The 72089-nt window shown below is 31.2% G+C and overlaps 2 protein-coding genes across 2 annotated transcripts; both read right to left on the minus strand.

Annotated features, from left to right (window-relative positions):
• Positions 1–25457: 25457 nt before the first annotated feature.
• On the minus strand, positions 25458–37128 carry LOC143074322 (uncharacterized). Its single transcript, XM_076249830.1, has 6 exons — positions 36996–37128; positions 35696–35824; positions 30414–30542; positions 30002–30130; positions 27345–27446; positions 25458–26163 (listed from the first exon to the last, which is right to left on the minus strand). The coding sequence occupies exons 3-6, from the start codon at positions 30496–30498 to the stop codon at positions 25820–25822; spliced, it is 660 nt and encodes a 219-aa protein (XP_076105945.1). The 5' UTR covers positions 30499–30542; positions 35696–35824; positions 36996–37128; the 3' UTR covers positions 25458–25819.
• A 26997-nt stretch (positions 37129–64125) lies between these two features.
• On the minus strand, positions 64126–70718 carry LOC143074323 (uncharacterized). The gene is made up of 6 exons (XM_076249831.1): positions 70569–70718; positions 69051–69127; positions 68298–68462; positions 67267–67395; positions 66279–66368; positions 64126–65492 (listed from the first exon to the last, which is right to left on the minus strand). Exons 1-6 carry the CDS (start codon positions 70664–70666, stop codon positions 65107–65109), a joined length of 945 nt encoding a protein of 314 aa, XP_076105946.1. The 5' UTR covers positions 70667–70718; the 3' UTR covers positions 64126–65106.
• Positions 70719–72089: the final 1371 nt, after the last annotated feature.

The following is a 72089-nucleotide window of genomic DNA, read 5'->3' on the forward strand; positions in this document are numbered from 1 at the left end:
TACAATGTAGCCTAGGTCACCACACGGTCTTCAACAATGAGCAAGGTTCATACCGCAAAGTCGGCTATTAAAGGCACCGACATGACAACGTAAAACAATTCAAACGAGAAAACAAACGGTCTAATTTATGTACAAAAAATAAACGAAAAACAAGATAGGCACGTGCATATAAAATAACGCGGGGTTAAACATGTAAGAGGGATCCCAACCCTCCCCCTTATGTGTCATGAGTGCCAATGAGAACTCCCCACGAAAGACCAGATGACACAAACACTAACAACTATAGGTCATATACAGCTTTCAACAATGAGCAAAGTCAATACCGCATATAGTCAGCAATAAAAGGCACTGAAATGACATTGTAAAACAATATTCAAACGAGAAAATAAACGAACAAATTTATGTACAAGAAATGAACGAAAAACAAGTATGTTACACTTAAAAACGACATTCATTGAATTACAGGCTCCTGACTTACCACAGACACATACATACCGAATAAGGCGGGGTTGAACATGTAAGCGGGATCCCCACCTCAACACAAAATCAAATTTGAAATTTTTAAGTGTCACTTTTACCGTTCAAGAGTTATCATGTCCCTTTAAAAACATAAGAAGTGCTGACTCTTTCGTTTCCTTTCTCTTAAATAAGTCTGACTCAATCAAATGTTAGTATTCACATTACCCCATAACACAGATCTATTAAGTTCGATATTGGGTCCCGATGGCGTCACTGTTCATGAGTGTTTAGATGTAAAAAGTTGTGGTACGAGTACCAATGATACAAATGTGAACCCGGAGCCTTGAGATAGGAAAACTGCTAAATCTATTGTTTCCGTTCTTTAACTTTAATTTGCCTCAACCAAATGATTTGAAACTTATTCACAATGCTTATGGTCACAAAACGGTCAAAATTAAGCGAATACTGCATCTATATGTGAAAGTTTACTCATTGTTTTCACAAGCAGGGGCATCTGTGGTTAATAGACATATTCTACATTTATTTCAGTAATCAGCTTATTTACTTCCATTGAATTCTTCTTTAAATAGACTTAACTTGCGCATTTTTTTTTCAGGATCTCGGTGCAGTTTGGTAACAGACAGTGATATTTCAAAGTTGAATGTGACCAACTTAACACTTTCACTAGATTGAGCTCTCTGTCTAAGTGTACTTTAAAGGTTCTTAGCCTTGAGTTCAGTTTATTGATATGCGTATACCTTCTGTGTGAATTTTTATGATGTAAAAGCAGACTATCCATACCTACATGTCCATGAAATGAAATCTAAGGTAAAATGATTGAAACATTTTGCATTATCTATCACAACTGGCAGCACACGATGCTACTGAAGCAGTAAATTTTCTTACTTGATATTCGCGGAAATTAAAGGATTTAGTTTCATCTGAACCAAACATTCTTAAAAATTGAGAATGGAAATGTGGAATGTGTAAAAGAGACAGTAACCATGTCAAAAGAGCAGAAAGCAGTCAAAGGCAACTAATTGGTCCTCATAGCTGACTATGCGGTATGGGCTTTGCTCATTGTTGAAGGCCGTACGGTGACCTATAATTGTTAATGTCTGTGTCATTTTGGTCTTTTGTGGATAGTTTTCTCAATGGCAATCATACCACATCTTCTTTTTTTATATCTTCAACAAAGCGAGAAAATCCCTCGCCCAGAGGCGGGCTTCAGATGGCCCTTAACAAAATGTGTACCAGTTCAAACTCCAAATTATAAAATAAACTTACAATTAAAAACATACAAGACTAACAAAAACCAGAGACTCCTGACTTGACGTCAAGGTAATCATACCAAGAGACACATCCAATATGCAAAGGTCAAAAGTCAAAAAGTCATAGTCTGGTCAAGAGATCCTTGTCAAAAAAAAAAAAAAAAACACACACAGCGGATTTTGAGAAAAGGATCATCGTGGTACATAAAACTAACAATATATCTATATATCTAATATATCTAAGAAGATGTGGTACGAGTGCCCATCATACAGTTAATTCTCCATTTAATTCAAATAAAATATACAAGTTTTACATTGACGGCAAAGGTCAAGCCCACATGAAGTTTCTCGTGCCAATAGACTCATCATCTTATGACAATACATCTACATACCACATATTCAGAAGTAGGGTCAATTGAAAATTATATTTTGAGGTCAAGGTAATATACCGAGGAATACACTGCAACGTGATGACACACCCAACGTGCATACATGTAGGTCAGGAGTCAAAAAGTCAAAGTCTGATCAAATGTTCCATGTAAAAAATACACACAGCAGTCTTGCACGAAAGCTCATCATGGTACACGTAACAATGTCTTGTGTCATGATGCACTACACATGCAAAATATAGAAAACTTAGGGCAGAGACAGAAATACAAGACACATAACTAAACTCAATTGAATGGTACTTGTATTGCAGGTCACTACATTGCCTTCAACAAAGAATATAAACTCTGGCAACAATGCAAAGTTAAACCCGTCTTTCACTAAAGTTTGAGCAGGATTCTTTGCAACGATTATCTTACCACATATAATTGAGAATCGAGTCGTGCAGTTATGTCAATAAAGTAAAACGGTAAGATTAGACATTAAAACACTAAAAACTAGGGTTTAACATTAATTTTTAACCCAACCATATGATAGTACTATGGTAAACTTATGGAAACACATCATACAGTCATGAAATTGAATATTTGAAATAGTACGACCAGAACAATACAAGACAGAGTTGTAAACAAAAGAAAGTAATGATACATATCGAATTTTTGATCCCAATGCACAAATTAGGAACCGTAGTTTTCATTCAATTTATTTATCTAAAATGTACGCTTGGGTTAAACAATGGAAATTTACACTGTATATTTATATAAAGGATCAATCTTGTAATAATAATAATTATAATAATAATTATAATAATGATAATAATACTTATAATAATGATAATGATAATAATAATTATAACAACAATAAAAAGACAAAAATTAAAATTATGATATTACATCCATCATTGTTCATATATATTCAAAATAGATAACCACAAGAAGAAATCGAAATGCAATAAACAACAAAATATTTGATATTTTATCATAAATACACTTTAGGAAATATACAAATCTAAATAAATCTGTCAGTTTAATGCACACATTTTTTTTTCTAATTTTTTAACAAAACGGTGATTAGTATTTCATTCAGACAATCTGTGTATCCATAAGAATGTATGTTTTTGTTTAAGCTTTTGCAGATCTAAACATTGCATTACTGAAACCAACGAAGATTTTCTCATTGTACGACCCTGGAAAAGATCACAGTTTTCGATCTGAATATGCCGTGGATGGTAACATCACATCTTGGGTGTTAAATGATATGATTTGTGCACATTCGTTTGACAGGAATACCCAGCATCAATGGTGGGCAGTCGATCTACTGAATGTTTATGACATTAAAGATATAGTAATTTATGGACGCCCAGGTTGTTGTTGTGAGTTTCAAATTTTTAACGGTACTTTAGTTAAAAAATTTAAGTCATGAAGTTTGGCGAAACAAATCGGCTGAAGGGGATTCTTTTTTTGATACTCAAATCTATCTTCAGTTTTGAAAAAACAATTCACTTAAGGACCAGTAGATAACCGATGTTTGTCACAATAAAAACACACTTCAACGAGGGACTAGTAGACAACCGATATTTATAACTACAAGAACACATTTCAATTATGGAACAGTAGACAATCGATTGTTAATAGCAATGAAAACATTATTCATTTAGGGACCAGTAGATAACCTATGTTTGCCACTATAAAAGCACACTTCAATTGGGTACCAGTAGACAACCGATACAAATACAAAAAAAAAACACTGTAAAAACACAATAAAATTATGGAACAGTAGATTAATGGACGATACATTTTTTTGTAACTGATGATTATAACAATAACAAAACAATACAAAGAGGGAATAGCAGCCAAATGGTAGATAACAGATGTTATTAACAATAAAAGATTGACAAAAGTACCAGAGTATCTATACTTTGGACATGCAGGCCGACACATGTCTTGTAACAGGCTCAAACCTAACTTATGCGATGATGACCGATGTATCCATATTTTGACTATTTTATTTATTGTGTCTGTTGAGTTAACGCATCAATGTAAATATAACGGAATTTGATGAGACTGTCATCAAAGTGAGAGGGTTATCGCTATAAAACCAGGTTTAATCCACCATTTTCTACATTTTAAAATGCCTGTACGAAGTCAGGAATATGACAGTTCTTGTCCATTCGTTTTGGATGCGTTTTGTTATTTGATTTTGCCATGTTATTATGGACTTTCCGAATTAATTTTCCTCTAAGTTCAGTATTTTTGTGATTTTACTTTTTTTTAAATAAACTTGATGTGCAGCCTAAATAATGTTATTAACTGTATTTATTATAGTTCGGATAAATCTGATAACATGTATATAGATATTAATACAATACACTGTAAAACCTCTAAAACTCGGTAAAAATTAATGACCAACATCTTCATGTAACATAACAGTATAAGACATTTCGTACTATAATAATAACTCTATTGCAATTTGCTTAACTTATCAGTTGACGATTTATCGAACTTTGATGTCGATGTTATTATGCCCAAGTTTCCATGCAATGGTTGGAATGATATAACAGATGGAGATGTATCAGTCCGGCGCAGTTAATCCAAGTATCAAAATAACTTGTCCTTCTAGGACCAGAGGAAAATTTGTCATGATTAAACGGCGTGATATGGTGACGTTAGTCATATGTGAGGTAGAAGTTAGCGGAGATCCTGTAAATAACATCCACCAGTCTATTCTATTGAACACCTAGTTAAACTCTTTTCATAATCAAATATCCTGCCAATAAACAGTTGTTTTATAGCATATGACCGTTTTTGGTTACACTTATAGAATATAGGTTAAAGGAGATCCATTACACTGGCTCCTTTAGTCGGGTTATTGTTGAACGATTTACAAGATAAGTTTTTATCCATTTTTGTTTGGCATTAGACTTTTGGAATAACATACCAATATTTATATATTATCCAAAGAAAGACCAAAGACGGGAAGGGTTGGATGTCCGGGTAGTGAATATGAAGTAATGAGAAATGTGGTCTACACTAGTTAGTATCAGTTCTCATACAGATGTATCACAACTGTTTTATAATTTAAGCTTTCATTAAGAGAATTGGAAAATACTTTATATCATTTTAATTTATATATTATATCACCATTAAAATCAAATTACGAGAGTTGATATCAAGCAAAATTCAATTCTCACGAAATGATAAATAAAACTTAATTCTCTTTTGGTAATCACTCACATCATGTAAAATACAAAACAAAATCCGGTTTTCCTTTTTACTCGAAATTATCGGTTCATGCTTCAAAGTTTAACACCAAGCAAGATACAAAATTTTGTAGGCTTCAAAATAGACAAAAATAAAAAATGAATAAAAAAGTTTTTCAAGGTGAAAGTGATAATACTTTGTATCTTTGTTGAGATATCACGTATGTCCTTTGACGTTGACGAACGGTGTATCGTCTTAACCTTTGGAAATATACCAATGACTTAACCCATACCACTGGAAATGTTGTAATATTGTATAATGGTGTCGAACCAGCCAATTAAATAAACTCCATTTTCGTATCTTACTCCGTGCAGTGTGATAAGAGAAATATATCTCAATACAAGAAATTATTAACAGGCTGCAAGAATAAGAGAAATGACTATATCCTTTTGTTGAAAAATGACAAGGTACATATTTCATCTAGACGTTATCATTCACCCGGCAATGAATGAGCTTACTGGTTTGAAAAAGAAATACTATTGAAAGATCTGCAAAAAGATATAGTTGGTATGCGGCAATAAAATAGCAATTCAAAATAAAACTCCAATTGAACATCAAAAGGTAAAAAAAAAAGGTTTTAACAGATACAATACAATTATGAAGGATTTTAAAAAACGTATCCACCACGAATATTTAATATATAACGTGTACAAATGTAAAACAATAGACAATAACTGACGAGAGAAAGGAATGTACAAGTGTTATATGAATCTGGTTTATATCATGTTTATAAAGCTCATTTGACAAAACGGGAACAAAAAGAAAGTAATAAAATCGGAGCAATACTAAATACGTATCCTTTACGAAACCGGTAAAAAAATAAAAAAAATAAACAAATATACCCAGATTCAAATAATACAGTCAGAAGTATAAGTATATCAAAATATTATTTCCGTTTCTCACCAGATTGTGTTGAGATAATTCCATTGAATATTAAACCTACGTAAGTTCCCCACTGACTGAAAGTATCAAAATTTTGTAACTAAATGACAGATGAAGCCTTCTGGTCTCTGGCGTTAGACAAGATTATCGTGCGCTCATCCTTGTGATAAATATGGTCCTCGATTAATTATCTATTTCTCAATTTAAGGTTTGTTAAGCACTGTCGCTGTCTATGCTCGTGGACATATCGGATACGGATATGTAGGTCCTGTCATAGAAACGTTGGCAACGCTCAGCCATATTCATTGTACATGTGCATGCATCATGAGGACTGACTGTTATGCTGCGGAGTTTGACAGGAACACAAATGACTGTACACTGAAAGGTGAATGTACGCATGGAACTCAGTCGTCTCTATTCCGAGACAACAATAAAGATGTATTGTGTGTCCAATAGACGATGAGATGGTTACCAATTCTGTATCCGTGAACTGCCATAAATTGTGAAATTCAAAAACATAAAAGGATCACAAGAGTGTTTTTTATTGGCAATCTTTTAGAATACAGAATAAAACGAATATATCATTTATTTCACTTTTTAACTAAAGATTTCTCAACTAATAACTGATTCATCGAAGTTGTGTCTTCCTCATGTCTGTTAATTTTGGTCATTCGCACAATATCACACACAAAACAAAAGCTTCAAGGATAAATGTTTGCAGATACATTTCCAATGGGGACTAACTGTATTGTTATAAGTTACAATTTATCATAAAAATCAGCAAATACCCATTGACACAAAATCTGATTCAAGATTCAAGAAACATTCACATATTTTGATGATATATTGGTATAATGACGACTTCAGTATGTACACTTAAGATATTTATTCTTCTGAACCGACTTTTAATAATGCTCTTTCTAGCAAAGAACACTGACCAATCTTGATATAAAAATCTTTAACGAGAGCATAGTACCACCATTTATGATAATAGTGATGATTAAGCATTTGATTTTGTTAATTATCTATGTTTAGAGAAGACGACGTTGCCTTGTCGCCATCTTATGGTTATTATTTATCCCAACCTATTTGTTTCGCTCGTTTAAGTAACACTGTATACGATTTAACGAAACAACTCTGTATTACCAAAAAATCATTTCACCGATTTTACAAGACTAGCCACATAATAAATTAGTCAAAGTATTTTCTAAATTTTATCATCTGTACATGGCCATCATTTGTAAATGTAAATCAACATACAGACATCCAACCCATTCAGGTATTTCACATCTAGTCCTTCATGGTTATATACCATACAAAGCACAAAAATATCGGCATTCACATCAAAAGCTAACCTTTAAACAATCTTATTCAGAAGTAGTTATCGAGTTATTAAAGATTGCATATTTTGGTATTAATATTGATTCACTTAAAGTGTCTTAGCTTTGGAGATAAACATAATTACAAAAAAAATGTATTCTTAAACCAGTTATTGGCATGATAGGGTTATGTGTGTCTCGTATATATTATGATGTTATCATACATTTTGTACTTAGTCCCTGTCGAGAGGGATTGTACTTGGATTTCATATGATAAAGACATAATCTTTAAATATATTTAATTGAGGTAACTGCAAAAAGGGAGGAACGAACGATGCCAGATGGACTGTCAAACTCATAAATCGAAAATAAACTGACAACGCCATGGCTAAAAATGAAAGAGACAAACATACAAATAATAGTACACATGACACAACATAGAAAACTAAATATAGCAACACGAACCCCACCAAAAACTAGGGGTGATTTCAGGTGCTCCGGCTGGGTAACCAGATCCTGCTCCACATGTGACACCCGTCATGTTGCTCATGTTATTACAAATCTGGTAAATAGTATAATTGATAGGTCACATTCATGAAAGGGAATGGGATAGTAGTTAAGACGTAAGGAACATATCCGATATCATCTGTGAAACAGTTATTCCATAACGGTCACCAACTCGTGATGGCATCCTTAAAATTTACGAAGAGATGATTTCAACTTCAGCATTTGGGACTCCTGGTTTATAGCTCCCTTGTGAGCAGCAATCCTCTATCAAGAAAATCATGAAAGAAAATACAATCACGGGAATATCGTATCAATTGGGAGATATATACTCCGTATATAATAAAAGAGGGACACAAGATACAAGAGGTACATTCAAACTCCTTCATAAAAAATAAACTGACAATGCTATGCCTTGAAAAAAAGGACAAATAAAAAACAATAGTACACAAAACACAACATAGAAAACTAAAGACTAAGCAACATGAACCCCAACAATAACTTGGGGTGAACTCAGGTTCCTCCGAAAGGATAAGCAGAGCCTACTAACCGGTATTTGTTCATGTGTGTATCATTGGCAATTTGCCTAGTTATTCCCAACATTCATTATCTTTTATTACCTTATATACCTTTAAGATACGGCAGTCTTTAGAGCAACTTTCGTAACACACGGCGCTGTGAGTTCAAGCTATTAAAAGGCATAGTAAATAGTAATTACATATATCAAATATGCAAATAGGTGTTATTCATACGTGATAAATAAACACAGGTCTTTCAACCTCACAAACTCCAATTTTGAAAGAAAAGTACTGCCTTCCGTCTTCAAATGGCTTTTGGAGTGTCAGGAAAACTTCATTTACGTTGATACCAAAAAGATATGATTCCATCTACTTTTGCTTAAAAAAAAAGCGCGGTTAGTTGCTACTAATCTTTCATTTTTATCGAGACTCCGACTTTTGCCGCAGAAAGCTCGACATAGGAATAGTGATCCAGTGGCGGCGGCCGTGTTAACTAACTTCTTAAAAGATTTATATTTTAGAAGGTGGAAGAACTGGGTACTTCATACTTTTTATATAGATGCCATATGTTACGAAGTTTCAGTCTGTCACATGTCCATTGTCCTTGACCTCTTTTCATAGTTCAGTGCGTGACGACTTGAAACAACAGTTAATTTTTGTAACGTTAACTTCTCTCTTATTATAAGTAATCTGATAACCGTATTTGATATATGCGTACCTAGCAAGGTTCTCATGCCCGTCAAACAGTTTTCACTTGACCTCAACCCCATTTCATGGATCAGTGCACAAGGTTAATTTTTGGTTGTCAAGTCCATATTTCAGATACTACAAGCAATATGTTATGTGCATTTGGTGTATGAAAGGATTTCAAGGTGAACATATCCAAACTGACCTGTGTCATTTGGCATCGCCTTCATTTTCGTGGTTCAGTGAGTTTGACTGTCCCTATGGTATCTTTCGTCCCTCTTTTAAAGTTAAGTTTTTGTGTTTTGATCTTTTTTCCTAATACTAGATGCAATACAATGTAGGTCAACTATATTTTGTGTATGAAAATAATTCATGAGTAAAATCTCAGTCTTATCGGTTTTTTTTTTACCTTGACCTCATGTGCAAGGTTTATTTTTCAGTGTTAAGTATTTGTGTTTTGATTTGTTTTTCTTATACTATAAGCGGTAGGTCAATTATGATTGTTTTATTGAAGGACTGTAAGCTGTACATGTCTGCTCTTGACCTCATGGTCAAAGTTCATTGTTAAGTGTTTAGTTTTCTATGTATTCTAGGTTAAGTCTGTTTCTTAGAAACTATAAGAAATAGGTCAATTATATTTATTGCATTACATGATTTTAAGGTGTACATTTGGTTTATATGACCGTGACCTCATTTTCTTTGATCATGTTATGCTTTTGTGATATTTGTAGTAAAGCTTTATATTTAGGACTAACACCATAATATATATGGTTAGTAAAGAAGGCGAGTCATTTCAGCGTGTGCACCCTTGTTCATCTTTACACTGGTTCCAATACTTTATAGCTCTAGGCAACTTTAAATGAAATAAATGCAACAAACGGACACTTTCGATGTATTAAAGATTACTCAGAGCGACTCTGCAAGAATATATATCATGAAACCTTATTCAAAATACCCCATTCCTTTATCATATATAATTATTTATTTTAAACAAAGATCGAATAGATTACTATGAGTTATATCACAATTTATCTTATTTTAAATTTTTCAAAATGAAGGGATAATAAAAAGAAGATTTGACGTAATTGCCAATTTGAGACCTATCCACAAAAGAGCAAATGACGTAGAAGGCAACATATTAAGGGGTAACTATACGACATTCAACAATGAGAACATATGCATATCAATAGTCATTACCAAGGAAAATTCATTGAGCTTGTGCCTGGAACTAATTTATTTTTGGTGAAACCAAAAAAAAAAAAAACAAAACCTCGACGAATTTTTTAAAAGCTACCTTTACAATTCAGTCGAATACATAACACAATTTATTTGGTCAAAATGTTATGAGACATACTGAGGAAATAAGAAAAGCAATGATGGAAAAGTAAGTGTTGTAATCTATCACTATTGCAAAGGAGTGGTACTCACAAGACAAACGATGATAGGGTAGAATACACTTTCGATGTAAAGCGTTTGGTAAGCGGAAATCGATGACATACACAAAATATCGAGATGCAATGTTGTGAAACAACTACACAGCACAAAAATAAAATATAATTCTGAAGAAACTTTATAGCTGAACAAATTCAATTTGTCTTTCAATGGAAAATTGAAAAAAATTAAATCCAGAAATTGACAAACACATGGGAAATACCACAAGCAATTTCTTCCGGATCTGGGCCTGCCCAATACAAATAAAAGCTTCACTAATTGTCTTGCATACTTTTAGTTGCAAAATAGTCTGAAGTGATGAGTTGTGATAATGATCATGTGATAAGGCATTTTATTAATGACGTCATAAATGTAAAACACGGTCTGCCCTGTTTATTTTTCGAAACGTTTTCCCCCTTTAAAGAATCCTTTAATACAAAAAATATCATATCTATACATCCTTTATGAAACATAAAAAACACAGAAATGTCGAGTATTTTTTAATATTTGTTTAAACATGTACAAATATATTTAAGTTATTTTAAATTTATGTCTTATCTAGTAAAGTCGTATGTTCAATATAGAATAATCATTGGATATTATTTTGTTTAAAAAACGCAATTAATGTTATGGTGCAAAATGCTTTCATTTCGGTCGTACTAAACGAACTGTTTTTAAAACATATAATATAAAATTCATTTCAAAATATATCTGTCAGATAAAAGGTTTGAATGGTGAAATACATGTATTGCTTTTAGTTGTCTTTATAGCTTGTTCTTATGATAAAAAGCATCCTGGTCAGGATAAATATGTTTTTCACTCGTATTAATATTTTAAAACGAAAATGAGAACATACTGTTCAAAACGTTGTTTATTTAAATAGGAAGATGTGTGATGATGGCAAATGAGACTACTTTCCACCAAAAAGCCTAATGATGTCGAAATTAACAAATATAGGTCAACGTACGACCATCTTTATAAAGAAAATAGGCACGCTATAAAACGTAAAAATTGAAGGCCTGATTCATGTACAAATACATTTTGTAATTAATGAAAAACACCTATGGTATACAGAAGCACTCAACAAACAATGTTTTATAGGCTCTTGGGTTGTGAAACGCATACACAGAATTTGGCGAGTTAATCATGTCTGGTTGAGCCAAACCATCGCAAAAATCAGATCGATACAACATTGTACAAAGCACTAGAAAAAACTTTATCTACAGTAATTGAAAACAAAATCTTGTGCAATGCCAAAATTACCATATTGAAATATTTAGATAAAAACAATATTAAAAAATCTAATTAGAGTATTGAATTGGTAACTGTTTATAGATTTAAAATAAGTGGTATGACTGTCAATAAGACAACTCTCCACCCCAATTTGTAAAAGTAAACCATTATACGCCAAAGTAAGTTATTTAACTCGAAGCCTTGGTTTATTAGATGAACAATGTATTACCTGACTGGACGTTTTTGTCAACTAGTTCGTTAACCTCTACCTCACATGCATATGACTAACATCTGCATATCACGGCGTTTAATCCTGTCAAAACCACTCTTGTTTTAGAAGAACAAGTTATTCTAATACTCGGACGTATTACTCCAGACTGACAATGTCAGTGTGAAACATCTCCATCTGTTAAACCATCCCAACCATTGCATGGACACGTTGGCATACTAACCTCGACATCATAGTGTGATGAATCATTAGCTGATAGCTTAAAGAAATTACAAAACTTCAATAGGGAATTAAGTCATTTCGTACCTTGACCATTTCGTACATCTGCTATTTCGTACCCTAATTTGCCATTTCGTATCGATGATTGGTTTGTTCACCATGAGGTATAGGAAATGGCATACATAAACATCTTCCATGAGGTACAAAATGGTATTACATATAAATCTCCCATAAGGTGCGAAATGGTAATACATAATATGAGGCAGGTATAACCTGTGAATGGGGACGAAGTCTGTATGTATTATTTTTTTTACCTCAAACATGTTAATAAAGGAAACGGAAATACCGTAACGTTCCCGATTTCGGTTCTGGTGTTAGGGATTTAGCTGTGACGTTGTTTAAGTTATGACGTCCTATTCAATGTAAACAAAAGATTAACGCTTCCATCAGGTAACGTTTTTTTCAAATCAAACAATTATTAAAAATGAAATTGTATTGAGTTCCAATCTTATATTTTACTAGATTGATACATATAATTTTCTTTTCAAAGTCTCATGCAAACAAGACAGATTTCTGCGCAAATGCGGGGAAAACCGGAACAGGAACTAGATCTGAAAAAAAAGTTAACGATTTTGAGTTCATTAGTAGAATGAAAAATTCGGGAAATTTTCCCGAATTTTTTAATTTTTTTATTGATTTTTCTACCGTAATTGGGGACTTCGTTCCCATATAAATCTTCCATATGGTACGGAATGACATATATATGTATATATTCCATGAGGTACGAAATTGTATTACATATAAAACTTTCATGAGGTACAAAATATGATAAAATTGAGAATGGAAATGGGGAATATGTCAAAGAGACAACAAACCGACCATAGAACACAAAACAGCAGAAGGTCACCAATAAGTCTTCAATGCAGCAAGAAATTCCCGCAACCCGAGGCGTCCTTTAGTTGGCCCCTACACAAATATATATACTTGTTCAGTGATAATTAACGCCATAATAAACTCCAAATTATATACAAGAAACTAAAATTAAAAAAAAAATCAAGACTAACAAAGGTCAGAGGCTCCTGACTTAAGACAGGCGCAAAAATGCAGCGGGGTTAAACATGTTTATGAGATCTCATGAGAACGCATAACAATACGCACATTAAATTGCAGTTCAAGAGAAGTCCGAGTCTGATGTCAGAAGATGTAACAAAAGCAAATAAACAAAATGACAATAATACATAAATAACAACAGACTACTAGCACTTAACTGACATGCCAGCTCCAGACTTCAATTATAAATTTTCGATGAGGTACGAAATGGTCGAGGTACGAAAGAGTCAGGGTACAAATGTTTTTTTCCAGGGTACGAAAAAGGGGGGGGTACAAAATGGTAAGGGTATGAAATGACTAGAATTCGTTGATATAGCTTGGTCGTTAACCCGTACAGATATTCATTGTGTACTTTTATTAAGCCACTTATTCAAAAATATATATTTAGTTATGGAATTCGTCATGTTCATTGCCTGTATTATATTTTTCAATTTCATCGATAGTCATGTTTCTAGTGTATTATCTTAACATCTATGCACACTTTTATCACTATTATAAATTAAGTTTTATGGCGTAATTTGGCTTAATATATATTTGATATAATATATTGTTTAGAACTTAATCAAGACATATATTGACATGTCTGTCGAAAGTCTGGAAACTCGTTAATAGGCATAAGAAGATGTGGTATGAGTGCCAATGAGACAACTCTCCATCCAGTTACAGTAATTAAAATCGAATGACGGTCAAAATTGAGCCTTCGCTCACACCGAAATGCAAGCTATAAAGGCCAAAAAATATGGATCTGTCAAAGAATAAGGTCAGTTTTGTAGATGTATATGGACTCGTTTCTCTTAATATGTCAAAAACTCACTACGAGATATTGCCCTACTTTTGCTGTTCATTTTATCTATAAGTCTTTTGGGATTTGTATTCACAAGAACTTGTCAATAATTTATTTGACACAATATATCAATATGTCTTGATAAGAAACCTTTTGATCTGTGTACTTACATGACTAATCTTTACACTATAATATTAATATTAATTGGTCAAAGAATAAAGTTATAGTTTTCGACAAAGTTTCTTAAATGGAAATGTAAAAACATTGAGTTGTCATATCAATTGGAACTATATATACAACCTGCACATTTAAATTGAAAATAATATTGTTTCTGATATAGACGCTCACGATTTGCAAAATTTAGTACGCAGTAAGAACTAGATGTTCACTGGACATTTGTAGTTTTTAGCTATTGCCATCTTGGCGTTCGTTATCCTGTGTTGTCAAATGTCGTCTTCCGTAGTCGTCTGTCGTCGTGCGTCGTCGTTGGTCGTCGTCCATCCAGTATAAACTGTTTCAAAACTCTTTTCCTCTAAAACTACTGAACAAATTCCAACCACACTTTTAGTGATTGATTCTTAGGGTATCTTGAATAAAGTATGTGTTTTAATTTTTCAGGTACGAAATGGAATTGCATATAAATCTTCCATGAAATTTGAAATAGGCATATATTACCTTAGCTGTATTTGGCAACACTTTTTGGAATTTTGGATCTCAATGCTTTTCAACTTTGTACTTTATTTGCCTTTTTTCACTTTTGGATTCGAGCGTCACTGATGAGTCTTTTGTAGACGAAACGCGCGTCTGGTGTATATATAAAATTTAGTCCTGGTATCTATGATATGTTTATATACATATATATCTTCCATGAGGTACGAAATGGTAATACATACAAATCTTCCATGAGGTTCGAAATGGTGTACATATAAACTTTTCATGAGGTACGAAATGGTAATACATATAAATATTCCATGAGGTACAAAATGGTATACATATAAATCTTCCATGAGGTACGAAATGGTAAACATATACATCTTCCATGAGGTACGAAATGGTAAACATACAAATCATCAATGAGGTACGAAATGGCATACATATAAATCTTCCATGAGGTACGAAATGGTAAATATATAAATCTTCCATGAGGTACGAAATAGTATACATACAAATCTTCCTTGAGGTACGGAATGGTATACATATAAATCTTCCATGAGGTACGAAATGGTTAATATATAAATCTTCCATGAGGTACGAAATGGTTATACATATAAATCTTCATTGAGTTACGAAATGGTATATATATAAATCTTCCATGAGGTACGAAATGGTAATACACATACATCTTTGAAGAATAAAGGCAACAGTAGTATACTACTGTTCGAATCTCATAAATCGATAGAAAAAAAGCAAATTCGGGTTACAAACTAAAACTGAGGGAAGCGCAATAAATAAAAGAGGAGAACAACTACACAACATTAAAATGCAACACACACAGAAACGAACTAAGCTTTAAACAAAATCCGATGAGAATAACAATTATAACATAAAAATTAAATACATGAATTTGGGATAGAAAAGTATCGTGACACGTCTTATGGTGATGTGAAATCACACTCAAATACAAGAGGCAACAAACGACACAACAGAAACACAACGTTCAAATGTAGTACACACAGAAACGAACTATAATATAACAATGGCCATGTTCCTCACTTGGTACAGGACATTTAAAAGAAAATGGTTGGTTGAACCTGGTTTTGTGGGATGCCAAACCTCCCGCTTTAATGGCAATGTAAAATATAACATTAAAATGACAACATAACATGACAGGACAACAACACAAATAAATAGGAGAACATATAAAAGAAATAAACACACGAATAATAGCTAACAAAAGGCACCAGGTTTAAAAGTTAATACGCCAGAAAGGTGTTTCGTCCACACAAGACTTTCTAGTGATGCTCAGATACAAAAGTTCGACAGCAAAAACAAGTACAAAGTTGAACAGCGCTGAGGACCAAGAGTTGAAAAAAAAGTTGTGCCAAATACGGCTAGGATTTTCTGCTTGGGATAAGAACATCCTTATTTTTTAGAATAATTTATACTTTTGCAAACAATAAATTTTATAAAATGACTATATAAAAGATGTACATGATAAAACTTAAGTATTAACTCATTACAGAAAAAAAACCCAGATACATTACATAAACCAATATATTCCAACAAAAAAAAAAATAGACACATCCGAGTAAGTCAAGGCCTCAACGCAAAAGTGACGTCACATTTTAAATTGTAAAAAAGGCAAAAAAAAAAAAAAACATGATGTCACATTTAAAATTCTAAAACAGTACACAAAAATGACGTCACATTTGAATGACATCAACTATTTCTCAAAAAATAAGATAGAATTAGGATTGATGTAAGATAGTATTTGTACTAAATACTTATAAAACATTTAATAACAATGAAATACTTATTTATGTCAAATTGAGGTAGCAGTTAGACAATTAACTATAATCGCAGTATATTATATAGCTATGTCCGGTTTATTATGAATCAAACTGCAAACGTAATACATCGTACAAAGTACGTTGAACCAAATCAAATCTATGAAATAGCATACACATATATCTTTCATGAGGTACGAAATGGCATACATATAAATCTTCCATGAGGTATTAAATGGCATACAAATATATCTTCCATGACGTACAAAATGGTATTACATATAAATCTTCCATGGGCTACGACATGGCATTTAAGTTAGTATTCCATGAGGTACGAAATGGCATTTAAGTTAGTATTCCATGAGGTACGAAATGGCATTTAAGTTAGTATTCCATGAGGTACGAAATGGCATTTAAGTTAATATTCCATGAGGTACGAAATGATAAAAGTGCGAAATTGTCAAAGTACGAAATGGTTTTTGCCAGGGTACGAAAGGAGGGGGTACGAAAAGGTTAGGCTACGAAATGACTATAATTCATTGATAAAGCTTGGTCGTTAACCCGTACAGATATGTATTGTGTAGTTTTTATTTATCCACTAATTCAAAGATATATTTAGTTATGGAATTCGCCATGTTCTTGTGCCTGTATTACATTTTTCAATATCATCGTTTTTTTTTTCTTTCTAGTTTATTACCTATGCACATGTAATCATGTTATCCAAACTATTATAAATTCAGTTTCAGGCATAATTTGGCTCAATATATATTTGATATGATATTTGGTTTGGATCTTATACAAAACATATGTTGGCATGTCTGTTGAAAGTCTGCAAACTCGTTTATAGGTATAAGAAGATGTGGTATGAGTGCCAATGAAATAACTTACCATCCAAGTCACAATTAGTGAAATAACGGTCAATACTGAGCCTCGGCTCACACCGAACAGCAAGCTTTAATGGCTCGAAAATATGGAACTGTCAACAAATAAGTCCAGTTGTTAAGTTGCATATTACATTTCGTTTCTCTAAATATGTCAAAAGTTCCATACGAGATATTGCCCCACTTTTGCTGCTAGATCTTATCTATAAGTCTTTTGGCATTTGTTTTCACAAGACCTTGTCATTATTTATTTGACACAATATATCAATATGTATTGATCTCAGTACTTAAATTACTAATCTTGGATATTAATTCGTCTAAACTATTTAAAAAATCCTTTCCTCTAAAACTACTGAACAAATTCCAACCACACTTTTGGTGATTGATTCCTAGGGTATCTAGAATAAAGTATGTGTTTTAATTTTTGTTTCGTCAAATACAAACATGTCCGCCATGGCTAAAAATAAAACATAGGGTTAACATGCAGTTTTGGCTTATAACTTAAAAACCGAAAAATTTAGAGCAAATCTGATAGGGGTAAAAGTGTTCAATAGGTCGAAATATATCAGCCCTGAAATTTGCAATTAATCTTATAACCAATTGTTGGGTTGCTGCCACACAATTGGTAGTTTAAAGAAAATTGTTCAGTGATTGGCTATTATATTGAATATTATTACTGATAAAAATAAACTGTAAACAGCAAAAATGTTCAGCAAAGTAAGATCTACAAGTTTTATATGACCAACATTTTCAATCGACCCCTTATGAAGTTATTGCCTTTCAAGGACAATTTGACACAATATGTTTATCATGTTTTCTTACTTTAACAAATCGTCTCTCCTGTTATTATTCTGCAAAGCTATTCATTGAAATCTCGTTCTGGAATTATTTCTAATTGGTTATCAAAGGTACCAGGATTATAATTTTGTACGCCAGACGCGCGTTTCGTCAACATAAGACTCATCAGTGACGCTCATATCAAAATATTTATAAAGCCAAACAAGTACAAAGTTGAAGAGCATTGAGGATCTAAAATATGTGATGCAAGTTGAAAATAGCAATAAATTTAATAAAAATCATAATCAAAGTTAACTCTGTGAAGAAATTAGTTATTTACATTCAGTAATTTTTGAGTAATTAATTTTTCAAATTATATTACCAATCAAGGCAGTCTATTTAGTCAAAAATTTAAGGAAATAGGTAAGGGATACTTAAAATGATTTTACTAGAAACATGTTCGTCCCGTGTCGCTTTTGTCTTTTCAAATAACTTAGTATTTTTCAATCATTTATAACAAAAAACTTATAAATCTTTATACATAAGTCGATAATATACTGTCAACGCCATGCATAATATTAAATAATTGTTATATGGAAGGAGTACATAATGCTTTTTAATAGCCCTAATGTGTGTATGACGCACAATAACATATGATTATTGTAATATAAAAAAAAACAGAAAAACATCACAAATTTACAAAATTGACAGCATGGTAAATGAAAAAAAGCCTAATTGTGGAACTGTGATTTTTTCACGATAATAGCCCAAAAATGGGTAAAAACTGATGAAAATGGGGAAAATCATCAAAATTAAGTACTCTTCAAGGGCTGTAGCAAAAAATAAAGAAGTGCACCACCATATATTTTTTTCTTTAAAGTTTAAATCTAGAAATGTTTGGCTCCTCATAGGTGAACATCATTATGAATGATAGGATTAAAAGTCACATTTAAAAAATCTTTATACTCAGATATGTTTCACATTTTCATTCCATAAGGTCCTCGGCAAATTGATGGAATTTAATGAATTGATGTAAACTAATGGAAGGCATATATTCCGATTTAGTTTTGTTCTATTTGACCTGATCTATAATGATCTTTGACGTATTTTTACGAGCATGACAAGAAATACATTAACTGATGAGAACTTATTTATCCGTGTCAAATACGAGATACACAACGACATAGTAATAACACACTACTTAGATATTCTTTTGTTTTATAGAACATTGCATTCATGTAGACTATCCGTGTTATCAAAATTAAAACTTTGTTTGAAAAAATTATTTGTCAATTAATTTCAACAGATGGTCACCCATGTCAAGAGTGCAGAGTAGCCATGTAATAGATTTTGTTCGATAGTTTAGCTATGGCTTTCTTGTGTTAATGTATAATTTCGATGACGTTTCAATCATTTATTGAATGACTTTATCTTAATCCATCTAATTTGTATTTGTTGAACATTTTCACCCAGTGTTTCCCTTAAATGTATTTAACATATGACATTTGATTATTTATATTAAAATAATCATATGTATTTGTGCGTCATACACACATTAGGGCTATTAAAAAGCATTATGTACTCCTTCCATATAACAATTATTTAATATTATTCATGGCGTTGACAGTATATTATCGACTTATGTGTTTTAATGTCCATTTGATATCGTTAGTCTCTCTTTTACAGATAAATTATTTTTTTCAGTTTTCTTTAAATGTTCTTTCGGGAATTAAACTGTAGTAAAATCAAGATAAACACATTTATTAAAAATATCGTGTGGTATGATTTCCAATGAGACAACTCTCCACAAGAGACCTAATGAAACAGAAATTAACAACTATAGGTCACCGTACGGCCTTCAGTATCATGTGGTATTGAATGTTTTTATCTTTTTTTAATATGTCGAGTTGTGCAAAATGTGTAGCCAACTAAATGCAAATTAGAAACTTTTCTTTTCACATTTAATTACATTGTGTTTGCTAACCCTATAATATGTCATTTAACAAGATTTTGATGTAAATGTAGTTTGATTCTAGAATGTTTCCTTTGTATTCATTCATATCAAGCGTTGTCACACAACGCTCCATTCGCTTTATAACAAGTCAGGCTTTCATATGATTTGATGCTTTTCTAGTAGATATTTACCTTATCGACCAAGCTATATATGCTTAGAAAAAATTCCGAAAGACAGTGTTATCCAAGATGTTGTTTTCAAATGCAGTTACTGTTATATTTTTGAATTACCTCCCTTCTCATGCAATTTTTGTTATACGTCTTTCATGTATATCATTATCATGTAAAGAACAAACTAACAGTTAAATGATATAAAGACAATTCATTAGACCGAGACTGCTGAACATTATATGTTGATATATTTGTATGTTTTTCTGAAACTGAGTATTACTTAAATTATCGGAATCTGATATATTTCCCCTTAATATGTACTAGCTGAAAAATTTCAATATAAGTTGAATGGTCTTAATCAAAACATTTTTTGATCAGTTCGAAATAAAAATGTTTGAATGCAACGAGTAAGGGTCTCATTTCAATCACAATAAATGCACGATAATTGTTCGTGAATACATCTTTTGTTATTGTTTCCAAAAAACAAAATGTCCTCTTCTGAACGGTTTTAGCCGGTTCAAACCCTCTAATGTTTAACAACTCATAACTAGACTCAACACATAAATAGTGACCCAGAAAGGACCATTAATACTGCTTTCAAGCGAGAGCCGCTAAAAGCAAAGTAAAAGAATAAACAAACATTCGATAACTTTTTTTTGTATTATCATATGAAATGAAGGAGACGTGGTTGCATTACCAATCTCATGCTTCATGTACATATGTACTAGGCAATAATTTTCGAAGCACGGACATATAAGCGATCTAATAACAGATTACTGTAGTGCTTTCAATGTTTCATCTACCTGGTCCATGTTGAAAATAAATTTGAATTGGAATTATATATGTAATCCACAAAGTTACACGAATGGCAGTTAAAAACAATATTAAACCTCAAAATGATATATTAAAGAAACAAAATTAAAATTGAAAAGAATATTGTTTCTAATATGGACGTTTAAGATGTGCAAACTTAAATAAACAGTTAAAAAATGATAAGTGTACAGGACATGAGTAGTTATATGTCATGTTTTACTTTTTTACACTTGTTTAATAAAGCTTTCTTGCTATACTAACCATACTTATATATCTCTTTTTTAATAAACCATGCAGCATTTTCTATGTTTCCATTTTTCCTGTTTATGTTACGTATATTAAGAACTTGCTATTTACTTTGAAAGATGTCAACTTCTTATTACATATAGAATGTTTATCGCAAGTTTGTCTTTAATTATCCATTAACCAGATATGACTCTAACTTGCTATGAGGAATGTTATATATTATCTGTACATTCTAGTCATGAAAATGAAGTGCGATTGACCTGATTAATTACTATACTCAATGTAACGCATGACACGAGTTTGAAATATAAATAAAAAAGCAACCTGGTATTATGCTGCAAAGCGATTCTACGAAAATTACGATTGATCTGATTGAAAGTCACAACACTTTTTTTTTATTAAGATATGTTTTTATTTTTCATGCAAAAAAGTCCTCAGCAAATATATGAAAACTAAAGTAAATTATAGATTCCGACCTAGTTTGACCTAATCTTTAATGATCTTTGTCGTATTTTTACGAAGAAAAAAAGAAATACATTAACTGATGAGCAATTGTTGATGCGTATCAATACAAAACTGCATTGTAATTTAACACTACTTTAATATTCTTTTTATTCTATAGAAAATTACACAGGCTATCTAAGTTATCAACATGATCAAAGTTAAGAATCTGTTTGACTACGTTTGACATTAATTGGTAAATTCATTTCAAAAGATATGTTTTAATGTATAAGTGAAAATAACTGATGTGATAATTTCAAAGATATTGTTCGATTGATTTGTTAATGTATTATTTTAATGGCGTTCAAGTAAGTGACAGGATGACCTTATCTTTAACCATCTAATATGTATTGGTTGAACTTTTTCACATAGTTTTGATTTTAAAAATGTATTTAACATATAACTTTGGATTCTTTATATTACAATAATCTTATGTATTTTTTCTACATGCATACACATAAGCGCTATTAAAAAGCATAATGTACTCCAGTTATGCGTTTGAATGTCCCTTTTGTATATTTGTTTTTTATTTCAGTTTTCCTCAAATGTTCCTTGAGTAATTTTAAGGACGTTTCTCTTTTGTGTAGACTGTTGTGAGAGAGAAAAAGGAGATTGACCATATTTATTAAACTTAGCATGTGAAATTGAATGTTTTATTCTTTTTTAAATATTTCAAATTGTGCAATTTTGTAGCCAAACTAAATGTTTTTATTGTATTCAAAATTACAACTTATTAAACACATTTCACATTTCATTCCATAGTTTATCACATTGTGAATTTGCTAACCTAATATAAAGAAAAGAAGATGTGGTATGATTGCTTATGAGACAACTCTCCACAAGAGACCAAAATGACACAGGAATTAACAACTATTAGTCAGCTATGAAAGGCCCCGAAATGACAATGTAAAACAATTCAAACAAGAAAACTAACGGCCCTATTTATGTACAAAAAAGAAAGATAAACAAAAAGGTAACACACAACAAACGACAACCGCCAACTAAGACTGAAATATGTAATAAGAAATGATTTTAATGTAAATGTAGTTTGAATCCATGAATAAATATTTCATTTTAGTCACATGCTTCTTGGAATCTAAAGTAATTTCTAGTTTTTCAGTATTTTAATTGCATTCATTTTGGGGAATCCACGAGAAGCCTTAAAGCTATTTTGGGCTACATATATATCATTTTCCAAACTAATCAATTATCAATAATTTACTATGTTTGAAACATGTCATTTCCATCGTGACACAAAACTGTAAAATTGTAAAACAAATATTTTTTCACGAAGTATGTTTTTGATTGCCAACAATTTTGTGTATGTTGAAATATAACCTGCTATTTATTTTAACATGGTATCAAGGAATAAACACTTTATATATTTAAAGCGTGTTTATTATACATAAATAGATTAAGAGAAACGTTTTTTAATGTCCCAATAATCTTTCGGGTGCTTTTGTTACTGAAAGAATAAAAGGAAAAATTATGTAGGTATAGAATAAAATTGAAAACAGAAATGGTGAATGTGTCAAAGAGATAACAACCCCACCGAAGAGTAAAATGCAACCGAAGGTCACCAATGGGTCTTAATCACACCGCAAAAAATCCCAAACCCGAAGGCGTGCCTCAGCTGGCCAATTATTTTCAACAGAAATCGTGCTATAACGTGTTTGTGGTTTGAAATTTGTCTAATTTGTGCATAGAGATGGTTTTTTGATATATTATTTAAGTAAATTAAAAATATTTAGAGAAAAAAACCCACATAATATGTCATATGTGCAACTGTTTATATAACACCAAAGTTCACATACAGCGTCAGTTATAATAAGAATTAAGAAGAAAACAAACGTACATGCGTATCTTTACAGTATTTAATATGTTAGTCTTGTATTTAAAAAAAGAAAGGACAAATATACTAAAATCGAAACAAACGGACAACGCCAAAGAAAACTGAAGAAGACCAAAAGACATACAACAGTATACACAAGACAACATTGAAAATTAACGACTGTGTGACATAGTAATTTTAATATTGTATTGTTGTGCAATCGATTCAAATCGCTAATTTCCCGTATGTATAACAGTACTTCTTTATTACAATTCGTACAGGTATAGATTACATATACCAAGCTTTAATCGAACGTGTGTGACTTCATTGTTTCAAATCTAAAGCCTTCCATGTTCATTGTTTTCATGGCAATTTAAGACAACAAAACATAATATCAAATATATATTCTAAATAAAAACAAATATTTAACAGAAAATAAGCAATATCTATTAATAAATGAGTAAAGGCAACAGAAGTATACCGCTGTTTATAAGGTTATTAAAAAAATTCATATAGGTTTAGTTTAACGATCTATAAATAATCCCACTTAGATACCAGTAGTACAATCTTGCACACAACGAGTGTTTACACAAGACTCATCAGTGATGCTAAAACATGCCAAATAAAGTAGGAAATTGAGGAGCATTGAGGAACTAAATTTCGACAAGTACAGCAAAGTTTATCGCCTACTAAGGTAGAAAGATGTTGAAATTTTGAATGAAATGAAGTTTGATAAACAGTCTGAGAAAACGAATGAAATTGGTCTGAGCCAATATACTTATAAATAGTTTCGACGAGATGTAGGGTCACTTTTTTGTATATTTGTACAGCAACATATATTTAATATCATTTAACGGATATTAATTTTCGCCATTTGTATTGAAAAGTATTTCCGCGTTCCTCTTCATCAATTGTAAAATAAATAAAATCCGTAAATAAATAAAAAAAAAAAAACAAACAATTGAAATCCGTGTCAATTCCGGGAGGTTATCATTAACTTTAAAACATATTTTTCATTTTCAAACATGTTTGTCTCGAGCATATCTACAAAACATTATTTTTATAATACGATGCCGATATTTGATGCAAATAATGGTATTGTAAATAGAACACAAAAAGGGCATGATCTGTCCACTTTTTTTACTCTCGAATTCAAAGTCATAAGAGTTTCATCGATTTCTAAGGCTATATTCTGTCATGTTTGTTATTTCAACATGCATATGGTTTTAAATAAGAGTTTTTGGCTCATAAAATATTTAACAAACTTATTTGTGTAGACTATCTTTTTAGTAGTTATCCATCCGTGTGATGTTTTTGAGTATTTGCCAATTTATGTGGAACTTCGCTTTCTTAATATTTGCTCCGAGTTCGGTCGGTATTTTTGTTATATTTCCTTTTTTTCTTAATATTAAATATTTCCATGACACATGTTACTTTTATTTGCTTAAGTATTCAATTGTATGAACCTTCTTATCTATGTTTAAAAGAGCTTAATTTTGAAATGATTAATAAATGTGTTTATTTTTGTAATATAAAGGGCCAACATTATTATCTTATCTTACCTCTTATGTTTTATAGTTTTTAAATTAGCAACTGATATAAGTTTACAAATGGTTTTGGTCGATTAAATTGTTTTAATCGACATTTTATGCTTATCAAATTATAAGCCTGGTACTTTTGATAACTATTTACACCACTGGGTCGATGCCAATGCTGGTAGACGTTTCATGCCCGAGGGTATCACCAGCCCAGTAGTCAACGCTTTGTATTGGTGTTGACATGAATATCAATTAGATCATTTGTATGTATTAACTGTTTTCAAAAGTAAAAATTATTATAAAATTCTAAGGATTCTGGCGAATCAAAGTATAAGCCAGGTACTTTGGTAAATATACGTGAAGTTGGACTAATGTTTGTTCATTTCCTTACGATCTGTTTCCAAATCATCGATGTCTCCTATTTCGCAATATAACTCTTCTTCCATCGGATTGTGAAACAGGGATGTTTCTGTATCTATAATAGATGATTTAGTATGTGCATCCTGTGTCGGTGCCGATGATAACCTTCGTTTGGCTTTACGTCGTTCTATGTTTGGCTTTGAGGAGTTCTTTTGGCATTTCTGTATATTACGAATGATTGCTTCTTTAGCTTTAACGAAGAGAGCTACAACGCATATCAGACCAGTAAGAGCAGCAGCCATCATTATGTAAACGAGGACGGTATTTCCGGAGTTTCCATTGACCTTTGTATCTGAAACAATAATTACTTTCATGAAATATATGTGAATTTTTGCAATGGTTCATTCTTTTTTTACTTAATATTTTGAAATAAACTTTATCTTTAATATGTATTAAAAACAAATCCATATTGCCTACCAAAACAATACGTGAATGAATTGAAATGCAAAACTGAAATAAGTCTCTCGAAATATGAATGTTATATTATTAAGATTTTCTGCTACACAATTTTCGAATTAATATTAAATTACGAAATCTTTTTCATGTATTTCTCTGATGCAAAGTTTTGATTCTTTTCCATGCATTGGCTATTATTTGTGTTTATGAGATATTCATTTGATAATTTATTTTTTTTCAAAAACCTTGGTCTCGATCTTTAGTGAAGAGACATTTATTTTCGAAATGCGCAACGAATGCAGAAAAAAAGGAGTACCTATAAAGTTTTGACTATCATTGGATCAATACCCTTGGTGGTGGATTTAAGTGGATTTAAGCACTCGTAGGTACCAGCAGCCCACGAAAAAACGTTTATTGTTTTATGAGAATGTTTAGTTACAAACTTTTAATTCAAGGACTTAGTCTCCCTCGTGCAACGCTGCGCTTTTTAATAGCTTTGACAGAACGTTTAGATTTCTTTTCTTTTAGAAGCTCTTCGATTATTTAGTAATTTTGGACTTTTAAATAGTTTGCCTTGTGTTTTACTTAATAGTAATTTTTCTTGAAATGTACACCTCATGCCGGACAATTGGTACGATTGATGTCAAAATACCAAAGTTCAAATGAAGTAAATGAAGGAAAAATAAGCTTTCGTACGAGGAAAAAACATAAATTAAGCATAGAAAGATAAAAATCACTCTGACATGAAATTGTTTTTATTAAAATTCAAGTTGAATTTTACTGTACATGTATTTGTTCAAAGTGCGAAGATTAAACCTGTTATAGCTGATTATAGTGTATAATATTTTCGCATTGTCAATCCATGCGTAAACCAAAAATTGCTTTATTGTATGTCCTATGGATTCTTCTGTAAAGTTGACAGTCGTATCACATTTTCTAATCTTTATATACAGTAAAAGCAACATCTGTAGATTTTAAGGCTCTTCTGTCATCATGTTATACTCTTTATGCTATCTCCAAGTATTTATTGCAAGATGATAAAACCGTCACCAATAAACCATATCTATATATTTGTACCTGTCTGTGAATTGCAATCACCGGATATAACGTCGCAGTGCTCATGATTTGAGCAGTTACAAATTCCACTGCAGTTAATTCCATATTTTCCGGATGGACATTCTACGAAAAGACAATGATAATATAATTAAAAAACAATGATCTTAGCTATGTATAACAAAACTTATGTATCAGATGAATATCATTATTTATTGTTAATACGTGATAAATTGTATCATATATTTAAATAACTATAGTAACATTGATAAATTTAAATCAATTTCAATTTATTTCTACCGATCTTTTAGTCTTAAAAGGTAAACTAATTTTCAACAGATATCCAATGTTCAAGAAAGGCACATCAGCCTGATTATGTGAAAGATTGAAAGTAACATAGAGAAAATGGAGTCTACTTATGTATTATTCTATTTCGTTAAAAACAGAATTTCATTTATTCTTCGCATATACAACGATCTCATACCAATAATAAAATTGAGAAAGGAAATGGGAAATGTGTCAAAGCGACAACAACCCGACCATAGAGCAGACAACAGCCGAAGGCCACCAATGGGTCTTCAATGTAGCGAGAAAATCCCACACCCGGAGGCGTCCTTCAGCTGACCCCTTAAAAAATATGCATAATGGTACAGTGATGATGGACGTCATACTAAACTCTGGATTATACACAAGAAACTAAAATTAAAAATCATACAAGACTAACAAAGGCCAGAGGCTCCTGACTTGGGACAGGCGCAAAATTGCGGCGGGGTTAAACATGTTTATGAAACCTCAACCCTTTCCCTATACCTCTAGCCAATATAGAAAAGTAAACACATAAAAATACGCACATTAAAATTCAGTTCCGAGTCCGATGTCAGAAGAAGTAACAAAAGAAAATAAATAAAATGACAATAATACATACATAACAACAGACTACTAGCAGTTACCTGACATGCAAGCTCCAGTCCTCAATTAAACTGAATGAAAGATTATGTCTTCATCATATGAATATCAAGCACAATCCCTCCCGTTAGGGGTTCAGTATCATACTATCATAAAATATATGAGAAGAACATAACCTGTGTCATTCCAACAACTGTTTTTTAAAATTAATGTGTTTAGTTCCGATGCAAAAACCCTATAAGTGAATCAATATTAAAGCCAAAATATGCAATCTTTAATGACCGGACAACAGTATCGTAACTATATCCCTTCTTAATAAGTCTGTTTAAAGGTTTTGTAAGCTTTTGAGGTGAATACTGACATTTTTGTGCTTTGTAAAGAATATTACCATAAAAGATTGGATGTGAAATACCTGAACGTATAAGATGTCTTCATGTTGAGTTATATTTACGAATTATTTCCTTATACCGATAATAAAATTTAGTAAACGTTTTGACTAGTTTGTGATATCTAAAACCCTGGTGTAATAATTTTTCAGTAATATATAGATTTCTCTCGCTAAAATCTAATACGTTGTTACATACACGAGCGAACTGAACAAGTTGAGATGTGTAAACACCATAAGATGGTGATAAGGGAACGTCACCATCTAAAAATGGATAATTAACGATAGGAAATGAAAAATCCTCTCTTTTATCATAAATTTTTGTATAAAGCTTCCCGTTAATGATATGTATATCAAGATCGAGGAAAGGGCAGTGGTCATTGTTAGTATTAGATTTATTTAAAGTAAGTTCAACAGGATAAATTTCTTTAGTATACATACTGGAGTCGTCATTATTGAGAGCCAATATATCATCCAAATATCTAAAAGTATTGTTAACTTTTTGTATCAAATGTTGTTTCGATGGGTCTTTGCTAATTTTAGTCATAAATTGTAACTCATAACAATACAAAAAACTGGTCCGCAATAAGTGGTGCACAGTTAGTCCCCATTGGAATTCCAATAACTTGACGATATACGGAATCTTCAAAGCGAACAAAAATGTTATCAAGTAAAAATTCAAGCGCATATATAGTATCAAAGCATGTCCAATTGACATAGTTCTTTTGTTTATTACTACTAAAAAATGACCTAAAGTTTGAACATATATACTCGCGTTCTGACTTTTTAAATGCCCAGTTAATTAGGAATGTGAATTTTTTCTTAATAAACATATGAGGCAAAGTGATATATATATATATATAGGGTAGAAAAATCAAAACTTTGAACAGATTCAAAATCACCAATATATGCATGCAATTTATCAAGTACTTCCGACGAGTTTTTGACACTCCAAAAGTAATTAATTCCACTTTTTTCAAAGGTCGATTTGAATAATTTATTATCAGGTTTTATATTGTACCAAGTGTACTAGTAAGTAGAATTGACAATTCAGTAGTGGAACAATGGCTTGAAGATGAAATAAATCTATATTTGTAAGGTTTTTTGTGTAGTTTCGTAAGCCAGTACATAGTTGGGACTTTCATTGTATTTGGTTCTGCTTGTAAAGAAGTAGTTAAAAGTTTGTGTTTGTTACTGATGTCGTTTTCTGAGTATGAAGTGAGTTGGAATGTTGGTGAATTCGTGATTTCCTTCTGCAGAACCTCAATATTAAATTTACGTCAAGCAATAATGATATTATTAAGTTTACAAACATTAACTTTGCTTTAAGAGTCAATCTACAATCTGTATAAATATTCAAGGTAAAATCACACAATAACACATTATTTACTTTTTGTGCAATGAACCCCAAACAATCCTGCAGAACATAAACAATTGCCAGTGATAGGATCACACATAGCATCATGTGCACAAAAACATTCTTCATTACAGTTCACTCCGTATGTTCCTGGTTCACAAACTTCAAAAGAAAGAAATCACAATATAGTATAGAGTGTTTTTATTGCATCTGACGTCACATAATTATATTGTTAGATCTATTAAAGTAAATATTTACTTAACAATGGAAATAAAGCTATTACTTCCAATCTTTAAGTCTCGAAAGGAAAACAAATTTTCAACTGCTACCAAATGCTCAAGAAAGGCACTATTGCTTTGTAAATGAATCTTAAAACTGTTTACCAGATACCAGTGACATGAATTGGCTTATTGTGAAAACGGAACCACACAAAATTAGTATTTACCCTTTGTGCAATTATCTCCAAACCGTCCTGCAGGACATATACACTCCCCAGTTACATGATCACATTGAGCATCTTTAGAACACATGCATTCCGCAGTGCAATTGGTACCATATGTTCCATTTGAACATGCTTGAAACGAAAAGATTCATTTTGTACATCTAAGTAAACGAATGCACGATATAAACTATGAACAGAAAAAAGTAAGTTCTAGTTTTAACAATATCAATACGGATGCTTCACACATATGCAATACTTGTACACTAGAAGTTCATATAGCGAGTTTGTTAATTTCAAATTACCAAATTAGTAAGTTAAGGAAAAATTAGGACTAGAGATATATACAAGTTATTAGATGGTTATATATATAAATGTAAGTTTAAGGAACTTACTCCTAATATTGTTGGTTTTAAAAATAGAATAAAACAATATCAGTCATAAGAATATTATATTGCAAAGAAAAATAATAATGTTGATGTATATGAAAAATTTTGGACCCCATTACAATATATATTTCCACTAAAGAGTATGATATTAATCTGAGCAAATGTTTTTTTTTTTTTAATTTTTTTTTTGATTAGATTTTGTTTATACTTTGATGCATATAATTGTAAACAATAACTATGTACATAAGTAAGTAATGTATGTGCGTATGTAAGTAAGAATTGTATGTGTGTATGAGAGACTGAGAGAAAGTGATAGTGAATGCAAGTGGTTCTCATTTCTTTTTTCTATTTACCTCTTTTCATTGGTATTTCCTGATATTTATTTATCTATTCATAAATTTTTACCCTTTCCTTTTTTTTTCTTTTTTTTTATTTCTTAATTACTTTCAGTGTGTTTTAAAGTTTATCTTAGTTATTTAACTTTATTTTATTTTTTTTATTTTTCTTGGGACGGAGGAGGAGTTAAAATTTAATAAAATCATTTAAACATTTATTGCATTGAAAAAGGGAGGGAAGAGAAGAAAAAGAAAAAAGAAATGAAATTACTCTTGATTTATTATCTTTGTTTGATTCCTTAAAATTCAAAACTAAATAATATCTCATTTATGAAGAATTGTTTATTTTTTGTTTGTTATATTAGACATTTATGTTGAACCATCTTTATATTTGTTAGCTTTAAACTTACATGTATTTATACCGGTTTAATATATATATATATTTAATGAATATTACTAACAACCACTAACACCTGTATATATAAATATCATTACTAATGTTAACGAGGCCGGGATAAGGTACCGGTAATCGATGTTTTAAACTTACAAATGTATTGATTTCAATAAAATATATATAAATCAAAAAAAAAAAAAAAAAAAAAGAAAAAAAAAGAAATAAGATGGTTTACGAGAACTACGAATTAATGGTTTGCGGGGAACTTGATGCATTGATATGATGAAATGAATTGTGTTGCTAATGAGAGATCAAATATTAAATACCAAATTGCAGGTTGACTGGAATATTTTGTACAATGTACCCACCACATTAAATGTTTTTTTTTTCTTTTTAGCTTGTTGACGTGTTTAAAATTAAAGCAAGCTCATATCAAAAACTGGATAAATTTCTCGGCCATATTCATTTCGTTCGGTAAGACGTTATGGTTTAAGAGTATTAAATTCTTAAATAACTGACTTGACATCAGGTCCGAGTACACAGTTATCGTCCCTTGATTTTCGTTGTCCACGAATATAGTCCCTACTGTGGACAGTGTGTTACTTGTCAATTTTTTTTATACCCCTTCCAAATTTATTTATTTATGTTTTATGCCTCAAGTAGCAAGAAGGGGGATAAAATTACATTGTAAAAAAATTTGATTCATAAATTATAATGTAAAGTAGACTGATTTGGTCCAGTTGAAAAAGGTCAAAAATTAGCATTTCGGAAGCTGTCAAAAGATTTCAAGCCCCCTTCACATAAAATTGTCCATATTTTGAGTTAGAGCTGATGAAGTTTTCTATAATTTTGATATAATTTTTCCCAAAAGTAGTACAACACACTGTAAAAATATTATGGAGAAAGCGCAGGTGGGATTTTTTTTATTTCCATTTATTGTCTAAAGGAAATGCACTACGAAATAACTGTGTACTCGGACCATCAGTTTTTATTAGCTCCCCTGGCCCAAAAGGACCAAGTGAGGATATTTCATCATTTGAAGTCCGTCAACGTCGTCGTCCGTGAATTTTGGCCAAATACAACCAAACATGGTCTAACTCATCATTATGGTGTTTAGTTTTAAAAAACAATATCCGATGACCCGTTCTGTCAACCAAGATGGCCGCTATGGCTAAACACAGAGGGGTAAAATTGCAGTTTGGCTTATATTTCTAAGAGTAAAGCATTTAGATCAAATCCGACAGGGCAAAATTGTTTATTAATTCAAGATTAATCTGCCCTGACATTTTAAGACGCATCACATAACCCCATGTTGGGTTGCTGTCCCTATAATGGTGATTTTAAAGACATTTTGAAGTTTTAGGTACTTATCTTAATTTATATAATAGCAAAAATGTCCAGCGAAGTAAAGTCAACATGATCAAAATTGTCAATTCCCCAATTCAGGAGTTATTGTGACGGTCACAATTTTCGTAGATTTTTGTAATCTTTTAATCCACTTAAACCACTTGGCCAAAATAATTATGATTAGCCTCAATTTTAAAGAGTGAATCGTCATTGAAAAATGTATCCCTCACCCTGAAATCCAACCAATGTGGCCGCCATGGCTATACAAGAACAGAAGGGTTAACTAAAATGTCTACGGGAAACTTGTAAAAAAAACTATCGAGAATGGTCACTACTTAAAAACTAATTTGAATAATGATAAAAGGGTCTCCAGTGAATGTTGTAAGACTAAAATAAAATTACCAGCTTTAAATTCGACTACTGGTCCGTATTATACAAACGTGGCCTTAACCATTATTAGTGTATCTTATACCATCATTTACGACTTTAACCTTATCATGCTTATCTTACATGATTTTTCAAAACCACAGTAGATACAGCTGAGCGACACAGGATCTCGAAACCCTCTCGTTATCTTTGAACCCTAGATATTTGTAACTGTATTCTTCACTATTTTTGTGTGCCTTTTTTGTTGTAAAGTGTTTCAAAAACCTGCCGCGTCAGGACTGTGTTTTGTTCCTTGTTTTGCTGCTCTGTACATGTTGCATTGATCAGACGAGTTAAGTTCTTTTCACTAAAAAGCTATTGTTTATAAAAAAGAAGATGTTGTTTAATTGCCAATGAGACAACTTTCCACAAGAGACCAAATGACACAGCCATTAACAGTTATTCGTCATCGTACGACCTTCAACAATGAGCAAATCCAATAACGCATCGGCAGCTATAAAAGTCCCCGAAATCACAAATGTAAGTTTTTCAAACTAGAAGACTAACTGTCTGATCAATGTACAAACAAATGAACGAAACGAATATGAAACACAGCAACAAACGACGACCACTGATTTAAAGGCTCCTGACTTGGAACAGGCACATAAATACAGAATGTGGCGGGTGTACACATGTAAGCGGGATCCTCCTCAACCTGGAACAATGGTGTAACAGTACATCATAATAACGAACTTTAGTGTGCTGGTAACCACTGTCCCAATTTGGAGGAGGGTTGGGTGCTTCCAAACCTGTTTAACCAAAGCACATACTTAATGTGCTTTTCTTATTAAGGAACCTGTAATCTAGTGGGTTTTGCTGTATAATCTATTATTATTATGTCATTTTGTCTCTTGCTTCAGGTGTGTCTCATTACCAATCGTGCATATAACCTCTTTTGTTTGTTACTTTCAATCAGTTCACAAAGTGAATCTTCAATATAAAGATAAGAAGATGTGGTATAATTGACACTGTGACAACTGTCCAGAGAATAATTATAGATTATCAGACGTTTTTCACGTAAAGCTGTATAGTTAAAGAATTTCAGAATATACAAAGTAACAAACACAAACTGTTAAACATATGACATTTGTTATCTATTTTTTCCATGTGTTTGAGATTTTGATTTTGCCATTTAATTAGGAAATTTCCAAGTTTGAGATTTTTGTGATTTCACTTTGACCATGTCATGGTAAAAAACGGAAATAGGCTTAACAACAGTATACAAAAAAAATATAGCAAAATATAAAAAAAGAAGATTTGGTATCATATAAAGAGGACAATGTCAAAGAAAGTCTAGTTTTTCATCGTAAAGTTCATTGGAAGATATCGAGACCTTGTAGATATAAACTTGTAGATAAACTGTAAAACTACATATCTTTAAGTATAAGTTTTATTTACCGACATTGTTTATCATCTTAATGACATGGTATAGTGTTTGTTTACTTTGTATATTCGATCTTTACGGTTTGTTTCATTTTGTGGTTATAAGCTTTTGGCGTGGCTCGGTATTTTTATATTTCGTCAATGTGTTATTGTGCTATTGTCTTTTTTGTATCCTTTAAATTTGTCTTTTGAACTTTGTCTATACAGTGTTTGTGTGCCATCCTTTTTTCTTAGTTGAACTATTTATATGATTCTATAGTGATTGAGATTCTCCAAACAAAAAAGTACCAAACTTTAATGTATTCAAAACGGAAATCTAATGGGGAAATCAAAAGCTCACACAGATCAAACGATTTGAAAATAACTTTTCTGACTTTTACAGGCATTTCCTCATGCATGAAATGGTGAATTAAACCTGGTTTATAAAAAGATGTTGACTGCTGTTACTCAACTTTTTAAAATTTGTTTATTTGTTTTGGTCACTCACACATTGCTATAACGGAACTATGACTGTCAAACAAGTAAAAGATTGAGTTAGCTATACAAACATTTTCGGAGTAAATGTATGTACCAATTTAGCAATATTTAAAGTGTTTGCAATTCGTTTAATGTATTTGAGCTTTTGATTTGCCATTTGATAAAGTTATTTCCGTTTTGAATTTTTATTTGAACTCAGTATTTTTGCTAGTTTACTGATTTAATAAGTATGTAACTCAAATGTGTATTTATTCAAACGAGAAAATCAACAGGGATATTTATGTACATAACAATAAATAAAAAGACAAAACAGATATTTATCAATTAGCATCAGCCCCGACTATCATGGTCCTTACAGTTTATTTGAATTGTTGTTATACTTTTAAATAATGTAAAAAACGGAACACTGGAAACATTTATCATTGTTATATATCAATATCTAAACCCAAACAGTTGCTATGAACGTGAATTGTTTTTTGTTATCCCCACAGCACTTGACATTTCAGGGAAATTGAAACACAAAACATATCAATTTACCTTTTGTGCAATGATTTCCAAACCATCCTTGAGGACATAAACAAACTCCAGATACAGGATCACACTCAGCACCATGGGCACAGATACATTCCTTATTGCATTGCAAACCGTATGTTCCGGATGGACACGCTTTAAAGAAAAGAAATGGAAAAAAATCAGTGTCAGTTATGGCTAATATGACACTGTCTTTGTTTAAAAAGGTGTGCCTCTTACACATACAAAAAAGAGAAATCCCAAACAGCAATATGAGGGAGAACTGTTCTAAGCGACACTTTATGAATTTTAAAGTCACCATCACGAATTTTTTTACACTAATAACTGCATGTGATTGCAGTCTAAAAATTCAAGAATAGTTATATTGCCTGCAGTTTCACCGAATACGTTCTATTTCCAATTTTGACCTTTGACTGAGTGTTGATAAGTGTAGTCGGTGATGCTTGAATAGCATGCGTCAAGTATCATTAAATAATATGTTATATCCCACTGTAAATACATATTGATAGATTTATCAATATTTGATTGGTTGAGACTATCCAACGTGTCATCGAACAAATCTTCCTATTCCCCTCTGAGAATTATGTCCTTCTCTGAAATGTTGGGAATATATCGTGCGACGTTACGCGCGGTTAAAGAACATAACGTTTTGAACTTCTTTTTTTCTAAATAGTAATAACAAAAATCATTTTCGTAATAAAACTTATCTCAGACGTTAAAACAAAAAGATTAATATTTAAATCTTGATCCGTACTGTTTTATAATCTGTTTGTCGTGCTTTGCTATAAAGACAAATGAATAAGAAAACAATGTATGCAAACTAATATTGTATGTTCAGGTAGTAAACAAAGCTGGCACTCATACCTCATCTTCCTATATCTATCTATTATATGAAGCGAAATATAACATCCATTTCCCTTGTCTTCGTGAGATATGAAGATTTGCTCACCCTCCTAAATTCATATCTCCTTCAGGTACGCGAAATAAATGTTTATTATTTATGTTTGCGGTTGCTTTTGTTGCATCTTAATGATTTCGTTGTCCCGTTGTTTTTCTCTTAAGCTTGATGTGTTTTTAGTTGTAACCCGAATTTGTTTTCTCTCAATCAATTAAGGACTTTTGAACAGCTATATACTATTGTTGCTTTCATTTGTACAACGGAAGTATAAAGCAACTGAATATTGGGATAGCAATACATCTTGTATGTATCATTATTGAGTAGTGGTTTTATAATATACATCTTGTATGTATCATTATTGAGTAGTGGTTTTATAATATACATCTTGTATTTAATTCGTTTACCTACCGTTTGAGCACTGTGGACCTGTAAACCCTTTATCACAAATACATCCATGTACAGGGTCACATTCTTGTCCTTCTAAACAGCTACAAATCTGTCTGCATTGAACCCCATGGTAATTTGGCAAACATTCCAACAAACAATTTCTTCCCCACCTTCCCGCTGAACAAACTAAAGAATAAAGTTATTTTAAGTTGTAAACTTGTAAAAAAACAAAGAGAAGAGTAAATGTGATTGTTCAAAAAGAAAAACTTTGTATTGATTAATTTCAATTTCTAAATAAATTTAAAACAAAAAAAAATATAATTATGAAAAGTTTGTCCTTTGACAAATATAAAATACGGTTATATATTAACATTTCTCTTGGACGAAACGATTTAGTGGTTCTTTCCCATAGGTCATAACGTAAACTCGTCGTCCAAGATAAATGTTTGCGACTGTAATATTTTGGACCATGGTTTTTACAACGCCAAGACAAACGATTGGAATGAATGGCAATAACAGTTATCAAAGGTACCAGGCTTAAAATTTAATAAACCAGACGCGTGCTTCGTCTACAAAAGACTCATCAGTGACGCTCAGATCAAAATAGTTAGAAACCCAAACAAGTACAAAATTGAAGAAAATTTATGGCCCAAAAATAAAATCATTTTTCCAGTTAAAGTCATAATCAGGGCAAATTGGCAAGGAACTATAAAGACTGCAAACATGTAGCTTTTACTAATTCAGAATCAGTCCTGACTGGATAGAAATGGTGCTATTATATAATACCTCATATAAATTAATATCTTAAAGTTAAAAAAACTGTCAAATGGTTTTTTTTATAGGGAAACAAATCACATCTTTTGAATTTTCATATCCCGGATCAGACTTCTGGTATAACGAAATACATTGAGCGACATAGTTGAATTTTACAACCCATTGTGTGATTAAATGAAATATAGTTAGAAATACATTCCATTAATAGAAGACTATTTAAATGATTTATACTGATATGAACAGTACCTTGACATTTTCCATCGCGGAGATAATAATCAGGACAACAATTGAGTATCAGCTGTGTGTTATTTCCAGTGGAGTTTCTGCAAACGAGAGAGATAATTTTTAACAATTCAAACAGTAACTGTAACTTTTATAAACCACAAATTAATACTTTTGAATTCTGAATATTCATATAAGCATTCATGTCAAAAAATATGAAAACAATCATTAAAAGGTTTCGATTATTATCTTACTCTTTTGTATCATGTTATTGAACTACGGTGGCAGAATATTTTTTAACTTATTCCCACAACATAATATTTTGTTCCCACAAGTTGTATATTGTGCCCACAAGAAAGTGTTCTTGTTCCCAAAAGATAATGTGTTGTTCCCACAAGATAGCATGTTGTTCCCACAAGATAATATGCTGTTACCACAAGATAAATGGTTGTTCCCACAAGATAATATATTGTACACACAAGATAATATATTGTTCCCACAAGATAATATATTGTACCCACAAGATAATATATTGTTCCCACAAGATAATATAATGTTCCCACAAGATAATATCTTGTACCCACAAGATAATATCTTGAACCCACAAGATAATACATTGTTCTCACAAGATAATATATTGTTCAAGAAGTGTTTTATTCATATTATTGTGAGTTATAAAAAGAAACAACAAGAGGCTCTTAAGAGCCTGAATCGCTCACCTGGTAAACAATGCCCTATAAACTAAATTAATATATCAATGTTTGTTGTAAAATGAGCTAAAATCATATTATGAAGTTTAATCATGGTTATACAACATTATCATCATCACCATTCAACTAAAGATACCATGTTTACTTTAAAAACCAAATATTGTTGAAATCCGAGCAAGTGTAAAAATTGGCCCGAAAATGGCAGCCATTTCAAAAACGGCTGCCCAAAACAAATTTTCACCATCACCATTCAACTCAGGATACCATGTTTACCTTTGAACTTTCATCTTCATTTTCTTCTATAATTCAGGAAAAAATAGCAAAAAACAGCATTTTGACCCCTATGTTCTATTTTTAGTAATGGCGGACATGTTTTTCGACCAATCATAAAACCAAGCATAAACTTTTTGCAGGATACCCTAAGGTACAATCTTAATAAGTTTCATTTGATTTTGAATAGTCGTTTCAGAGAAGAAGATTTTTGAAATAATAACATCAAAAATAGCAAAAAATGTCAAAATAGGGCAATAACTCAAACATCATTTCAAAATCTGACATCTGATTATAATGATGATGGATGGTCGTGCAAAGAAAAGCGTCGAATCAAATGTATATTTAAGCCGAGAACATCTTACTGCAATATGAATATTAACCTTGTACGGATGAAATTTGCAATTTCGCGAGGTAACATTCGTTAAAGACCTCGGACACTTAATTCGAACTCACAGGCCATCCATTGTGTGATCTGCCATATAATTATCGTGTTATAGGCTGACACACAGAAAACATTAATTAACAACTAGGTGCAGGATTTAAAAGACATTACCATGCTGTATTACGATATGAAAGGAATCAATCAGTCCTTTTTTTAAACAATTTTAAGAACCGCTTACAGGGACTCATAATCTTTTCAAGTATTATATGATTCATATATTTTCCAGAGACAAAAAGTAAAGGAGCAAGAGAACTCAGAAAAGATTGTATCCGAAAATTCAATATAATCCCAAAAAATCAACTTTAAAAACTACCTCACCCTAGAATATAAAAATTGATAAATTACAATAACATTTAATTGAATGGAATATCTATTAAAAAATTGTATCAACAATTTTATAATGTTCTGCTACATGACCAAAAGGAGCCAAAGAATATTCGAATACACCTAAACTTAGAAACCTCTGGCCTCTTTATAATCTTAAATGTGTAAACGGACACTTTTAAATGATTGATTTTTGGTTGCTAAAATTTTAGTGGAAAAAGAAGCACGCATGTTCAGGACGGACCCTATTAACACGAAGAGAGCCGTGGTGTATTGGTTAGTGTCTCGGGCTACTGTGTAAAAGGTTCCTAATTCGATCGTGGTATCGGGGTAAACATTTTAGGGAGGGTATTTTTGGCGTCCCTTGACACCATTTGCAAGTAGGGTCTTGAGGAAATGGTGATTGTCCGTCGGTAGGGAACGATAAATGACAGACCCGTGTTAAGAGACAGTCATTTCCCTTGCACGTAAAAAAACACCCTTGTAGATTTCGAAAAAGGGCAGGCTTATGCCGCTACAAGGCAGAACTCGCACCTTTAAAGTGGAAGGGATTAAGATATGTTGCAATATCTTGTGTCCCAATCCACTATAAATAAATATTTTTAAACTAACCTATTTTAAAACAATAAATTAAATAATGAGGTCATGTAAGAGAAGACGTTCGAAACAAATATCTGGAAATTTAGACTGCAACCACAAATGAGAGTTAATTGAATATTTACAGATTTGTGCCTTGCGACAATCCACCTACGGACGCTTCAAAGACCTATTGCAAGGGTTCTCAACGTGTAATAACCGTAGCATTCTCTCTACACGCCAAACGTGGTTGCGTGACGCTGAGATCAAAATGTTAAGAAGGTCAAACAAGTACAAAGTTGAAGAGCATTGATGACCCAAAATTCCAAAAACAAATACGGCAAAGCTTATTTATGCCTGGTGTAAGAAAATCCTTAGTGTGTCGAATTATTGATACTGCTGCAAACAGTCAATTTAAAATAAAAATGACCATATAATTGATATTCACGTCAATATCGAAGTGCTGATCTGACTACTTGATACGTATGTTGTTTTTCCTGCGGGCAAAACTTCAAATAATAGGGTCTTTGTATGTAAATCGTACTACTAGGAGTGTATTGTAAAAGAATAAGAGATAAATGAGCACTCAATTAATCCCAAAAAACAAACACATATAAGTTGACAAAACTGAAATTTTGGTGAATCACAACTCTTTCATGGCTTCAATTAATATTTCATCGAACAACAAATCGGAGGGCATACCTTGTTTGTAATGGAGAACTAAACTTCACAAAATTCCTTACAAACAACGGTACATTGCCGGCTCCCCTTCATGTTCGACTAAAGAATTGTCCATTAGATTGACAACAATTCTGTCCGCAGTGAAACTGTTTAGTCGCGAAGTGGTATGAACCATGTGTGAATTCTATAAAAAATCTCTATTATAGAACATCTAGATAATTCTAAATCTCGATCTTCTTCTGAATTAGTTCTAACAAAAGTTTAGATTGTTCAACCCTGTATACCACAATTCCCCATGTGAAATTGATAAAGCCTTTAAAAGAAATAATACACTATGCTTATCAACATAACAATAATTGCATTAGCTCATACGTCGTATTTTTGAAAAGTGAACAAAAAGGCATAACACTGTGCGCCTCTCCATGCCGAACTCTTATTCTTTCATATGAATTGGATATTCTTCAGACACTTGTCATTAACAACAAGATCAAAGCAGCCAGGACATTTAATTTCACATTCAGATATATTGATGAAGTTTTTTCATTTACAATCTAAACTCTTCTGATTGGGTACCATTTAATACATCCCCAAGAACTACAACCTATCGGTGTACTAACATGCATTTTTGAATGAAAAAGTAACGACGGCTGTTTAAGGAATATTAAAAAGCATTATCAAACTAGTTTAATGCATGTGTAAGTCCTTTGACATTTATATTCCATGTAGACATTTCCATTGACATTTTCATTGGTCTACATTTGTATGTATAAAATGAGGGGCGAAAGATACCAGAGGGACAGACAAACTCATAGATCGAATATAAAATTGCCAATAGCCTTAATCTTTAATTTAGAATTAAGCATTGTAAGGATTAATTAAACGTTGTTATAACAAAATAATATAGGGTTGTATAATATAGACTTTGATCAAAATATATGACTGTATGTGTTAACTTTACATACACATTTCACTTTTAAAAATGTAGTATTTAATATATTATATTAAGCAGAAAGTGTGTATAACACAACAAATAACAAATAGTTTTGACCTAATTTAATTGATCTTATATGTTAGCGACAAGGAAAACATCCAAAAGAGCTATATTCCTAAAACAATCTTGCAAATTGCTCCAATACACAACGTTTTAAAAACACAGAAACTGTACAATCATAAACTGATAAGAAACAGGAAGAATATATATTTTAATTCTTTTTGTTAGCGATCAATCACTCTATAATTTCCGATTTATTATAAAAGTTCACATCAAATATTTTTTTAATTGTTCAAAAGAAACTATTTTTTCACTACCAAAGCTGATAGTACGCTAAAAACTCTTGATGCTTTTTGGATACACAGTGTGAATAACAGATTATAAAAAACAGCGTGTTGTCAAATTGATTGATTTTCAAAATAAATTTTGATTTGATGTGATTAACTTACCTTCTAATTACTATCTGTGGACAAACATTTTGTCCAGTTGCCACCATTGAGATGCCACTTATAACGTAAACAAGTAGAAATAAATCGGCGATGTGCATTATGAATCAGAACGGATTAACATAGTGCGTCTTTTGTTTATAACTGGTCGTTCTCGGTTTTATAGAAACACGTTCGAATGTGTTTAGGACACAGACTTTATTCTGCAAATTACTTTGAACATTAGTTCCTCATTGTGTTATTGCATTGTTACAAAAAAGAAAGATCCGGTCATTTAGATGATTGTTTTCCGTTTGTGTAAAGACCACTTTTGAGTTCTTGACCCTTAAAACAATTTTAACTAAGTATAACTGTGTGCCGTTTGAATTTATATCAATAAAAAAAAATCTGTTGTGTATGAGAAACTAATTGTTATATTTTGATATGATAAGATTGATATTGTTTCATATTTCGTAGTCAACAATTAGATGTAACTAAATTTAGAAAGCATAACATAAATGCGAGAACAAGTACATACTCGCACTTTACATATTAATATCTTTTTTTTTTCAAATTGTAGCTTGGCCAAGTGCCAAAACAAGTGATGATCCTTTCATTAATGCTTTTTGTATACTAATTTAGATGAATAATATATATATATTGTGTATCAACATTGTCATGCAAACCACATCACTCTTGTCCTATTCATTTTTAAAAGCTCCTGTGAAGTTATCTTTATCTTCATGATCCGTACTAGTCATTTTGCATATGCATATCATTCGCTCCAAGTTCAATAATGATTGTAAATATATATAAAAAATATATATATACATAAATTTGTCTTAGAATTGAAATGATTCATGTTGACATATTTTACCATGAAATTCCCAATATGCCATGGTATATATAAATAAGAATCTTATTCTGGCAGTCCCATCCTAGAACATAGAGAATAGCTAATGGGTCAAACTATGATGAACTATGTTAAAGCTGTTCACAACAAATTCCATGCCAAATTATTGTATTTGTCTTATTAATATGCAGTGCGCGTTTTACGAAACAAATAGTCTTGAAGGATGTTTTACTACAATGTTTAGGCACTGAAGGTAATACCAGACTAGCAGTCTGCCCTTTTTTTTTATATGACACATCATTGAAAAGATATGATTTACTGTTCATTACATGTTGAATCATTTGAAACACTCATGTATTTATATCCCAGACAATATTGCCTTATTCGATTCGTCACAAAATTTCAGTATGAGCGTCACCGGTGACATATTGAAAACAAATTATAATGATTTTAAAAACAATTTTTTTTCAAAAGTAACTGTCATTCTAATACTACTGCATTTCACTAAAAGAATATTTGAAAGTTTACGTTAATTGGATAGTACAAATGTCACTACAAAAATTGTAGAAAGACATCGTTAGGTGAATATGCTGTCATTCAGAGACTCAGGGGTTTATATAATGTGTCACATAAAAATATCCTAGAATTTAAACAATATTGATTATTTTAATGTACACGATTAGTTAAAGCCACCATCAAAATCAATTCGACACACCACAAACGATCACCACTACGACTTGAATTACTGATATGGTGTGATATAATTTCTCAGTCTAAATATAACCGATTTTTTTTAAAGGTGACATGTTGACTGAGGGTACATTCCCGAGATGAATGATGGATGCATGGCAGGAGATGTTCATCCGTTCTAAACACCCTGTATCCTTACTTTTGAATGTATGTGATTCCCTTAGTATTTATATGTTCCCTTGATATGTATTTTAATTGGCTTATTGTTGAAAATATGACTACAACCTTAGGCTTTCAATGTCCAGATGTTCAAAAACGCACAATCCAGAGTTTAATTAGAAAAATAAATAGAAACGCATCACAAATACGTTCCATCAAATTTGAACCGACAAACCCCGCTCCTCACTGCTAAAGAGAAAATCCAAACTAACAAGAAAAGAATGGTAATAGACTGCAAATCATCACAGTACAGACAGAAGAATATAAGGTAGCACAAATAGACAGAAGAAAAAATCCCCATAACTTAAAAATTAAAATAAATATTACAATCTTACATAATAGTTTAATTTTTTTTTAGGTATTTTCGGCTCATGAAAATTTTAATCTTTACATAAAAACATGTAATCTCCTGTCTTCTATGGATAGGACATTCGATAATTCAGATGATTTATATAAAAATGCAGTTGACTAAGGTCAACAACAGCAAAACACTACAACAAATAAAATACGGTCATACTTAGGGGCCACTTCATGATTTTTGAATTTTAATTTACAGAAAATGATTTTCGAAAAAAAAAATAATGGAGAGTGTTTCCTCTTTTTTTCTAATAAACAATTGTAAGCCAATGGCTTAAATCCGATTGTTTTCCGGAAGGTTTGACAAAAAAAAAGATTTTGTTTGACATTTTTGTCGCTTTAAACATATAGGAGGTCTAAGGCCGTGTTCCCATTGACCTAAACTCGGTGTTGTGTAAGTGTTATTGACACGTTCACTAAACACAATTACGTTCCCATTGATACAACTCAATGTTTACATGTAGTTAAAATCATGTTTTGTCTACATGCAGGCCATAGTAAATGTAGGCCTTGTGTGGGTAAAGTGAACACAAAACAAGGCGTTTAGAACATGGATTTTACCATCTATATTTAAAGAAGAAATGCGTTTTTTTTTTTGTAAATAAAATTGATATTTAAATACTTGTTTATGAAGTTCTATATAGATTTGTTTTTTGTCTGAACTCGATATATTGCTTCGTTTTAAAAAATTAACTGTACATAGCTTTATTTACCCCTTATCAAGACTGAAAGCATCATCATTGCCAAAAAAAATATTAATCTGAAAATGTCTACCCGAATCGACTTGGCGTACACAGAAATATTTGCCACTGGTCTTTACTAAAAATCGCCGATTCACTCATAAATGTATGACTAAAATGAGTGTGCAGTGAATTATAATGTTCTGCTAGTATTTTAAGATGAAGTAATATGAACTTTAATAGAAATTAAAAACAAGCATGCCTTAATTTGCAATGTACGTACTGTTATTTTATCGGAATCCTTCTTCTCTGTCTGTGAGCTCGCTGCTGCAGCCTACGTCTTTTATTTCGTAATCAAAACGTCTTTAGGGAATTACCATTTGGTTTTTATAGGAGGGGTGGGGCCATGATCACAATTTTTGTCCTGCGGTATTTGAAGTTGCAATTCCTGTCTGCCATTTTTTCACTCTATTATATATGTCCTGCCTTTTTTCATTAGTTTATCCTGACTTTCTATGTCAAGTTGCTCATCCTGTCTTTTGTTTTTACTCAAAAATCCTGTTGCATTTTTTTTATAAATTACATCTGAACTCCACCTATTCCCTCCCCTTCACCCGCCCCCATAAAAAAGAAGTATTATCTTCTTTAGTACCCTTCTTTAGTATCTTTAAATCATCAAAATGGCTTTCAAAACTGCTACAATAGTTTTCCAAGAAATTTTAATTTGATTCCATTTAAGGAGCATTTGTTTTACATTGTCATATCGGGGCCTTTTATAGCTGACTATGCGGTATGGGCTTTACTCATTGTTGAAGGACGTACGGTAACCTATAGTTGTTAATGTGTGTGTCATTTTGGGGTCTCTTGTGGACAGTTCTCTCATTGGCAATCATACCACACCTTCTTTTTTTTTATTTAAACATGGTTGCATATTTTGCATAATTGTTTTTTTTAAAGACGTTTGAATGATAACCGGTTCAAGTATTAGTGTTTTGTCTGCATTGCGGAAATGGCCAGCTTTGTCTTGTTTTATTCTGGATTTTTGTTTGTTTCATCTGTCAATTTTCTCTTTGTCGTCTTCTCATATTTTTCTTTTATTCTAAATACCCTTAAAAATAATTAATAAATTATATATCCTCATTTTGTGTAAGGTTTTTTCAGCTTTTCTGACACCCAGACATTCATTGTAACTAAAGTTGGTTTCTTTTGTTATCTATTTTATCATCGGACTCGTACTTTTTAAATAGTTTTACTGTGGTGCGTTTGATGTTTGTTTGTTATAGTACATTGTCTAAAGGTATATAGCATTGGTTTCGATATCACACAACATCTTTATCCAAATTCAGTAGCATCTCGTTTTCGTTTGTCTCGAGTTTTTAATGTTAGTTTTATATGTTTTGTAGTTTCGTGTGACGTCCGTTTTCGTTGAAAGGGTACATATTTTTGTTTAAGGGTCAGCTGAAGTCCGTCAGTGTGAGGGATTCTATGAATGTGTTGAAGACTCAGTTGTTGCTTTCTGTGGTTTCTACTCTTAAGTCGAGTTGTTGTCTCTTTGACAAATTCCTCATTTCTATTGTTAATTTCATTTTTAAATTATTTTTACTAATGAAACTGTAAGTGGTTTGCCTATTTACAAAACAATAATGTTTTTAAACATGATTCAATCAGTTATTCAGAGTTATCCACACTGGTTGTTATTCAGTTTTATATAAGATTTAATCGAATATAGTGTATGATGGATAGAAGGTACAATAATTAGATAAAATCATTTGAAGAATTCATAGCTTTAAATAAAGGCAACAGTAGTATACCGCTGTTCAAACTCGTAAATCCATGGACAAAAACAAAATCGGGGTAACCAACTAAAACTGAGGGAAACGCATTAAATATAAGAGGAGAACAACGACACAACACTACAATGTAACACACATAGAAACGGACCAAGCATCAGACAAAATCCCACGAGAATAACAAATATAACATCAAAACCAAATACATGAATTTGGGATAGACAAGTACCGTGACACGTCTTATCGCAATGTGAATTTACATTCAAAAATAAGAGAAAACCGCACCTCAGTTTAACAATGAAACTACTCTGTCAAGAGATAAACGTATTTATGCAAATTATTCAAAATATTTGAGATTAATTAATCGGAGTTAACATGTGACACAGCATGTACTTAATAATGTTTACGGGAATGTTATTAGCATTAAATATCAGTTCATAACCCGAGATGTATAATGACTGAAACAATTATAATATTTGAAAGTCAACGAACCAAGTATTTGCTATTGTAATGCAATATGACAAGTATGATTTCATGGGTGAGATTAGTCTCTATTGTGGAGCAAATAAAAGTTATTGAACTAAGTCATATTTGACACTTTAAAATGTCATCAAATAAATTGTGGAAAGTGGTTGCTTAGAAAACACTGAATCAAATAAGAAATCCAAGATGTGTTGAATAAGTTCTATCTTATCCTTTATTGGAGGAGGAAAACATTACAATTTCTAACAATTATATCAATTTAGGCCAAATGTTTACATTATTATGGAAAAGCACTCTCGATCAATCAGTGGTTAAACACTAATGATATTGAAATAATGCAGCGAGAAATTCAAGCAATGATACCTTTTGATATTAGTATTTCTATTAACCAAAACAAGGTTTAAAGGACATGTACAATGCATTGAATTGAAAATATATAACTTTAGTACGCAATAAGAACTAGCTGTTTACTGAATATTTGTAGTTTTTAGCTCACGTTCCGAACGGTGAGCTTTTGTCATCACCTGGCGTTCGTCTTCGTCGTTTGTCCAGTGTAAACAATTTCAAACATCTTCTCCTCTGAAACTACTGAACCAATTCCAACCAAACTTAAACTGAATGATTCTGAGGATATTTAAACAAAGTTTGTGTTTTATCTTTTGTTTCGTCAAAAAACATAGCCACCATGGCTAAACGTAGAACATAGAAATAAAATACAGTTTTTAGCTTATATCGGAAAAAAACAAAGAATTAAAGAGCAAATCTGACAAGTTTAGAAGTGTTTATAGGGTGGATTTCTATCAGCCCTGAAATTTGGAGATGAATCAAATATGTCTAATAACCCATTGTTGGATTGCTGCCACTAAATTGGTAATTTCAATGAAATTTTGCAGTTTTGGTTATTAAACAGCAAACCTGTTCAGCAAAGTAAGATCTATAACTAAGTTTTATATAATCAAAATTGTCAATTGACTCCTATGGAGTTTTCGCCCTTTAACGACAATTTTACAAAACATTTTTTATCATGTTTTCCAACTTTACAAAATCTTCTCCTTTGCAACTACTGAACCAATTTCAACCAACTTTTAGTTGCATGCGTCTTAGAATATCTAGAATGATGTTTGTATTTAATTTATTGTTTCGTTAATAAACATGGCTACCATGGCTAAAAAAAAGAACATACATGTCGGGGTAACATACACCTTTTGGCTTATATCGCAAAAACCAAAGAATTTAGAGTAAATCTGACAGGAGTAAAGTATGTGGAGTTCTATCAGACTTGAAATTTGCAGATGGATTTAATAACCTATTGTTGGTTTGTTGCAACTTAATTGGTAATTTTAAAGAAATTTGGCAGTGTTTGGTTATTATCTTGAATATTATTAATGATAAAGATAAACTGTAAACAGCAAAAATGTTCAACAAAGTAAGATCTACAAATGAGTTTAATCACCAAAACTGTCAATTAACACCTGAAGGAACTATTTCCTTTTATGGACAATTTAACACAAATTGTTTATCATGTTTTCTAACTTTAAAAAATTTTCTCCTCTGAAACAACTAAGCCAATTCCAACCAAAGTTATGCTAAATGATCCTTCAGAAATTTGAAATAAAACTTTTGTTTGATTTTGTGTTTGGTAAAAAACATGGCCAACATGGCTAAAAATAGAACATAGTGATAAAATGCCGTTTTTAGCTTATATCTCAAACACTAAAGCATTTAGAGCAAATCTGATGTCTGGTAAAAATGTTCATTAGGTCAAGTTCTATCAGCTTTGAAATTTTCAGATGAATTTAACAAATCATTTATGAGTTGCTGCCACTCAATTGGTACATGTAGTTTGCAAGAAATTTTGCAAGTTTTGGTTATTATCATGAATTTTATTAATGATAAATCTAAACAGTAAACATCAAACATGTTCAGCAAAGTGAGATCTTCAAATACGTTAATATGACCAAAATTGTCAATTGACGCCTTAATGAGTTACTGCCCTTTAAAGACAATTCTTAACATTTTTTTCATCTAGTGTACGTACTAAATCTTCGCCCTTGAAATAACTGAATCTATTTCAGCCAAACTGAATGAGTTCGAGAATACTAGTTTTTTTGTGTGTGTTATTTCCTTGTTAGTCAAGAAACATCGTCACTATGGCTAAAATGAAACAAAGGTGTAAAATATTATTTGTTTGCTTTTGAATAATTATGACAGATATAAAGAACATTTCAACGGAATTGTTGTGCCACGTATTAATATAATATTAAAAAGCAAAATTAACCATTGATGAGAGATTCAAGCAAAGAATTAAAGGTGAGTGATTCAGGCTATTGAGAGCTTTTTGTTATGTTAGGTTTTATATTTGTGTAATAAATCTCGTTTGATACTTAGCAAGCTTATTTATCTTAATTCAAATGAACCATGCAGCATTTTCGGTGTTTTCAATTTTTCCTGTTTCTATGACATATCCTATGACCTTGCTCTCCACTGTGTAAGATGTTAACTACTTATCAGTTAAAGTTTGTTTATCAAAGGTTGACCATTTATTATCCATTAATCAAAATTAAAATTTTGAAAAGATATATAAATGTGCTTCTCCGAAACTGTAAATGAATTATAAAAAAAACATAACATGTTTTGCAATCTAAAAGTAGCTGTCTAAACCCGAATGCAGGTAAACGGTTGTATCCTGGCTGAACATGCGTAAGAGATCCTATGCCTTTGTCCACTTTTTGAACACCAATGAAGAGTATCCATGGCGTCCCTCATTGAAGTAGCCGATATATATACATTATGTACTCATTTATCCGTTTCAAAATATATTTCAATTATGTTTACATATAAAGTATTCTTTATTTTTGCCATGTTTGCGGAAACAAGAGAATTTTTAATCTTGTTCCAGATATGTCTCTTATTTGCTTTGGAGAATCCTATACATTTCAGCCTTCAGAAAGAAGTGCGATTGTCCTTATTAATGACTGTACGTATGTAGTATATAAATGCATGACACACGTTTTAAATAGAAACCAAAAAGCAACCTGTTATTATACTGCAAAGCTATTCAACAATACAAATTAAGATTGATAGGATTAAAAGTCACAACATTTCGAAAATCTTTTCTGTTAGATTTTTTACACTTTTTCATTCAATAAGGTCCTCGGCAAATTAATGTAAAAAATGGAAGGCCTAGATTCCGATCTAATTTTGTTCTATTTGACCTATTAATGATTTTTGGCATACATTTTTTTATTGTTTTTTACGAGCATGACAAGAAATACATTAACTGATTAGAACTTATTTATCAAATACAAGAAACATAACGACATGGTAATTACACACTACTTAGATTCTCTTTTGTTTTATAGAACATATCATTCGTGTAGGATATCTGAATTATCAAAGTTCAGCATCTGTTTGAAAAAAAAAACTTAAATTGATTTGTCAATTAATTTCAAAAGCTGTTTGTCCATGTTAAGAGTGAACACTAGCCATGTGATTCTTTTCAAAGATGTTGTTCGATTGTTTTAACTATCTTTTTTCTTGTGTTAATGTATAGTTTTAATGCCGTTTGAATAATTCATCGAATGACTTTATATTAATCCATTTAAGTGTATTTGTTGAACTTTTTAACATAGTTTTGTTTTCTTGAATGTATTTTACATATGACTTTAGATTTTTTGTGTTACAATAATCTTATGTATTTGTGAGTCATACACACACATCAGAGCTATAATTTATTCTTTCCATGTTAAAATAATTGCATATTATTTATGGCCTTGTCAGTTTATTATCAACTAATGCGTTTGAATGTCCCTTTGGTATCTTTAGTCTTTCTTTTACAAATAGAATTATTTTATTTTAATCAAATGTTCTTTTTGGGAATTTTGAGGAGTGTTTTATTCTGTTTAGACTGTAGTGATACTATATTTAATAAACTTATCATGTGGTATTGATAAAAAGAAAATGTGGTATGATTTCAAGTGAGACAACTCTCCACAAGACCACATGACACAGACATAACAATTATAGTTAAACGTACGGCAATCACTAGTATGTGGTCTTGAATGTTTTATCTTTTTTAAATATGTCAAGTTGTGCAAACTTTGTACTCTACACTAAAAGCCAATACAAATCTGAAATGGCCTATATGTGTACTCGACTGTATTGATTGATACTCTACCAGTCTGAATTGGTCTAAAATTTACTTAATAATACTGAACTGAATTCTGAACCATACTTAAATCTTCTGAAATTGTAATCCACCAGTACTTAACTTTTTAATACGCGTCTAAAACTTGCTCGACCTAGTCTGAAGCAAGCTCAACCTTGTCTTAGTCATACTCAACCTAGTCTGAACAAAGATTAAAGACATGGCATGCAATAAACCCTTTAATAAGGTTTAATTGCATCAGTTCATTTTGTGTAACAGGTAAAAAGAAAACCCTTTTATTATTTAACTCGTGTTACTTATCAAGAGAATTCAAAAGGCCTTGCGACTAAGTTTAACAGGATGCTGCAATTTTGAATGAATTCATATGTTATTTAGAGTTTATTACTCTCTGACCAGGTGTGATCTTTGAACGAGTTTGCTCCCAGGCAGGGGGTTTAACTATACTTCAACACTAATCAAAAGAACAATTGTATTAATTTCTTTAATTTGTTTTTATCCCTTTTTGATACACATATTATTTATAATGTATCCCAAATTATAGCAAATATATTTGTAATATAAGGTTAAACAATATTAGTGATTTTAGTAGCTGTATTTGATCATTAAAAAGATAATTATATAACTAGTGTATGTAACCATGAAACCTATGCTGTTTTTATTTAGGAGTTTTAGGAAAATTAAGTTCATAAAAAAAAAAAATACATTACAAACAAGAAGCAGCGTGATCCGGTTTTATTATCCTCAGTATTGTTATGTTTTTAACAAAACACTAAAATTTTAAAATTCATATAATTAAATTATTATATAAGATAATTTGATTTTACAATATCTATTTTATAAATCTGAAAATCATGTAAGGATGTAAAAATCTATTGTGGCTGTTGTCATGTCAGTTAAACATAAATTTATTTAAACAGTTAAAATTAAAAAATGAATAATGGTTATATGGTCAGGTATTGTTCAGACTGATCGAGTGTTGTTCTGAACCTTTGGTCTAGTATAGTTACGACTGTAACAAATAGGTTGAGTACAGGTTCAAATGGAACTACACTGTTTCAGACTGGTCGAGTTATAGTTTAAACTATTTTCAATGGCAAAGATAAGAGTTCAGTACCAATCGGTACAGTCTAGTATGATTAAAACTGGGGTCGAGTGAAGTTGAGTAAAATTTAGAACAATTCCGACTGGTCGAGTAAAACTCAACACAGTCGAGTACTGATATAGGACAACTCAGAATTTTACTGGTTTGCAACTTTAAGTAAATGCTAATTAGACACGTTTTTTAAAATTTTATAACATTGTGTTTGCTAGCCTTATAATTAGTTATCAAAGTTCCATAATATTCTATTAATCAAGTTAATTTTTATAATTACAAAGTGTGCAGTTCGTTCTGTTTGTCTGTTAATATTATAACAGTTCACTTTGCATTTGGCTATATTACAATCTAGTGTCAATTTCGTGACTTTTGTTAACGCATGTGTTGGCCTTATGAAGGATACAGAAAATGTGGTATTGAGCATAATGGAAAAGATAACAATCAGACAAAACTCAGCACTAAAATATGCACAAGAAAAGGCAACAAAACCAAAAACACAATACAGCACTGATCTTTCATCTTCTTTATATCATTGATTTAGACAAATTAATTGCAAATTCTAAATGGTGTAAGATATATTTACTTTTTTCGGATGATCAATTTAAAAAAAACGGCACAGATGTTACGGAAAAAGCAAATCATGTATGTTGTTTAATACAGAAGTGTGATTTTGATTAAAGTTGACAAGAAAAAGAATACGCATGGTATTTATGATGAGTAAATGTATTGTTGAACTTTAAATATGACACCAATTGTTACAAGTTTGTCTGTTTAATAATGTACGCATAATTGATTTCCTTGTATCCAGTATTTTGCGTGTCAACCTGCTGAACAAATATATGTACCTGTTTAGAAGTCACAGCCATTCGCATTGCCGCAAAGGCATTCATTTCCGTGCCACACAGCGTGGATTGATGCTGTTCCAATAGATATTTCCCTTACCGAAAAAGTGGACTCAGCTAAAAGAAGAATTCCGAGAGACAGTGTAATCCAAATTTAAATGCAGTTATTATTATATTTTGAGTTGCCTCTCTTCTCATGCAATTTTGTTATACGTCTTTTATGTTGTTTGTTTTAAGCATGTATGTTAATTAAAATAAGTAAAAGGCATAAGGTCATTAGAACGAGTTGCCTGATAACTAACCATTATTCTAATTAAATGATCGGTAGCTGATATATTTTCCTTTAAAAAACTTCAATATGAGTTGACTTGTCATAAACAAAACATTTGTGGATCCGTTAGAAATGAAAATGTTTGAATGCAACGCGTAACGGTATCATTTCATTCACACCCACAATTACATTGCATGTTTGTTTCATTATTCATTATGATTCGCAATTTTACTTTGCTTTATAGCGAAGTCACTTCCTGCTGACATTGACATCCATTACACAACGAACTTTAAGATTCATGATGACACTAGTTCCGACAATAAAGTGCACCGATAAACTAAAGAAAAACTTGATAGAAATCGTGTTTTCGTGATACTAACCAAAAATGTTATTATAAGTATTGAATGCTTCTTTTTGGTAATTTTAAAGGGTTGTAAAAGCGTTGACCGTGTGCACATTTTTAGAATGAAGCGTTTCGCTCTTCATAAAAAATGTACTACGGTCAACGTTTTTACACTCAAATAAATTTACAAAAAGATACATTCAATTCTTAATAAATGCACGATTATGTTTGGTGAATACGTTTTTTTTTGTTTTTGTTTCCCAAAAGTATTTTACCTTTCTGAACGGTTTTATATTAATTTTGTGAAAATGTAGACAGCGAAATATTAATAAAACTTGATAATCTTGAATAGTTTGCATTTTTCGTAGAATCACATATAGCCTGTGCAGACTCTTTTAAGTTTAACAACTTATAACTAGACACAACACATAAAATGTATAGCGACCCAGGAAGGGCCACTTTCCAACGAGAGATCGGCTACTATCATATTCTACATTGTTTGAGGCATGCTCAAAGCCGAAATATTAAAATTCAGGGCAATAATATTCATTTTCAATACTTTGTGCAAGAGAACGCAGTGTTTACCGCAATGTCTTTATAATTTGGTTTGTGAGAATAAAGATATATATACAAAATATCAAATGACGTAATACAGCCTGTGAGGTCAAGTGCGAGGTCAAGAGTAAAACATAAAAATATCAATAAAAATACCTTGTAAAAATCTTAACCAGTCAATCCTGTTGAAAAGACAAAACCATTGTCAGGATCACATTTCATATTTTCTGAACGGTTACACATCTTATTACATATACTATGTATAAATCCAAAATTTATTAATGGTTTAAATAAAGGCAACAGTAGTATATCGCTGTTCAAAATTTATAAATCGATAGAGAAAAAACAAATCCGGGTTACAAACTAAAACTGAGAGAAACGTATCAAATATAAGAGAACTACGACACAACAGAGACATAACACCGAAATGTAACACACACAGAAACGAACTATAATGTAACAATTGCCATTTTCCTGACTTAGTACAGGGAATTTTGTGAAAACATGGTGGGTTGACCCTGGTTTTGTGGCATGCCACACCTCCCGCTTTAATGGCAGTGTTAATTATAACATTAGAATGACAACATTACATGGCAAGGCTACAAGAAATAAATAGGAGAAAATATAGGACAGAGAAACAAACGAATAATAGCCATCAAAAGGTAACAGGTTAGAACATATTTGTATACACCAGACGCACGCTACGTCCACACAAAACTATGCTGAGATGAAAAAAGTTTGAAAGCCATAACAACAACAAAGTTGAAGATCACCGAGGACCAAAACGGTTGCAAAGAACAATGTCACCAGATATGATACATAGTGATTCATTTATTTATTACGATCTAAATTGAGCGGAGGAGTTAGATAGCAATAACCATAGGAATTTTCGGATGTTATGTCTTAATCAATATTACTCCTTCAAATTACCATATTCATGGAAATATCACATCTAGCTTACCTCATTTCAAATTTCCTGACAAATGCGTTGAAATCATATGTTGTCAAAGAGTAGCATGAGGTTATTCTAAGGTTCATATACAATATGTAGAAATTTTTCATCATGATAAGATAAGTACAAATATTGGTATTTTGAAAACTATACACAAAAGGATACTTGATCTCAATCGATATTTCCTTATTTAATATTTCCCCTTTTAAAGAAATAATTATTCTCACTATTTTTATTTATTCAGTATGTTTTGCACCGATTCAACGAATTTTAACATTTGTAATACCTACTGTTGCCTATGACCTACAAACACATAGGTTCACTTATCACAGAAAACTTCGAACTTACAATAACAAATACCAGTTTTGCACATCATGTGCTTGTATACTAGACATGTTTTGTGATAACAAATGTTTGGTAACTAATTATATATATAAGAAACAACGATTTCCCATTGTATCTAAAGAAATGTTTTTATTCCTTATAGGTTTCACTCAAGGAGTGCAAATGATGTTTACTACTTTATTCATAGCACACAATTTATGGTATTTATTTTTTCTGTGTATGTTTTATAGTTCAAGTAAACACTCATGTGTTATTTTAGTTATAAGATATATATATTGTATTTTCGCTGTTAAAAATAAAATCGTTCACATATATCCGTAGCGTTGCACAGTTTATAAATGATACTTTTACTCAATAATCCATATTTCAAAAATTAAAAACACATCATGAAACCAGGAAAAGGATATGATGTTTACTACCGAGAGTTAAAGGTCGGTATCAACTTTTTAGCTTGTCCCCGATATTGATACAGATGAAAAATTTCAAACGTTAATGTAGGACAAACACGATGATTTTTTTTTTGTTCTTATAATTTGCAATTCCTCCGTAGTGACACATCCCATATGGCGTTTACTGATCTCAGTGCATATGTAACTTTCATGCAAGTTCCAATAATAATGACTTGAATAACTAACAGGGTGAGCTCCAAACATAGACACTGCTCGTCAGGACTCATGCGGAAGTACGACTTCATCAAAAATTGTCTTACGGTCACCATGAAAAATTTATTTACAAATACAGTGTGACATGTTTTCGCAGTCTCAGATTTTACACCAATATAGTCGTATGATCGGAATATACTCGATTGTGTCCTTTTCCGAGTATGAATTTGATTGGTGAGCAATGCATGCTTAGCAGTCATGACGTCCAACTTTTGGCCTTCACTATTTTGATACAAAATCCTATGTTAAATGAGATATATTAATAAATAAGCGCATCAAAATACATACCAGCAAAAAAAAACCGATACCCTCCTCTCCTCGAGAAGAAACAAAGTCAAGGAAAAAAAAGATAAATTGGACATAATTATAACATTTAAAAAAGAAAAGAAGGAAACACGAATCGGCAAACACCATCCGTATGACTTTAAAAAAGAAAGGACTTGTTTAATATCTACCATTATCAATAAAGCAATTTAAAATATTTCAGCCTCTCGGATGTGTAAATGTTTGATATCACACGGTTTTAAATACTGTATCATATTTACAGCATATTCGATGAACATAGTTAATTTACACGAAAAGACAGCAGACTGGATTCACCAATACGAGCGCACTAAGAAAAAAACATGTTAAGGTCAAAATAAGGGGCCCAATATACTACATGATTATTAAATTTCAATTTACAGAAAATGATTTTTGACAAAAAAAAGTCGAACATATTTCCTTTTTCTGATAATAAATTGTCTGTCAAAGGCTGGAATCAGCTTGTATTCCGGTATGTTAAAATAATACAACAAATGTTTGATTGGATATTTGTCATCGCTTTAACAGGTTTTAAGCTGCAAATTTAAATGAATTATGTCCTACCTATATACAAATTATGTACAAAATGACTGTATAAAGACTGATTGACATCGTCTAATGCTTAGAAAACGAACCAAATAAGTCTATTTACACATTAGGGACGAAGTATTATCTCAATGAGCTTAATTGACAAGATTAAAAATACAAAAAAACGTAAGTAGTGTTAAAAAGGAGACAATGTGAAACCCCCTCATTCATAACTACTTGAAAAGGAATGGTTTTTTTTTAAAACCCCCAAAAAACATGAAATATGAACACCATTGTATTTCAACCTAAGGTGAGATAAGTAGTGTGTAAAAAAAACCAATGATGACAGTTGAGTTGTGATTTTCTTCATGTTTTGATGATAACTGGTTCGTGTATTAGCGTGTTGATGTTATTGTAAAATCATAAAAATGGACCTGTCCAGAAATAATTCAATTGCTTGGTTTCCTTTTTTTAAATTTCATTTGTATCATTTGTCAATTTCCTCATTATCTGAAAGGCAACTTTGCATACTTTGAGTCTATAACTTTCCTAAAAAAAACGTTACTCATATTTATATCAATTTTAATATATACACTTAGTTGTTGGCGTCGTTCCATAATAATTATGTATAAAAGAAACAGGAAAATGAAACGACGATAAATACACGTGTATTAGTTTTATAACGATTTTATAGAATCAATTATTCAGTGTTACATATACAATATTATTTATTTAGCTGTATATAATATTTAAACGTAAACAATAATTATTATGTTCATTTGATTGAATATCATACTTAAAATAAACTTGTCCATTCACAAAAAGTAAAATCATTTCTTGGAAAAAATCATTGTATGTCAAACATTTCAAAGATGGATTATAAAAAATAGAAATGTACGATTAACATATAAAGGAATTTGAAGGATTTGAAGGATTCCTAGGTTTGAGTTGCAGCTCAAATAAACAGTTAACCTCTGCAATCAAGAACTAAAATAAGATAATCGCAACTATGCTATTTATTCAAAGTACTTGCGATTTAAAAATTCCCTGTAGGTACAAATTTATAACATACAATTTTCTGAATGTGCAATAGACAGTTATTAGGATTGAATGTCAGTTCATTACCCGAGATGAACAATGACAGAACCAAATTTAATAGTTGATAGTCCAGAGCTTCAAAAATATGTATGTCAACTTTAAATACCAATACAACTGTCTAGCTAGTAAGTAAATTCTCATTTCTATTCATACCTTAAAGTTTTCGGTATGATTTGTTCCGTCGACCTATTTTTGATACATTCATGTTGTGTGCTTCACGGTATTACCTTCCGCGTTTTTTAACATACACATAAACTATCTAGTATACTTTTACAAAAAATGGAGTTATGAGTTTAAGCAGCAGCAATGAGATTAACATCAATTTTTTATCTATAATTACACCTACTGTAAAACAATTTAAAAAGAAATAATTTCATTAAGATAAGATAAGAATGAACGGAAAATGATACAACTACTACATCTACTACGAACAAATCCTCCTCTTGATTTTTTTCTAAAGTCTTGTCCGATTCTATTTGTCCATATATTTATATATTTTACAATATCTTGATTGAGCTGTTGTCATCGTTATTCATGAATTTCGACTAAAACTTCGTAGACTCATTTTGGCATTAACACCGACCGGTTCTGTAGCATTGGTATCTTCAATTTCACAATACAAATCTTCTTCTTCAAACGGAAGTTCTAACGCTGTTACTTCTGTTTCTGCTGTAAACGATCCCGTTTGAGAGTTGGGATTTGATGGTAGATGTGCCTTTCGTCGTTTTATTTTTGTTTTTGTGGTATCCTGTCTTTTTTCTGTACAATGCGACAAAGTGCTTCTTTAGCTTTCAAGGTCATTGTTACAACACAGATTAAACCAATAAAGGCAGCAGCCATCATTATGTAAATCATAACTGTACCTTTTGATTCCTTTGTGTCTCCATCTGAATTAGGATTTTCTTTTTTGTCTGAAAAATCAAAAAGATCAAAAGCAATATTGTTTTTTACATGGGAGTTATAAACACGTTTACATTTTAAAATAAATGAAATGTGTATGTTATTTTCTATATGTTTTTCATTCATTTGTATCAATCACCGTGGTTTTCTTATGGGTACAAAAAATTTAACTATATCTGATACGTGAGATGGGTATTGTGTTAGCACAGCTGATCCAGTAATGTCTATGAAAGACCATATTCTGATTTGTTCAAGAGTTTTAGTTCACCTGGAATGTTTAGATGAATGATGTTACCGCTGCATCTTTTGTTTTGTTTTGGAAAATCAAACCATGATGACCTCTTTTATAAGTATCCTTACTATGTTGAATGGAAAAAAAAATAATTTAAAAGTACACCACACAGTGTGATATCGTTTCAATGCCAAACGGGAATCGTTTTTTTTAACTAAAACATGAAGAAATGTATAGAACTCAAAATATTCCCAACAAAATATCCGCCGAAATAAGTTGGCTTATACGGTCCTTCTTTATTTGTTTTTCCGTTCATGAAAAGTTCTATGTTTAATTCCATATATATATAAATGACCTGTTATACAAAATTCCAGTAGAGGGAATAAATGTGATAATCATGAATATTTATCGGAACTTATTATACAATCTCGCTTCCTGGACTATGACTTGCACTTACTGCACTTCCTTGTTATGACGTCACATGTTATGCCATCTGAACAGTCACAACTTCCATTGCAGTCCTTTCCAAATGTTCCAAACGGGCATTCTACAAGACATTCTTATAACATATTATGAATTTTTAAACAGGCTAATACTGTACATTGCTAATCTTTGAAAATCCATCAAATATGCAGATTGATATTTTTCTCAATCTTTAATTGAAAAATATTGTTTCTATGAAACTTAAAGTTATAAAATATATATTTATACAAATTCTTTTCGTTTTTTACATAAGCGTTTACAAGTCATTTATACTGTTTGCCTTGCAAGTATTTGATACCGTTTACAGCTAAATCACAAGAGTATGACTGTTGATTTTTGCTATCAAGTAAAAGTGTTATTATTATTATCATTAGGTGTTTCCACTTTTCCGTGGAAAAGCCTATTGTATTTCTTTTGATTATTATTGAAAAAAAAAATTCGCCAACTTTTGAAATTTTTGTTTCGCAATATGTCGCTTTGATATTTCGTATATTGTATCGTACATGTTATGCGCTTTTTCATTTCACCCTGCTAAGACGAACAATGTTCTATGAAAGAGTTATCTCCCTATTCACTGTTTAACAAATGTGTGCATCTCCTTTGTAACAAAAAAAGATATCGACAAATTTCTTTTTCTAAATTATTCGTATCATCCTCAGGAATTTGTAGCTAATTTTGATTAAAGGGATTCGATGAAATTTTATAGGAGGTATCTATCTTTACAAAATAAATTTGTCGGTATGTTTTTTAAACTCATAAACCGTTAACGTTAACCGTATTACCCTGGAACCTTTTTATTTGAGGTCCCTTTGTCTTAACTTAGAAAATGAGGTCAAGGTCAAAGATCAAGCTCAAGATTTAAATTTTGACTATTTTTTTCATTTTTTCAAACACTTTTAAAGGTATATATAAAAGAGCAAGTGAAAAATGGTTGCTTTATTATAATGAAAATATGTAACATTAGGTCTGCAACAATCCAATGGCATCTTATGGGAGTAATTGCCCCTGAAATGTCTAATTATAAGGTTTATTGATAATTACATCAACCTGGTTCATTATGAAGCCATGTGACCTTTTACAAAAGGTAAGCTGACATATGACCTTGAAAAATGACAACCGGAAGTGACCTTGAGAAAACCGCAAGTAGCCATTTTTGCACTTTTCATGAAAAAATACTCGGAATCCACGTATTTTTCTAATTTTAATATATGAACTTATCATGGGTTTATTCACAAAGCGAAAGAAGCACGTCATATTAGAATTGGTTACCAATCATTTATATAAAAAAATATCAGACTGTATCTAAAGAAATGTTTTGATTCCTTATAAATTTTACTCGCTGAGGTCGGAGTGGAAATGATTTCTACCACTTTATTCATTATTAAGGGTATTTATTTTTTCTCTGTATGTATGATATTTCAAGTAAACAATTATGTGTCATTCTAGTTATACTACAAGTAATATATATCGTATTCTTGCTGTTCAAAATAGAATAGTTCACATATATTAGTAGCGACGCATTGTTTACACATTATACTTTTACTCAATAATTGATAATACGTCATAAAACCAAGAAAAGGATATGATGTTTATTACCGACAGAAAAAGGGCGGCATCAATTTTTCAGCTTGTCCCCGATATTGATATAGATGAAAAACTTAAATCTATGACAAACAGAAGGATTTTAATTTTTAATTTTCATCCGCGCAATTCTACGCAGTAACATATCCAATATTCCGTCGTATTGCGTTTACATATTAACTTAATATATAGTCGAAGTGCATCAACAGTTAATAAATTTTACGATCACCATCAGGAATTGATTCACCAATACGATATGACATTTTTCGCAGTTTCTCAATGTAGTCTCCTATCCGAATTCGAATATATTAGGTTGTATCCTTTTTTCTATTGTGATATTTTAAACAAGCGTAACTACATATTGTGAGTAATGCATGCATAGCAAGACGCTTACACGACTCTCTAAGTAATTGTATGTAGCCTTGTTATTTATCATTTAACTGTGTATATTATGAAACCGTTTTTTTTCAAAAGTGATGATTTTCTAAGGGTTGTTAAAAATTTCGCGGAAGTGCCTTGCTATGGTTTTGTTTGGACCTGTTTGTTTGCTTTTGGCCTTGAATGCATGTCCCTAATAATTTTAATAATTATGTATTTGCATTCAGGTATTGCAGATCAACAATTTTTCGTTTATAGTGTGTTAATTTAAGTTATTTGATTGTCGAGCCTTCTAATTGATAAATTATCGCGTGTTCTTCTATGTTGGATGATATACTATTGTTTCAGAAAAAGGGAGAAGGTTTGGTACCATTATAATGTTTAATCCTGCTGCAAATTTTTGCTCCTGTTCTAAGTCAGGAATCTGATGTACTATAGTTGTCGTTTGTTTATGTAATTTATACGTGTTTCTCGTTTCTCGTTTTTATATAGATTAAACCGTTGGTTTTCGCGTGTGAATGGTTTAACACTAGTAATTTTAGGGCCCTTTATAGCTTGTTGTTCGGTGTGAGCCAAGGCTCCGTGTTGAAGGCCGTACATTGACCTATAATTGTTTACTTTTATAAATTGATATTTGGATGGATAGTTGTCTCATGGGCACTCACACCACATCTTCCTATATCTATTAGTATGTCTCTTTTAAATCGAAGAGAGAGACTTAAACATCGAACCCGTGTACGCTGATTTTTGTGAGTACGACGTTCAACTTTTGGCCTTCATTGTTTTGATCCACAATTCTGAATAAAATGAGATAAATCAATAAATTAAAGCGCATCAAAACAAGAGTAGACAAAAGACAATTTCATTCTACCTATGAAAATGAAATGGCATTTATTATCTACCATTTTCATTTAAGCAATTTGAAATATTTCAGGCTCTCGTGTGTTTAAATCTTTGAGATTCAAAGGATTTATTTATTGTATCTTGTTAGCAGCACATTCGATGAACACAGTTGATTTGATGTACATGAAAAGACAGAAGACTGGATTCAACAACTCGATTAAAGTAGAACGAGATATTAAGGTCGTTATAAGGGGACACATATGATTTTGATATTTCAATTTACAGAAAATAATTTTTCAAAATAAAAAAAGTGGAACATATTTCCTTTTTTCTGATAAACAATTGTCAGTCAATAGCTGAAATCCGATTGTATTCCGGTAGGTTAAAAATACAAGCCAAAAAAAAAAATACATACATGTTTAATTGAATATTTCTCATGGCTTTCAGGCTTCAAATTCAAATATAGTATGTCCTACCTATATACAAATACTGTACAAAAATGACTGTATAAAGACTGGCTGACATCGTCTAACGCTTAGACAAACGAACCAAACAAGTCCATTTAAACATAAGGCAAGAAGTATAAACTCAATAAGCTGCCCAATTGACATCATCAAAAAAATTAAAATAACGTAAGTATTTTTAAAAAAGAGACAATGTAAAACCCAATGATTCATAACTGCTTGGAAAGGAATGTTGCTTTTTGTCGAACCCCAAAAAGCATGAAATATGAACATAATTGTATTTCAACCTAAGGTGAAATAAGTAGCGTGTTACAAAGTAATGATGAAAGTTGAGTTGATCATGGTGTGAGTGCTTTTCTTGATGTTTTGATAATAATTGGTGTTGATGTTATTGTACAATAGACCTGTCCAGAACTAATCCAATTGCTTGTTTTCTCTTTGTACTATTTGCCAATTTCCTCATTATCTGAAAGGCAACTTTGCATACTTTGAGTCTATAACTTTCCTAAAAAAAACGTTACTCATATTTATATCAATTTTAATATATACACTTAGTTGTTAGCGTCGTTCCATAATAATTATGTATAAAAGAAAAAACAAATAGAAACGACGATAAATAAACGTGTAATAGTTTTATTACGATTTCTCTCATTTTATAGAATCAATTATTCAGTGTTACATATACAATATTATTTATTTAGTTGTATATAATATTTAAACGTGAATGAATTATATTCATTTAATTGAATATCATACTTAAAATAAACTTGTCCATTCACAAAAAGTTAAATCATTTCTTTGAAAAAGCCATCGGTATGTCAAACATTTCAAAGATGGAATATAAAAAATAGAAATGTACAATTATCATATAAAGCGATTTGAAGGATTTGAAGGATTCCTAGGTTTGAATTGCAGGTCAGATAAACAGTTAACCTTCTCAATCAAGGACTAAAATAAGTTAATTGCAACTATGTTATTTATTCAAAGTACTTGCGTTTTAGAACTTCCCTGTAGTTATAACATACAATTTTCTGAATATGCAATAGACAGTTATTAGGATTGAATGTCAGTTCATTACCCGAGATGAACAATGACAGAACCAAATTTAATAGTTGATAGTCCAGAGCTTTCAAAAATATATGTAAGACTTTAAATACCAATACAATTTTCCAGCTAGTAAGTACATTCTCATTTTTATTTATACCATATAGTTTTGGGTATGATTTATTCCGAAGGCCGATCGTCTAACCATTTTTGATACATTTGATGTGGGATCCACGGTATATACCCTTCTGCGTTTTTAACATATACATTAATTTACCATACTAGTATACTTTACAAACAATGAATTTATGAGTTTTAGCAGCATCAATGAGATAAGAATCAATAAAAGCAGTATTGTGTATCTTCAATAACACCTTCTGTAAATCAATTTAAAAAGAATTAATGTCATCAAGATTAAATAAGAATGAACGGGAAATGATACAACTGTACCCATCTACTACGGACAAATCCTCCTCTTGAATTGTTTTTAAATCTTGTCCGATTCTATTTGTCCATATTTTACAATATCATGGTTGAGCTGTTGTCGTCATTATTCATGAATTTTGACTAAAACTTCGTAGACTCATTTTGGCATTAACACCGACCGGTTCTGTAGCATTGATATCTTGAATTTCACAATACAAATCTTCTTCTTCAAACGGAAGTTCCAACGTTGTTACTTCTGTTTCTGTTGTAAACGATCCCGTTTGAGAGTTATCATTGAGGTTTGATGGTTGATGTGCCCTTCGTCGCTTCATCTTTATTTTTGTGGTATCCTGTTTTTGTTTCTGTACCATGCGACAAAGTGCTTCTTTAGCTTTCAAGGTCATTGTTACAACGCATATTAAACCAATAACAGCAGCAGCCATCATTATGTAAATCATAACTGTACCTTTTGATTCTTTTGTTTCTCCATCTGATTTTGGATTTTCGTTTTTGTCTGAAAGATTAAAAAGATCAAAAGGAACATTTTTATTACGTGGGAGTTGTAAATACGTTTACGTTTTAAAATAAATAAAATGTGTATGTTTGCTGTTTTCCATATGTTTTTCACTCATTTGTATCAATCACCATAGTTCGCTTATGGGTACAGAATATTTAACTTCATCTTATACGTGAGATGGTTAATCTTCTTACTTATTGGCCCCAAAGCATTTATAATCCAAAGTCTTCCTTTGTAGGTAAACATCATAACAGCACCTTTATTTTGATATCACAGCTGATCCAGTAATGTCCATGATAGACCCTATTATGTCTTTTTAAACCGTGGTGGTCTTTATTCAAAAGTTTTAGTTTACCTGGGTTGTTTAGATTAATGATGTTACCGATTCATCTTTTGTTTTGTTTTGGAAACAAAACACATGATGATCTCTTTTATAAGTATCCTTACTATGTTGAATTAAAAAAAAGAAATTTTCTTTGATGTAAAAGTACACTACATAGTGTGATAGCGTGTCAATGCCAAACGTGAATCTTTTTTTTAACTGAAACATTAAGAAATATATAGAATTAAAAATACTCCCAACAAAATATCCGCTGAAATAAATTGGCTTATACTGTGTTTTTTTCCTCGTTTTTCGTTCATGATAAGTTCTATGTTTAGTTCCATATATATATAAATGAATTGTTATAAAAAAATCCAGTAGAGGAAATTAATGTGATAATCATGAATATGTATCGGAATTTATTATAAAATCTTGCTTCCTGGACTATGACTTGCACTTACTGCACTTCCCTGTTATGACGTCACATTTTATGCCATCTGAACAGTCACAAGTTCCATTGCAGTCCTTTCCAAATGTTCCAAACGTGCATTCTACAAGACATTCTTTTAACGTGTATTGAATTTCTTTTAAAAAAGCTAGTACTGTACTTTGCTAACCTTTTAAAATTCATTGTGTATGCAGATTGATATTTTTCTCTATCTTTGATTAACAGATAATTTCTATGAAAATAAAAGTTATAAAAATCATATCTATGCATGACTTTAATCGTTTTTTTACATAAGCTTTTACAAGTCATTTATTCTGTTTACCTTGTAAGTATGTGTTACCATTTACAGCTAAATCACAAATGTAGCTATAATTTCTGAAGAGTCATAGGATACTGACTGTTTATTTTTGCCATCAGGTAAAGGTGCAATTATTATTATTATTATAGTTTTTTATTATTATTATTATTATTATTATTATTATTATTATTATTATTATTATTATTATTACTATTATTACTATTATTATTATTATTATTATTATTATATAGGGTTATTGCATGAATATTGGGGAATATTGTCCCGAGTAGAATTTTATATTGCACGAGCTTGCGAGTGCAATATATGTTCTACGAGGGACAATATTCCCCAATATTCATGTAATAACCCTTTTTATTGTATAGCAATATAATATTTAAAAGTAAAAATTGGTTGAAACTAAGATTTTGTCGTTGATGACGTCATGAATTTTGAAGATTTATTGCACTAGTGCAATATTGGAATTTATTGCACGCTAACTTTTGGTTACGTTCTGTGAGAAATATTATATTGCTATACAATCATTATTATTATTGTTATTATTATTATTATTATTATTATTATTATTATTATTATTATTATTATTATTATTATTATTATTATTATTATTTCTTTGATTAAGATTATTCAATTTGCTTGATTAAATTAACTGAATGCAAAATTTAAAGATATAGATTTTTTTTACTCTTTGTACAGTGATTCCCAAACAGTCCGGCAGGACACAAGCACACCCCAGTTACCGAATCACACTCAGCGTCTTCTGCACAGAAACATTCCTTAGTGCAGTTCCAACCGTATCTTCCAGGTTGACAGACTTCAAATAGAATATTCACACTGTTAATAAATTATAAGTTATAATTATTAATATTGTATACATCAGGTAATGCTATTCTTCGTATTCAAAGTAGATGAAACAACGTAGTTGAAGAATACAATACCTGAATAAAACAATTAAACGTTTGATAATGATTTTAGACGACTATATACAATTTGTATTTAAAATGTGCTTCGTTGAACAAGGAGACAAAAATCTAAAAACAGTTACACACACGACATTAAATATACAGTATGAACATAATGAAATCTGAACAACTTTGTGGAAATAATGTTGAGCATAGACGTTTAGGACAAGTGTCGTTAAATGGCATTTAATGGCATAATTTCTGTCATTATGACATTATTCTTTTGAATACAATATATAATGTATTGGTTATAGATTTTAACTCAAGTATTGCAGCTTTACAATTTAATCTATATGTTTGGAAAGCTGTCGTTGTCATTTTGTAACAATGGACACACAGGTCTGTAGGGCAGCCTACAATAAACATAGATGACTCAATGTCAAACACTTTCACGGCGATCTATCTTTGTGACATTTACCGTTACAATTATGAATTTTGAAAAACAAACTTTATTGGATATTGAATAAAATCAAGAGGTTAAATATGTTGCTGCTTGGACAAGTTTTTGTACAATTCTACACGAGTTACATATTTCCCTGTTGCGCTCTGCCAACAAATGACATATAATTAGGTAATTGGGTAGATAGCGTGGCTAAATTGTAAAGTATCGGCAGCTTGACCGGATCATATAAAAGATAAGCGTACACTACAAAATACATATCCAATTATATAAGTGGTTTGATAAAATTTAAAGTTATTATATTAGGCGATGTGACTAGCAAATATAAAACATCAGTTTAGAACAATTGCTTACCATTTAAGCAGTCCTTTCCAGTAAATCCCTCACAACAGACGCAGCCATGAATTGGGTTACATTTCATGTTGTCTGTACAATTGCACATCTGTTTACACTGCACCCCATAATAATTACCCAAACATGCCTCTAAACAATCCCGACCAAATTTTCCTGGCGGACATGCTGAAGATACACATAAGGCAACATAATCACCACTCATTCTCAGATAAATAAATGCAAAGAAAAGAAAACATTTACAAAAATGTTAAAAGTTTACAGTTAAAAACAAAATATTCAAATAAAACAAATACTTTAATCATAAAAGCATAAACAAAAACATGGTTTTAATATCTTTCAATAAATATTTTATAAAAAGGTTAAACTAGTTGAAGGACTGACAAATGTATTGAATTGACGTGTGAGTAAAGTATGTCCAGAATGTTAAGTTTAAGTTTACGATGTAAATGCAACTGAACATTTAATAGCTTGCTTGTTGAAGGCCTATATTGACCTATAATGGTTTACTTTCATAAATTGATAGTTGGATGGAGACTTGTTTCATTGGCACTCATACCACATCTTCCTATATCTATTTACTTCAAATATATTTTTAACATTTTGTTTAGAAAATAGAATGAACACTGCCAACATAAATAAATTGTATTATTAGCATATTCAAAACATTTGCGCTATGTGCGTCATGCTTATAATGTAAAGTAATGGAAAAACAGTAAAAAATATATAATTATGTATGCAACACGCCAAAATTACCTTCACATTTTCTATTCTGATAGATATAGTCAGGACAACACTCTATATCTAATTCCGTTTGGGTTACAGACTCATTTCTAAAAGGAAAACAAATACCTTTTTAAAAATATAACGTAAGTTTACATTTTCAATGATTGGGTGTTTTTATATTAAAACTACCACTTTTGTAATGTTTACGAATAGATAGATTAAGGGCACATAATTTGTAGATGCTAATTAAGTAAAAGCAATTCAAAGTACGTACTGAACAAATTTGAGATGTTTGCAATCTACGGAGGTCAGTTTTCAATGTTCCTATGTGTACGGAATATGTGAGTCCTATCCCATTTAAAACGAAAGAGTTTCTGTAAGGTATAAAAACCTGTTTTCTCCGAGTCATATGTCATAATGCAGTTGGTTAAACCACACAATGAGTTAAAATATGGTACCAAAATAAAAATTAAAAGGATATGAAACATTGAAGCAAAAAACAAAACAAAATTGCAACAGAGAAACAACGGATTATACCTAACAAAAAAAAAATTGTGATTTTAACTAGGTTTCCTTAGAGAAAATATACGAAATAAAAAAGTTTTTAAAATCTAAAAATTAATCAATTTTACAATTTGCCTTCTTTGTCATGGTAATTGCAAATGTTTTGTCATAATCTCGAACTAAATAACAATTTTGTAGGGTTTGAATTGCGAATATTTTATTTTTAATGCAGCTTCGGTTAAAATGAATCTTAACGGCAACTTTAGAAGACATTGAATTAACTAACAGAATAACACAATAAATGAATGTCAAAGTATTTACAAAATGAAAACATTATGTCATCAATCTCACACACTCGAAGCGATTTCTGGATTGAATGATGATTTTCTGATAGACAGAAGGCTGCATGTAATTTGAAAAAGTATGGTACACTGTTAGTACAGAAGTTTTGAATGCTGCATAAAATTCTTGAAGAAAAAAACATCAGCAGTCTGATAATTTATTTTTACAGTCATGTTTTCTCAAAAAGAAAGTTACAAAACCAAATATAAAGCAATTTTTAGCAACAATGAACTAAAAGATCAAATATAAGGAAAAGTCCAAGTCAGCCATATTTTAAATCTCAAATATCTCGAAAAAGGAGTTCCATGACCTATCAATATTTTTAGCTTATTTTGATCCTTAAAGAATGCCCTACAAGCTAATAGTATCAATTTTAGATTCTTGATTTATTAATTTTCACCTAACCTCACCTAAGTACATCCTTAAGCAAATAATACGACAACGGAGATGCACATAGGCATATCGATATTCTGTCTACAGTGTTCTTGTGTTGCCTGTGGTTAATTTAACACAAGAATAAATTTCGAAAATATTTGTTTTCAAGACAATAAAATAGAAAAGTATGCAAAATCTATTCGATTCGAATGATAAATACAAAGCAAACGGCCATTATTAAATTTGAATAAACGGTGTGTTCATGTCCCTCTGGTATCGCCCGCCTTTTTTTTATAATAATAGCTTACGAGTGTATGAAAAACGTACCTTGTCTTTATCAGTTTTGGACACACATTTGGATCTCCTATCTTCAACGTAATAATTCTATCAACATAAGCAAATATAAAAATCAATTCAATGTACATGATGACCCTCGAAACTTTCTACATTATCGTTGTTTTGAAACTGCTTTATGGTTGTTATATCTGTCGGCACTATAAAATACTTTAACTGCTCTATGTTTTATAAAAAAAATCGTTTTAATCATTATTTCCTCATTGTCCTATGACATAGTTAAAACATTATATCCGGTCATTGAAATAAATGTTATTGTTATTTTAATCATTTCATTGTGTATGTTAGATATACTGATATTGTGTTCCGAACAAGGATTGTATGTGATTTCATATTGATATTGTTATGACAAAATAATTTCCACCACAGGATAATGAACTCTAAATAAAACACTTATATATTTCATGCGTCTGAATGACTTTTCCTGACTGAATTTTTACCAAGAACGCTTAAAACCAACTTTATCAATAGCAAAGAATATTTAAGTATCTGAAGAAGTAAAGAGTTGTATGATCACGTGAAACCTTAGTAGAATAACCAAAGTTAATTTAAGATCAGAATGTTAATTTTCTTATTTTTTTTACATAACTTCTGTGAAACATTTGTATTTACAGTGAAAACACAAATATGCAGAAAAAAATGTTGATGTTAGTCTTTTTTCAAAACTGTTTGCAGTGTTACCTTTTCTGTATTCTGTTATTCTATTAACTTTCAAATTTGATTGCCCAAAGCGTACAAAATGAAGTTAATTTCAGAGGCACATGTTACGCGCATTTTCATTCAATAGAGTTTAACACTTATGGTTGGTTTAGCAAAGTTGGATTGTTTCACATCTTAAATTAAGTTTGATTGTTCCCGTAGACAAAACACTTCTTTCACACGAATAATATTTATTTATAACACATATTCATAGAGTGTGCATATGCTACCATGTAGAAAGTGTTTATAAAAGACATAGTTTTATTTAAAATCTTAATTATGAGTCAATCAAACAATTCAAGAAGAATAAAACTTTTGAATTTTGGTGTATTCTCGACGATTGTAATATAATGTTTAAATGATAAAATTTTATTAAGCTTTTGATATAAAAGATGCTTAAATGAACAGTCAAGATACCCCTTTCACAGCTAGCAGATGCTAATACATTGTACCTCACATTTTCCTAGTTCATCTGTTCCTAATAGTACTAAGATTTTTCATCTCAATTGAGAGGAAAGGTTTAGTTCAACTTTCCCAAAGAAGTTCACTTGAACTAATTTTAAGATACACACAACTAATATGTAAAAGTTTTGTCATCAAACAAAAGTGCTCTATATATATCAATGACAGACAAATATTGTCATTTATAAAATGGTTATCGCTAGGAAAATACTTCACCTTAATGATATTCGAATCGATTAATATTATATAATAGTATATACGTTTCCCCTTATCAGGATTATGTAACACCATAAGTACATTACATAATCTCCTTACAAGTAGACTTTTCTAAAA

This window comes from Mytilus galloprovincialis, chromosome 5 (genome assembly GCF_965363235.1).
Source record: "Mytilus galloprovincialis chromosome 5, xbMytGall1.hap1.1, whole genome shotgun sequence".
NCBI lineage: Eukaryota > Metazoa > Mollusca > Bivalvia > Mytilida > Mytilidae > Mytilus > Mytilus galloprovincialis.

Coding starts and splice junctions, on each gene's coding strand:
- LOC143074322 (XM_076249830.1), bottom strand. CDS start 30,498: ATGTGTTCTAAAGATGCTCAATGTGATCATGTAACTGGGGAGTGTATA. Junction 30,131..30,413: donor TGGAGATAATTGCACAAAGG/GTAAATACTAAT, acceptor TTTCTTTTGAAG/TTTGTGAACCAGGAACATAC. Junction 27,447..30,001: donor TGGGGTTCATTGCACAAAAA/GTAAATAATGTG, acceptor GTCTTTTCGTAG/AATGTCCATCCGGAAAATAT.
- LOC143074323 (XM_076249831.1), bottom strand. CDS start 70,666: ATGTACATTGAATTGATTTTTATATTTGCTTATGTTGATAGAATTATT. Junction 67,396..68,297: donor TGGAAAGGACTGCTTAAATG/GTAAGCAATTGT, acceptor TTCTATTTGAAG/TCTGTCAACCTGGAAGATAC. Junction 65,493..66,278: donor CGTCATAACAGGGAAGTGCA/GTAAGTGCAAGT, acceptor TTAATCTTTCAG/ACAAAAACGAAAATCCAAAA.